The 72,089-nt window shown below is 47.2% G+C and overlaps 2 protein-coding genes across 2 annotated transcripts; both read left to right on the forward strand.

Moving 5' to 3' along the window:
• The first annotated feature begins 23,793 nt into the window (after positions 1-23,793).
• LOC134935924 (zona pellucida sperm-binding protein 3-like) lies at positions 23,794-30,826 on the forward strand. The gene is made up of 8 exons (XM_063930778.1): positions 23,794-24,463; positions 27,286-27,404; positions 28,295-28,398; positions 28,475-28,652; positions 28,730-28,850; positions 28,978-29,069; positions 30,189-30,319; positions 30,582-30,826. The coding sequence occupies exons 1-8, from the start codon at positions 23,825-23,827 to the stop codon at positions 30,803-30,805; spliced, it is 1,608 nt and encodes a 535-aa protein (XP_063786848.1). The 5' UTR covers positions 23,794-23,824; the 3' UTR covers positions 30,806-30,826.
• Positions 30,827-63,576: 32,750 nt separating this feature from the next.
• LOC134934153 (olfactory receptor 10A3-like) lies at positions 63,577-64,611 on the forward strand. Its single transcript, XM_063929651.1, has one exon. It carries the CDS (start codon positions 63,577-63,579, stop codon positions 64,609-64,611), a length of 1,035 nt encoding a protein of 344 aa, XP_063785721.1.
• Positions 64,612-72,089: the final 7,478 nt, after the last annotated feature.

Below are 72,089 nucleotides of genomic sequence, written 5' to 3' on the forward strand. Positions count from 1 at the left end.
TGTACACTACACACTGACTGACAGCCACTTAGATGGACACTACACACTGACTGCCAGCCCCTTAGATGGACACTACACACTGACTGACAGCCCCTTAGAGGGACACTACACACTGACTGACAGACCTTTAGATGTACACTACACACTGACTGACAGCCACTTAGATGGACACTACACACTGACTGACAGCCCCTTAGAGGGACACTACACACTGACTGACAGACCCTTAGATGGACACTATACACTGACTGACAGCCCCTTAGAGGTACACTACACACTGACTGACAGCCCCTTAGATGTACACTACACACTGACTGACAGACCCTTAGATGGACACTATACACTGACTGACAGCCCCTTAGAGGGACACTACACACTGACTGACAGCCACTTAGATGGACACTACATACTGACTGACAGCCCCTTAGATGTACACTACACACTGACTGACAGCCCCTTAGATGTACACTACACACTGACTGACAGCCCCTTAGATGTACACTACACACTGACTGACAGCCCCTTAGATGGACACTACACACTGACTGACAGCCCCTTAGATGGACACTACACACTGACTGGCAGTCCCTTAGATGTACACTACACACTGACTGACAGCCCCTTAGATGGACACTACACACTGACTGACAGACCCTTAGATGTACACTACACACTGACTGACAGACCCTTAGATGTACACTACACACTGACTGACAGCCACTTAGATGGACACTACACACTGACTGACAGCCCCTTAGATGGACACTACACACTGACTGACAGCCACTTAGATGGACACTACACACTGACTGACAGACCCTTAGATGTACACTACACTCTGACTGACAGCCACTTAGATGGACACTACACACTGACTGACAGACCCTTAGATGGACACTACACACTGACTGACAGACCCTTAGATGTACACTACACACTGACTGACAGCCACTTAGATGGACACTACACACTGACTGCCAGCCCCTTAGATGGACACTACACACTGACTGACAGCCCCTTAGAGGGACACTACACACTGACTGACAGACCTTTAGATGTACACTACACACTGACTGACAGCCACTTAGATGGACACTACACACTGACTGACAGCCCCTTAGAGGGACACTACACACTGACTGACAGACCCTTAGATGGACACTACACACTGACTGACAGCCCCTTAGATGTACACTACACACTGACTGACAGCCCCTTAGATGTACACTACACACTGACTGACAGACCCTTAGATGGACACTATACACTGACTGACAGCCCCTTAGAGGGACACTACACACTGACTGACAGCCACTTAGATGGACACTACATACTGACTGACAGCCCCTTAGATGTACACTACACACTGACTGACAGCCCCTTAGATGTATACTACACACTGACTGACAGCCGCTTAGATGTACACTACACACTGACTGACAGCCCCTTAGAGGGACACTACACACTGACTGACAGCCCCTTAGATGGACACTACACACTGACTGACAGCCCCTTAGATGGACACTACACACTGACTGACAGTCCCTTAGATGTACACTACACACTGACTGACAGCCCCTTAGATGGACACTACACACTGACTGACAGACCCTTAGATGTACACTACACACTGACTGACAGACCCTTAGATGTACACTACACACTGACAGACAGCCACTTAGATGGACACTACACACTGACTGACAGCCCCTTAGATGGACACTACACACTGACTGACAGACCCTTAGATGGACACTACACACTGACTGACAGACCCTTAGATGGACACTACACACTGACTGACAGACCCTTAGATGTACACTACACACTGACTGACAGCCACTTAGATGGACACTACACACTGACTGACAGCCCCTTAGATGTACACTACACACTGACTGACAGACCCTTAGATGGACACTATACACTGACTGACAGACCCTTAGATGGACACTACACACTGACTGACAGCCCCTTAGATGTACACTACACACTGACTGACAGACCCTTAGATGGACACTATACACTGACTGACAGCACCTTAGAGGGACACTACACACTGACTGACAGCCACTTAGATGGACACTACATACTGACTGACAGCCCCTTAGATGTACACTACACACTGACTGACAGCCCCTTAGATGTACACTACACACTGACTGACAGCCCCTTAGATGTACACTACACACTGACTGACAGCCCCTTAGAGGGACACTACACACTGACTGACAGCCCCTTACATGGACACTACACACTGACTGACAGCCCCTTAGATGGACACTACACACTGACTGGCAGTCCCTTAGATGTACACTACACACTGACTGACAGCCCCTTAGATGGACACTACACACTGACTGACAGACCCTTAGATGTACACTACACACTGACTGACAGACCCTTAGATGTACACTACACACTGACTGACAGCCACTTAGATGGACACTACACACTGACTGACAGCCCCTTAGATGTACACTACACACTGACAGACAGCCACTTAGATGGACACTACACACTGACTGACAGCCCCTTAGATGTACACTACACACTGACTGACAGACCCTTAGATGGACACTATACACTGACTGACAGACCCTTAGATGGACACTACACACTGACTGACAGCCCCTTAGATGTACACTACACACTGACTGACAGACCCTTAGATGGACACTATACACTGACTGACAGCCCCTTAGAGGGACACTACACACTGACTGACAGCCACTTAGATGGACACTACATACTGACTGACAGCCCCTTAGATGTACACTACACACTGACTGACAGCCCCTTAGATGTACACTACACACTGACTGACAGCCCCTTAGATGTACACTACACACTGACTGACAGCCCCTTAGAGGGACACTACACACTGACTGACAGCCCCTTAGATGGACACTACACACTGACTGACAGCCCCTTAGATGGACACTACACACTGACTGGCAGTCCCTTAGATGTACACTACACACTGACTGACAGCCCCTTAGATGGACACTACACACTGACTGACAGACCCTTAGATGTACACTACACACTGACTGACAGACCCTTAGATGTACACTACACACTGACTGACAGCCACTTAGATGGACACTACACACTGACTGACAGCCCCTTAGAAGGACACTACACACTGACTGACAGACCCTTAGATGGACACTACACACTGACTGACAGACCCTTAGATGTACACTACACACTGACTGACAGCCACTTAGATGGACACTACACACTGACTGACAGACCCTTAGATGGACACTACACACTGACTGACAGACCCTTAGATGTACACTACACACTGACTGACAGCCACTTAGATGGACACTACACACTGACTGCCAGCCCCTTAGATGGACACTACACACTGACTGACAGCCCCTTAGAGGGACTCTACACACTGACTGACAGACCTTTAGATGTACACTACACACTGACTGACAGCCACTTAGATGGACACTACACACTGACTGACAGCCCCTTAGAGGGACACTACACACTGACTGACAGACCCTTAGATGGACACTATACACTGACTGACAGCCCCTTAGATGTACACTACACACTGACTGACAGCCCCTTAGATGTACACTACACACTGACTGACAGACCCTTAGATGGACACTACACACTGACTGACAGCCCCTTAGATGGACACTACACACTGACTGACAGCCCCTTAGATGGACACTACACACTGACTGGCAGTCCCTTAGATGTACACTATACACTGACTGACAGCCCCTTATATGGACACTACACACTGACTGACAGACCCTTAGATGTACACTACACACTGACTGACAGACCCTTAGATGTACACTACACACTGACTGACAGCCACTTAGATGGACACTACACACTGACTGACAGCCCCTTAGAAGGACACTACACACTGACTGACAGACCCTTAGATGGACACTACACACTGACTGACAGACCCTTAGATGTACACTACACACTGACTGACAGCCACTTAGATGGACACTACACACTGACTGACAGACCCTTAGATGGACACTACACACTGACTGACAGACCCTTAGATGTACACTACACACTGACTGACAGCCACTTAGATGGACACTACACACTGACTGCCAGCCCCTTAGATGGACACTACACACTGACTGACAGCCCCTTAGAGGGACACTACACACTGACTGACAGACCTTTAGATGTACACTACACACTGACTGACAGCAACTTAGATGGACACTACACACTGACTGACAGCCCCTTAGAGGGACACTACACACTGACTGACAGACCCTTAGAGGGACACTACACACTGACTGACAGCCCCTTAGATGTACACTACACACTGACTGACAGCCCCTTAGATGTACACTACACACTGACTGACAGACCCTTAGATGGACACTATACACTGACTGACAGCCCCTTAGAGGGACACTACACACTGACTGACAGCCACTTAGATGGACACTACATACTGACTGACAGCCCCTTAGATGTACACTACACACTGACTGACAGCCCCTTAGATAAACACTACACACTGACTGACTGCCCCTTAGATGTACACTACACACTGACTGACAGCTCCTTAGAGGGACACTACACACTGACTGACAGCCCCTTAGATGGACACTACACACTGACTGACAGCCCCTTAGATGGACACTACACACTGACTGACAGTCCCTTAGATGTACACTACACACTGACTGACAGCCCCTTAGATGGACACTACACACTGACTGACAGACCCTTAGATGTACACTACACACTGACTGACAGACCCTTAGATGTACACTACACACTGACTGACAGCCACTTAGATGGACACTACACACTGACTGACAGCCCCTTAGATGGACACTACACACTGACTGACAGACCCTTAGATGGACACTACACACTGACTGACAGACCCTTAGATGGACACTACACACTGACTGACAGCCACTTAGATGGACACTACACACTGACTGACAGCCCCTTAGATGGACACTACACACTGACAGACAGCCCCTTAGAGGGACACTACACACTGACTGACAGCCCTGTAGAGGGACACTACACACTGACTGACAGCCCCTTAGAGGGACACTACACACTGACTAACAGCCCCTTAGATGGACACTACACACTGACTGACAGCCCATTAGAGGGACACTACACACTGACTGACAGCCCCTTAGACGTGCACTACACACTGACTGGCAGCTTCTTAGATGGACACTACACACTGACTGACAGCCCCTTAGATGTGCACTACACACTGACTGACAGCTACTTAGATGGACACTACACACTGACTGACAGCCCCTTAGATGTGCACTACACACTGACTGGCAGCTTCTTAGATGGACACTACACACTGACTGACAGCCCCTTAGATGTGCACTACACACTGACTGACAGCCCCTTAGATGGACACTATACACTGACTGACAGCCCCTTAGATGTACACTACACACTGACTGACAGACCCTTAGATGGACACTACACACTGACTGACAGCCCCTTAGAGGGACACTACACACTGACTGACAGCCCCTTAGATGGACACTACACACTGACTGACAGCCCCTTAGATGGACACTACACACTGACTGACAGCCCCTTAGATGTACACTACACACTGACTGACAGCCCCTTAGAGGGACACTACACACTGACTGACAGCCCTGTAGATGGACACTACACACTGACTGACAGCCCCTTAGATGGACACTACACACTGACTGACAGCCCCTTAGATGGACACTACACACTGACTGACAGTCCCTTAGATGGACACTACACACTGACAGCCACTTAGATGGACACTACACACTGACTGACAGACCCTTAGATGTACACTACACACTGACTGAAAGCCACTTAGATGGACACTACTGTTAGGTTCCTGGTGCTCAGAACAAGGGAGATGTTCATGAAGTGAGTCCAGAGCACCAGGACGTAACGCTGGGAAAGGGGAATGGAAAGGAAATAGCCCCTGGCGCCCTAACTCTGTTGTCTCACCCGTGCTGTCAGAAATCCCTTGCGAGACTATGGTTTCTTGAGCCCTTGGCAGCCGCGTTTGAAGGGCGGATTATGTCTGCCCAACTCCGATGCCCCCCGGTCTTAGTGAGAGACAATGGGAAATCCGAGACAGGATGATAACAAGAGGCCCTCTAACTAAGCAAACAGGCCAGGGGCTACAAGCTAACTAAAAACCTAAAGTATGTGCGGAGAAACCGCCAAAGGAAAAGAACAACAAAGGAAATGCTGATCACACGCCGACACAATACCTTTGTGTACCGGCGGTGACAGCATAAGCAGAACCCTCTGCAAAACACCAGGGACAGAAATAATAATGGAATACAGCGGCCTAGGCCAACGGACGCGGCAGAGCCGCTACTCACGGAACTGGTACGAATACTGGCAAACGGACAGGAACCCTCAATGATGCCGACACACACTCTCAGAACTGGAGGACAGGCAGAATCCCAAGCGACAGACCGGTGGACACCAGGAAACCAGTAACTTGACCAGGGATAGGCAAAGCCACTGGACCTCAGGGCAGGAACGCCTCACAGCAGGACACGGGATCAGACACAGGAATCGACACAGGGACTGACACAGGAATCAACACAGGAAGCAGCTAGTCAGACACTGCTATACAGGAGCTCAGGGACTGGCAGGAATCAGCTCAGACTTCAAGCAGACTGAAAACCAAGAAATATCACCAGCATCTGTGAATTGCAGTCAGCCAGCATATAACAGAGAGGCCTAATTAATAATCCCATGCAGCTGCCCTGTTGCATGACTCTAAACTGACAAGATGCAATTAGCAGCCAGGTGAGGCTGAACACATGGGAACAAGCTGCAATTACACAGACTCACCAGCGGCAGCAGACAAGAGTATTCTAAAACAGAGCAACGGGAAATCTTGGCATGCAAGACAACTTTATAAACATAAAATAGGAATGAACCACTACCTGTGGTTCATAACAGTATCCCCTCCTTAAGGGTGAGCTCCGAGCACCCCATGAAACCCACGGGGAACATAAACAGAAGTATAACATAAAATACAGAACAAAAATGCAAAACAGGAATGAGCCACAGCCGTGGCTCATAACAACTACACACTGACTGACAGCCCCTTAGAGGGACACTACACACTGACTGACAGACCCTTAGATGGACACTATACACTGACTGACAGCCCCTTAGATGTACACTACACACTGACTGACAGCCCCTTAGATGTACACTACACACTGACTGACAGACCCTTAGATGGACACTATACACTGACTGACAGCCCCTTAGAGGGACACTACACACTGACTGACAGCCACTTAGATGGACACTACATACTGACTGACAGCCCCTTAGATGTACACTACACACTGACTGACAGCCCCTTAGATGTACACTACACACTGACTGACAGCCCCTTAGATGTACACTACACACTGACTGACAGCCCCTTAGAGGGACACTACACACTGACTGACAGCCCCTTAGATGGACACTACACACTGACTGACAGCCCCTTAGATGGACACTACACACTGACTGACAGTCCCTTAGATGTACACTACACACTGACTGACAGCCCCTTAGATGGACACTACACACTGACTGACAGACCCTTAGATGTACACTACACACTGACTGACAGACCCTTAGATGTACACTACACACTGACAGACAGCCACTTAGATGGACACTACACACTGACTGACAGCCCCTTAGATGGACACTACACACTGACTGACAGACCCTTAGATGGACACTACACACTGACTGACAGACCCTTAGATGGACACTACACACTGACTGACAGACCCTTAGATGTACACTACACACTGACTGACAGCCACTTAGATGGACACTACACACTGACTGACAGCCCCTTAGATGTACACTACACACTGACTGACAGACCCTTAGATGGACACTATACACTGACTGACAGACCCTTAGATGGACACTACACACTGACTGACAGCCCCTTAGATGTACACTACACACTGACTGACAGACCCTTAGATGGACACTATACACTGACTGACAGCACCTTAGAGGGACACTACACACTGACTGACAGCCACTTAGATGGACACTACATACTGACTGACAGCCCCTTAGATGTACACTACACACTGACTGACAGCCCCTTAGATGTACACTACACACTGACTGACAGCCCCTTAGATGTACACTACACACTGACTGACAGCCCCTTAGAGGGACACTACACACTGACTGACAGCCCCTTAGATGGACACTACACACTGACTGACAGCCCCTTAGATGGACACTACACACTGACTGGCAGTCCCTTAGATGTACACTACACACTGACTGACAGCCCCTTAGATGGACACTACACACTGACTGACAGACCCTTAGATGTACACTACACACTGACTGACAGACCCTTAGATGTACACTACACACTGACTGACAGCCACTTAGATGGACACTACACACTGACTGACAGCCCCTTAGATGTACACTACACACTGACAGACAGCCACTTAGATGGACACTACACACTGACTGACAGCCCCTTAGATGTACACTACACACTGACTGACAGACCCTTAGATGGACACTATACACTGACTGACAGACCCTTAGATGGACACTACACACTGACTGACAGCCCCTTAGATGTACACTACACACTGACTGACAGACCCTTAGATGGACACTATACACTGACTGACAGCCCCTTAGAGGGACACTACACACTGACTGACAGCCACTTAGATGGACACTACACACTGACTGACAGCCCCTTAGATGTACACTACACACTGACTGACAGCCCCTTAGATGTACACTACACACTGACTGACAGCCCCTTAGATGTACACTACACACTGACTGACAGCCCCTTAGAGGGACACTACACACTGACTGACAGCCCCTTAGATGGACACTACACACTGACTGACAGCCCCTTAGATGGACACTACACACTGACTGGCAGTCCCTTAGATGTACACTACACACTGACTGACAGCCCCTTAGATGGACACTACACACTGACTGACAGACCCTTAGATGTACACTACACACTGACTGACAGACCCTTAGATGTACACTACACACTGACTGACAGCCACTTAGATGGACACTACACACTGACTGACAGCCCCTTAGAAGGACACTACACACTGACTGACAGACCCTTAGATGGACACTACACACTGACTGACAGACCCTTAGATGTACACTACACACTGACTGACAGCCACTTAGATGGACACTACACACTGACTGACAGACCCTTAGATGGACACTACACACTGACTGACAGACCCTTAGATGTACACTACACACTGACTGACAGCCACTTAGATGGACACTACACACTGACTGCCAGCCCCTTAGATGGACACTACACACTGACTGACAGCCCCTTAGAGGGACACTACACACTGACTGACAGACCTTTAGATGTACACTACACACTGACTGACAGCCACTTAGATGGACACTACACACTGACTGACAGCCCCTTAGAGGGACACTACACACTGACTGACAGACCCTTAGATGGAAACTATACACTGACTGACAGCCCCTTAGATGTACACTACACACTGACTGACAGCCCCTTAGATGTACACTACACACTGACTGACAGACCCTTAGATGGACACTACACACTGACTGACAGCCCCTTAGATGGACACTACACACTGACTGACAGCCCCTTAGATGGACACTACACACTGACTGGCAGTCCCTTAGATGTACACTACACACTGACTGACAGCCCCTTAGATGGACACTACACACTGACTGACAGACCCTTAGATGTACACTACACACTGACTGACAGACCCTTAGATGTACACTACACACTGACTGACAGCCACTTAGATGGACACTACACACTGACTGACAGCCCCTTAGAAGGACACTACACACTGACTGACAGACCCTTAGATGGACACTACACACTGACTGACAGACCCTTAGATGTACACTACACACTGACTGACAGCCACTTAGATGGACACTACACACTGACTGACAGACCCTTAGATGGACACTACACACTGACTGACAGACCCTTAGATGTACACTACACACTGACTGACAGCCACTTAGATGGACACTACACACTGACTGCCAGCCCCTTAGATGGACACTACACACTGACTGACAGCCCCTTAGAGGGACACTACACACTGACTGACAGACCTTTAGATGTACACTACACACTGACTGACAGCAACTTAGATGGACACTACACACTGACTGACAGCCCCTTAGAGGGACACTACACACTGACTGACAGACCCTTAGATGGACACTATACACTGACTGACAGCCCCTTAGATGTACACTACACACTGACTGACAGCCCCTTAGATGTACACTACACACTGACTGACAGACCCTTAGATGGACACTATACACTGACTGACAGCCCCTTAGAGGGACACTACACACTGACTGACAGCCACTTAGATGGACACTACATACTGACTGACAGCCCCTTAGATGTACACTACACACTGACTGACAGCCCCTTAGATGTACACTACACACTGACTGACAGCCCCTTAGATGTACACTACACACTGACTGACAGCTCCTTAGAGGGACACTACACACTGACTGACAGCCCCTTAGATGGACACTACACACTGACTGACAGCCCCTTAGATGGACACTACACACTGACTGACAGTCCCTTAGATGTACACTACACACTGACTGACAGCCCCTTAGATGGACACTACACACTGACTGACAGACCCTTAGATGTACACTACACACTGACTGACAGACCCTTAGATGTACACTACACACTGACTGACAGCCACTTAGATGGACACTACACACTGACTGACAGCCCCTTAGATGGACACTACACACTGACTGACAGACCCTTAGATGGACACTACACACTGACTGACAGACCCTTAGATGGACACTACACACTGACTGACAGACCCTTAGATGGACACTACACACTGACTGACAGCCCCTTAGATGTACACTACACACTGACTGACAGACCCTTAGATGTATACTACACACTGACTGACAGCCACTTAGATGGACACTACACACTGACTGACAGCCCCTTAGATGGACACTACACACTGACTGACAGACCCTTAGATGGACACTACACACTGACTGACAGCCCCTTAGAGGGACACTACACACTGACTGACAGCCACTTAGATGGACAATACACACTGACTGACAGCCCCTTAGATGGACACTACACACTGACAGACAGCCTCTTAGATGTACACTACACACTGACAGACAGCCCCTTAGATGGACACTACACACTGACTGACAGCCCCTTAGATGGACACTACACACTGACTGACAGCCCCTTAGATGGACACTACACACTGACTGACAGCCCCTTAGATGTACACTACACACTGACTGACAGCCCCTTAGAGGGACACTACACACTAACTGACAGCCACTTAGATGGACACTACACACTGACTGACAGCCCCTTAGATGTGCACTACACACTGACTGGCAGCTCCTTAGATGGACACTACACACTGACTGACAGCCCCTTAGATGTGCACTACACACTGACTGACAGCTACTTAGATGGACACTACACACTGACTGACAGCCCCTTAGATGGACACTATACACTGACTGACAGCCCCTTAGATGTACACTACACACTGACTGACAGCCACTTAGATGGACACTACACACTGACTGACAGCCCTTTAGATGTACACTACACACTGACTGACAGCCCCTTAGATGGACACTACACACTGACTGACAGCCCCTTAGATGTACACTACACACTGACTGACAGCCCCTTAGATGGACACTACACACTGACTGACAGACCCTTAGAGGTACACTACACACGGACTGACAGCCCCTTAGATGTACACTACACACTGACTGACAGCCCCTTAGATGTACACTACACACTGACTGACAGCCCCTTAGATGGACACTATACACTGACTGACAGCCCCTTAGATGGACACTATACACTGACTGACAGCCCCTTAGATGTACACTACACACGGACTGACAGCCCATTAGAGGGACACTACACACTGACTGACAGACCCTTAGATGGACACTACACACTGACTGACAGCCCCTTAGATGGACACTACACACTGACTGACAGCCCCTTAGAGGGACACTACACACTGACTGACAGCCCCTTAGATGTACACTACACACTGACTGACAGCCACTTAGATGGACACTACACACTAACTGACAGCCCCTTAGATGGACACTACACACTGACTGACAGCCCCTTAGATGGACACTACACACTGACTGACAGCCCCTTAGATGTACACTACACACTGACTGACAGCCACTTAGATGGACACTACACACTGACTGACAGCCACTTAGATGGATACTACACACTGACTGACAGCCCCTTAGAGGGACACTACACACTGACTGACAGACCCTTAGATGGACACTACACACTGACAGCCCCTTAGATGGACACTACACACTGACTGACAGCCCCTTAGATGAACACTACACACTGACTGGCAGCTCCTTAGATGGACACTACACACTGACTGACAGCTACTTAGACGGACACTACACACTGACTGACAGCCCCTTAGATGGACACTACACACGGACTGACAGCCCATTAGAGGGACACTACATACTGACTGACAGCCCCTTAGATGTGCACTACACACTGACTGGCAGCTCCTTAGATGGACACTACATACTGACTGACAGCCCCTTAGATGGACACTACACACTGACTGACAGCCCCTTAGATGTGCACTACACACTGACAGCCCCTTTGATGGACACTACACACTGACTGACAGCCACTTAGATGGACACTACACACTGTCTGACAGCCCCTTAGAGGGACACTACACACTGACTGACAGACCCTTAGATGGACACTACACACTGACAGCCCCTTAGATGGACACTACACACTGACAGCCCCTTAGATGGACACTACACACTGACTGACAGCCCCTTAGATGGACGCTACACACTGACTGGCAGCTCCTTAGATGGACACTACACACTGACTGACAGCCACTTAGATGGACACTACACACTGACTGACAGCCCCTTAGATGGACACTACACACTGACTGACAGCCCATTTGAGGGACACTACATACTGACTGACAGCCCCTTAGATGTGCACTACACACTGACTGGCAGCTCCTTAGATGGACACTACACACTGACTGACAGCCCCTTAGATGGACACTACACACTGACTGACAGCCCCTTAGATGTGCACTACACACTGACAGCCCCTTTGATGGACACTACACACTGACTGACAGCCCCTTAGAGGGACACTACACACTGACTGGCAGCTCCTTAGATGGACACTACACACTGACTGACAGCCCCTTAGATGTGCACTACACACTGACAGCCCCTTTGATGGACAGCCCTGGGCCCTTAGATGGACTCTCTGGCTGACAGCCCAACACCACAGAGCACAGCGCAGCACAGGAGCGTGTAGTGATATGGCGTGTGGCACCTTATATATACTCCAAGTCCCGCGAGAATCCGATGCGGGACGATGACGTTCAGCCTCGCTCTGATATTTCGAGCTTGGTGGGAAGTCCCTGAGGCTCGGAAGTGGATTGGATCACCTTCAATTCAGACCGTTCATCTCTATTTCTAAGTATTCATTGTGGTTTGACTTTGGTTTTGTCAAAACCACCCTCAACTGTTTTGGTATTGGATCTGGATTTCTTCAAAATGTAATAAAAACAGATAAAATAGTTTAATTTGGACCTATTTTTCTATGTTCCTACAGTATTAGTAAGATCAATATTATTAATTTAAAATTGAATTTGACAACCACACAGCTCTCACTATCCCTTTCACCAATATTGGCCAAAAACAGCAGCAAACTGACTGACTAAACTAAGCGACAGAGCAGCATTACAATAACGTTAGTTTAAAAGATTATAGCACATCTACAAAACATAGTGGCACAGCAGTGCCACAGACAGGATGGCAGTTTATAAAACCAAGGAATGATCTCATTAATCAGGATGGAATTAGATTAGAGGCCTGATGCCACCTATAGAATGTTTTCATTAATCAAGATATAGATCAGAGGCTGGGGCCACCTATAAAATGTTTTCTTTTACCTAACACTAGATCAGAGGCCTGAGGCCAGCACATACAATTTAAGCCATGTCCTAGTTGAAGTTAATAGCTACTAGAAGTTAATTTAATTACAAACTGATCCAAGTAGCAAATCACAGGCCACGATTTAGCAAATGACTGCACAAAATATTGTTCCCCTGTCTCATTTCATCGCATCTAAATGCATTGAGTCATCAGCCACATAATGAGATTGGGCTGCATGTACAGCAGATCTGAAGATGCAAAGGATGACCTGCAGGAGAGCACAGTAGTGCGTACACATTTGACGATTTGAACAATTTCTCTTTCTGATCCTTCGGAAATTAGGCAATGGTTTAAACAATTGTCTAATGTGTACCCAGCTTAAGTCCATCAACCACTCACTGGTCATCTCCAGATTGGACTACTATAATCCCCTCCTATCTAGTCTCCCTGACTACTGCCTCTCTCCACTCCAATCTATCCTCAATGCTGCAGCCCGGCTCATCCAAACGTGCTACGTCTGTCTCCCATCTCTTATAAGCCCTACACTGACTCCCCTTCCCATTCAGAATCCAAGAATTCAAGCTTCTCACACTTACAAGGTCCTCACCTATTCTCATCCCATTTATGTCTCTGACCTTATCTTCTTCTACACTCCTATCTCTCCTCTTCTCGTTGCTGATGCACGCCACCTCTCCTGTCTACTGATTACCTCCTTCCACCTCCAAGATTTTGCACGTGCTGCTCCCTATCTCTGGAACTCTCTACCTCTTCCTATCAGACTCTCCACCTCTACAAAACCTCAAATGGGCTGTCAAGACCCACTTCTTCATCAAAGACAGCCAACTCTCATCCTAAACCACTGTTCCATGCTCACTGTCTACCCCATCTGTGTCACCAATCTCTGTCTGTCCTTCCTCTCTAGAGTGCAAGCTCTCACAAGCAGGGCCCTCTCCCCTCATAATTTTGCTTCTCTTACTTAGACTAACTTCTAATCCATAAAACCTACGGTACAATCATGGCACCTAACCCTCGGATTCTGCACCCTCTGTTGTGACCTCTGATGCAACAATGTTCATACAGTAAATATACCCCCTTGTGTCAGAAAAGCAGAGTGCACCAGGTACGCCCCATCCCCCTAGTGTCAGAAAGACAGACTGCACCAGGCACGCCCCCTCCTCCTAGTGTCAGAAAGAAAGACTGCACGAGGCACACTTCCTCCTCCTAGTGTCAGAAAGAGGGTCGGCCATTTTCCAAGTGATTTGTGCCCGCACTGGAGGGCCGCCACAGGACTCCGGAGTGGTAAGTATAACATATAGCTGCAGTGTATGTGGTTTGGGCCCCCACTGGATCCAGGGGCCCCTGTGCACCGAACACACTGCATCCATTATAGATACTCCGATGTGTGTAATGGGGCATACACGCTGGGCGATTGTTGCCTATTTTCTAAGCGATCTGTCTAGATCGCTTAGAAATGAAGCACGGATCGCTCCGTGTGTACACCCCATAGTGATGGCGATGCACAGTCCCGCGCGTCGCCATCGCCCGCTCAGATGTTTAGCACGTGCAGGCAAGATCTAGTTAGATGGCCTAGCATGTGCATAAAGAACGGTATCCGTTCACATGGTCGACCATGTTATGGTCGACAGTCATTAGGTCGACCACTATTGGTCGACATTGACATGGTCGACATGGACACATGGTTGACACGTGAAAATGGTCGACACATGAAAGGTCGACACATGAAAAGGTCGACATGAGTTTTTTTTCTTTTTTTTTTTTCTTTTGGGGAACTTTTCCATACTTTACGATCCACATGGACTACGATTGGAACGGTAATCTGTGCCGAGCGAAGCGGCAGCGGAGCGAAGGCACCATGCCCAAAGCATGGCGAGCGAAGCGAGCCATGCGAGGGGACGCGGTGCACTAATTGGGGTTCCCAGTCACTTTACGCAAAAAACGACACCAAAAAAAGTAAAAAAACCTCATGTCGACCTTTTCATGTGTCGACCTTTCATGTGTCGACCATTTTCATCTGTCGACCATGTGTCCATGTCGACCATGTCAATGTCGACCAATAGTGGTCGACCTAATGACTGTCGACCATAACATGGTCGACCATTCATACCGGAACCAGAAAGAACACTGGTTAGCACAGATCGCTCAGCACACATTGCTTTGTGTATAGCGGTGTGTGCTGAGCGGTCTGTGCTAACCTACATCGCTGTCCCTTAATGCCCTTATTTATCAATGGGTGATAAATTTCACTGTCATTTTTCAAACACAGCCCGTGACATGGAAGTTAGGAGCTGATTGGCTGGTGCAATTTATCACTCACAGTGAAATTTATCACCCATTAATAAATAAGGGCATACGTCTGCTAATCTCTGCTTGAACTGCTCCTAACTGCACGTTAATTAATGCACTGCATTGTGCAACTGCCTGCTTGATGGCCCTCATTCCGAGTTGATCGGTCGCAAGGCGAATTTAGCAGAGTTACACACGCTAAGCCGCCGCCTACTGGGAGTGAATCTTAGCTTCTTAAAATTGCGACCGATGTATTCGCAATATTGCGATTACTAACTACTTAGCAGTTTCTGAGTAGCTCCAGACTTACTCTGCCTGTGCGATCAGTTCAGTGCTTGTCGTTCCTGGTTGACGTCACAAACACACCCAGCGTTCGCCCAGGCACTCCCACCGTTTCCCCGGCCACTCCTGCGTTTTTTCCGGAAACGGTAGCGTTTTCAGCCACACGCCCCTGAAACGCCGTGTTTCCGCCCAGTAACACCCATTTCCTGTCAATCACATTATGATCGCCGGAGCGAAGAAAAAGCCGTGAGTAAAAATACTTTCTTCATAGTAAAGTTACTTGGCGCAGTCGCAGTGCGAACTTTGCGCATGCGTACTAAGCGGATTTTCACTGCGATGCGATGAAAAAGAACGAGCGAACAACTCGGAATGAGGGCCGATATACCGTTTGACTTATCATTTCTAAAACGTACTAGCTGTCTATGGGCCTAATTCAGACCTGACCGCAACTCTGGGAATTTGCAGAGGTTTGCGTTCGGATAGTCGCCGCCCAGGCAGAGTGAAAATCCGCCCCGTACAAGTCTGCATGAAAAGCATTGCAACGCTGGCCGGCTGCAAATCCGTTCACTCACCATCGAATGATTTTTCCAGTGTGTGCAGTGTGTGCGCAGCCCAGGACTTACTCCTACAGTGTGATACACACAGGCTGATCGGGGCCGGAGCTGACGTCACACACCCGCCCCTGAAAACGCTTGGACACGCCTGCGCTTTTCCTGACACTCACAGAAAACGTCCAGTTACCACCGACAAACGTCCGCTTCCTGTCAATCAACTTGCGTTCACCTAGCGATCAAAAAAGAAGTACGATTTTATCATAGTTTGGCCTCGTGTCTGCGCATTACGATCCGTACGTATGCGCAGTCAACTGCACGCGCCCTATTCAAAGAGAATGGGAGTGTCTCTGTGCGCTCGCCGGCGTGCCTGGGCGTAGGTGCGGCCAGGCACGCCGGGAGTCCCCATCTGCAATATAGCCACGTTTGATGAGCATGGCTCCATCTGCATGTCAGTTTGTGCATCCACGGTGCCTTGAGACCTATGGCTTTAGCTGCTGTCCCTAGGTGGTAATGCACATCTCCAGCCTATAGCAACCAATCAGATTACAGGTATTAACTTCTAGAAGGTGCTAGATAAATGAGAAGCAGAATCTGATTGGTTGCTATAGGCAACATACCATCTTAAATAGAACTCCCATCTTAGTAGATTTACCCCCTGATTGCTCGCTAGCTTTTTTTTGCAGCGCTGCGATCAGATAGTCACCGCCTAAACGGGGTCATTCCGAGTTGATCGCACCAAGCAACTTTTTGCTGCTGGTGTGATTAACTAATCTCCACCTATGGGGGAGTGTATTTCAGCATAGCAGGGCTGCGCTTGCTTCTGCAGCCCTGTATGCTTAAAAAGTTTCACCCAAAACAAGACCAGCCTTGCAGCTACTTACCCAGTGCGACGGATCCAGCGATGAAGGTCCCGGCTGTTACGTCAGACATCCGCCCTCCGTTCTCCTGGACATGCCTGCGTTTCTCTTACCACTCCCCGAAAACGGCTGGAAACGGTAAGTATCCGCCCCCCCCCCCCCCCCCCCGGAATGCCTCCCACCTGTCCATCTACTTGCGATCGCAGCTGCGATCACATTTGTCGTTGACGGAGTCGTTGCCCGGCAACGGTCGTCGCCAGGCAACGAAGTGTGTGCGCAAAGCGACCGCCGCACATGCGCATTTCTGACCCGTTCACATCGCAGCGAAGAACCGCTGCGTGCGAACAGGTCGGAATGACCCCTATAGGGGAGTGTATTTTAGCTGTGCAAGTGTGCGAACGCTTGGGCAGCCGAGAAGTACAAAAACAGTTTGTGCAGTTTCTGAGTTGCTCAGGACTTACTCAGCCGCTGCGATCACTTCAGCCTGTCCAGGGACGGAATTGACGTCAGTGACCCGACCTGCAAACGCTTGGACACGCCTGCGTTTTTCCAACCACTCCCAGAAAACGGTCAGTTGCCACCCACACACGCCTTCTTCCTGTCACTCTCCTTGCGATCGGCTGTGCGAATGATCCTCTTTGTACCCGTATGTCGTGCCTTGCGGTGCATACGCATGCGTAGTTCTATCCTGATCGCAGCGCTGCAAAAAAGCTGGCGAGCGATCAAGTCTGAATTTGGCCCTTACTGTGAACTGCCGATGGGGGTACATTTTGAAATTGTACCTGCACTGTGAGGTGATAATATTATTTAATCTGTCATTTAATGTGATTGCATATGCTTTTGAATCGTTAACCTTTGTTTTATTTATAATTAACTTAAACAAGTTAAATCCACAGCGGCGACCGGCTAGTTCCAGATAAATAAATATTTTGTCACCGTACAAATGTGTGCTGTTTATTGGGGGGTTGTCTTTTGGGGGGTTCTTTGTCCCAGAGGCGCTTTTAGACCTCATAGGGGCCCTAAGCAATACACCGATTTGGGGCCCCCCTTCCTCAGACAATCCTATTTGTACCAGTGTATTTATTATTATTATTTATAACCAGAAATTTATATAGCGCACACATATTCCGCAGCGTTTTACAGAGACTATTTGGCCATTCGCATCAGTCCCTGCCCCAGTGGAGCTTACAATCTATATTCCCTACCACATGTACACATTCACGCTAGGCTCCCAACAAAATTAACCCTATTAGTATATAAACCCATGCAAGTACAGGGAGAACATACAAACTCCACACAGTTAGGGGCATGGTGGGAATGGAACCCATGACCCGTGTGCTCTGAGACAGTAATGCTAACCATTACATCATCCGTGCTGCCCTTAAAATGACGCCTGGCAGATATCTAGTCACTGACAGCCTGCCTAGCTCTTAGACAATTTTGGTGAAACTCGTGGTCCGCCAGAAATGCCATTTAGGGCGGGATGTACTAACCTCCCCCACTGTGGTATCTTGCTTTTCTCTACGCTCCCTGTGTTATCTCCGCGGTTATTGGTCTCCTCTCCGCTGCCCGTTGCTCCCCCACGCTGCCCGTTTTTTTCTCCTCTCACCGCGGCCCGCCTCGTCACTGCCACGCCCACTGAGTCCTGCATTCTCTGTAGCGCTTGGTCAGCGCTGCGCTCCCCCTGTCAGTTGCGCATGCGCCCCTGTGTCATCTGCCTGGAAGGCGGACACTGGCTTGTGTGTGTTTATGGCTTGTGGGATGCCGGATCCTGGACCCTGCCCGTGGTGATGAGGCGGACCGTGGTGAGAGGAGAAAAAAAATGGGCAGCATGGGGGAGCAACGGGTAGAGCCGGGCAGCGGAGACGAGACCAGTAACCGCGGAGATAACACAGAGAGCGCAGAGAAAAGCAAGATACTGCAGCGGGGGAGGTTAGTAGATCCCGCCCACAAACTGCCTTGTCGGCGGGCCCCCTGGGACCAGCAGGGCCCCCTGAGACCAACAGGGACCTAAGCAGCCGCTTTGGTTGCCTTGTGGTAAATCCTCCTCTGTTCCGTCCTTCTGCCTAGGTTGTACCGGTGAGGTCTAGAAGAGGCTGACATCTGTGCGCTGCCATGGAAACAGGTATGACCACCATCACCTACACCTAACATACATGCCTTGGAGTATTACATCTGTGGGGGTGGGGGGTACACGCTACTGATGCTGAGGGTCCCGGTGGTCAGCATACCGATTGGTGGTGGAATAACGACAGGAGGGGGGGGGGAATGGAAGGGCGCGCTGCAATTGCCGCAAGTTCTGTCCCCACTCTATGTGTGCCATGGACACCCACGAGTGTAGATAGTCCCTGCTAGTCGGGATTTAGAGGGGTCCGGGATGTAGCCATCGGTAATAGGCAGGCCATCAGGTCACATGACTACATCCCGTGAAGGGGGGGGGGGGGGCATCAAAATTTTGCTATGGGACCCACACAGTTCTTGTTACTCCATGCCCTTTATGGCCTATTCTATGGCTCAGTGTCCCCTCATGCCCTTACATGCCAGGCCAGAGCTCCCTCATGCCCCTTTATAGGCCTCACTGCCACCTCATGCCCATATATATGCCTCACTTCCACCTCATGCCCATATATATGCCTCACTTCCACCTCATGCTCATATATATGCCTCACTTCCACCTCATGCCCATATATATGCCTCACTTCCACCTCATGCCCATATATATGCCTCACTTCCACCTCATGCCCATATATATGCCTCACTTCCACCTCATGCTCATATATATGCCTCACTTCCACCTCATGCCCACATATATGCCTCAATGCCACCTTATGCCCACATATATGCCTCAATGCCTGGCCAAAAACCCCTACCAGCCCCCATTAATTTAGTTTCCAACTCACCGCAATTTGCGGCAGTGGATACAAAGTACTGGAGCAATTCAGCATTGGAGAGCAGCTGTCATGTGATCCCCAGCACTGCCCATTGTAAGTGCGCATGCCAGTTCATGCATAATTATTATATTTTATATAAAGGGTGCCACAAAGTGTACACAGTGCTGTACATAACAAACACACAAACATTTTATTATTATTATTTTTATTAACAGTTTCTTATATAGCGCAGCATATTCCGTTGCGCTTTACAATTAGAACAACAGTAATAGAACAAAACTGGACAAAAACAGACAGACATAGAGGTAGGAAGGCCCTGCTCACAAGCTTACAATAAACATCTCACAGTAACATGGAATTGTGCTGGGGCCTATTTATAATCACTTATGGAGCTGTTCCTGCATGTTTTTAGTAACTGAACCAGACACTATAACATTCAGCAAACTTAGCACTATGGCAGAATCTACCTCTCAATCTTATGGGTCGCTGTAATCTCGTAAAGATGGCTAGCTTCCCCAAATTGCTCTATGTCCTTCAAATGGTGCCTATCATGCTATCTAAATAATCTGACCTCTCCCTCCTTAACTCATCTATATCTAAGTTTATTTGGTCCAATAAGAGACCCAGAATTAGTTTTTTTAAAGTGTCTCAGACGGTACAGAATGGAGGGCTGAATCTGCCGGACATAGAGCAATATAATAGGGCCTGCCTCCTGCGCTTCGCCATGGACTGGCTCAATGATACTTCGATTTTCACTGACTCACTGATCGACTCCCAACTCTGCACTCCCCTCTCTCTCAGTTCTGTTCTACACACGTCCAAATCTGATTTGTCATCTCTCTCTCTGGACAATGTACTCCTTACCTCCACTGCGCTGGCATGGAGACTATCTAGGAAATCCCTGAAGTTACAGTACACCCACTCCATATTTCTTCCCCTAGTTGGGAACCCGCATTTTCAGCGGGGTCAGGCCTCCTATCCCTTTGCTGCATGGCATGCTGCAGGAATTACACGAGTCGGTGACCTTCTTAACTCTAGCAAAAAGCCACTCACTTTCGCGGAAGCACTGATTAAATATGACATAGATCTGAGCCATGGATTCTATTTTTTTCAAGCTTCTCATTATATACACTCAGTCCTTTCTCATCTCCATGTATCCGACTTTGTTAATAGCCTTGATACGCTCCTGCGCTCTGGGATATGCTCCATCTCATCTCTCTATGCCCGCATTCGCACAGAACACATTCCCGCTACGGACCCAAGTGCTGACATAGTCCTCTCAAATTCCCTCTATGTCCCCAGACACCGTGATGGACTGCTTTACAACTTCCCTTAAACTCATCCCAGCCAGCCTATATCAAGAAATGTCCTATAAGATTCTACACAGAGCCTATATCTCTCCAAAGAGGAGTCACTTGATGGGGTTATCTGACTCGGCGAAATGCTTAAAATGCTCTGCGCCAGTAGCTGACCTTATGCATTGCTTCTGGCATTGTCCCCTTCTCCAAAGGTTTTGGGCAGAGCTACAATCATATAGCACCTCCGAGTTGGGTCTGCCCTTTCAATGTACTGCCTCTTGGGCTCTCTTTGGCCACACTCGAGACCAGCCCTTCCTCCCCTCTCAAGATGCGAAATTGATAGCGATTCTTTCAGCGGTAGGCAGGAAGGCCATACTTCAACGGTGGATTTCTGACACCCCTCCTACGCTGTCACTATCTACCTCTAGATTACTCTTCCTGTTCACGATGGATTGGCTGGAAACGACCCTAAATAAGGAGACTTTGACCCCAACCTTATTTCGATGTTGGGGTCGTTTTATCGACCAACTGCCCACTCTGACGAAATTGGCTATTAAGCAGAGCTTTCAACATACCACGTGGTACGGCCGTCAACTCCTGGCTGATGACCCTCCCATCTGTCTCCCGTGACTACACGATCCTCCCCCTCTCTCTCCCTCATCTATTTCCCCTCCCTGACTGATACATCACTGGCTGCAGCTCCCCCTTCTCTCCTTCGCCTCTCCCCTTCCATATTTCCTCTTCACGTCTCTGCTGTCTACATGCCTCTTCTCGCTCTGATGATGTCTCCATGGATGGGTCGGCGATCCCTATGCCCCAGCAGGTACGATTATTTTTATGTTTTTTACACTTTTTATGTTTTTTTTGTTTAGTAGGTCTTAGTTTTTTTGTTCTCCACTGGGGAGAACGTATTAGTATGTTGTATTGTTTCTACTGTTTATATTTCAGCTTTTGCATGCGATTGACAAATCATATTTTTGTAGAATTACTTTTTCACAATCCTGGTAACTGTGTCGTCTACAGTTTTATTCTTATATACTAGAAAATGGAAAAAGTGAGGTTTAACCCTAGTCCCCGATGCCGTACACTTAGAAGATGTTTGTTGTATTGTTTATTTTTGTATTAGGCTGGATGACATGTTTACTTCTGACATTCAATGTTGTATTTTCAGAACCTCAATAAAATATATATTGCAAACAAAAACAAAAAACATTCAGCAAAGTCTGGAAACTGAGAGCAGAGCACTTACTTTACTGCAAAGCAGATATATGTCATATTTATCTCACCTGCTGGTGTGGAACTAAAAGTCCCATAATGCCCTGTAATACAAAGGTTATCTGCCTTGTGTCATATATGTATTGGTATTGTATCCTCATTAGGTGGCTGCATGTGATGAGAGGAGTGATCAGGTGAGTGTGATCATTACCTGCCCCAGGTGGGGGTATTAGCAGCTGAGGGGGAGGGGTATAAATGGCTGATCCCTGCACTCCTAGCATTGTGCTGTTTGTTCTGTAGGCAGAATGGGGATGTGTGTGAGGTGGAGTTGGCTGCTGCTGGTGGCTCTGGTTTCTGGCATAGGATTGGCCAGTGCTGGGGAGCGTGTCTTGGTTAGACGCCAATCAGGTGATTGGTGGAGGCATCACCAGCACTCTGTCAGGGGTTCTCCTAGAGTGTCTCATGTGGGGGCTGCTCAGCCGATGTCTGGCCTGGGGTCTTACAGATGGGGTGCTCAGCCAGTGTCTGGCCTGGGGTCTTCCAGATGGGGTGCTCAGCCAGTGTCTGGCCTGGGGTCTTCCAGATGGGGTGCTCAGCCAGTGTCTGGCCTGGGGTCTTCCAGATGGGTTGCTCCGCCAGTGTCTGGCCTGGGGTCTTCCAGATGGGGTGCTCAGCCTGTGTCAGGATGGGGGTCCCCTGTTAGGAATGATGGGGGAGCTGCTCGATCTAGACAGCTGGCACCAACCCAGAGCTCTCCTATCAGTGTGCAGTGTGGTGAGGACATGATGGTGGTGACTGTGATGAGAGACCTGTATGGGAATGGGAAGCTGGTGAAGGCCTCAGACCTGAGCTTGGGACCCCAGTCCTGTAGTCCTGGTCCCCAGAGCACCGATACCAGTGTGGTCTTCAAGATTGGCCTCCAGGAGTGTGGGAACGCAGTACAGGTAATGATGGACAGTGCACTATGTTGGTGTGATGTGTGTTTGCCTGGTGGCAGTCTCCTAGTGTTCCTGTCTATTACTATGAGTTAGTGGAGTAAATGAGACATGGGGTTCCTACTGATGGGTTGTGCTCTACAAAACATCTGCCTATACTGTAACTGGTGCACCCTGAGCCTAGGTCTCATGAACCTTCCCTTACACAGGGCTCTGGTAACTACTGAGGCCTATACTGTGTGCATGGAGCCTGCTGGGTGTCTAACAGGTGTTCACTGATGGACAATGTGTAGAATGGAAGTATAGTCAGATGAGGTAGTGGTGCCTCTGTGGTGGTAATTAGCAGGAGTGTTGTGTTGGCCGGGTGCTGCTCATTATCAGTGGCCAGGTCAGAAAGCTTCCCTGTAATATGTATTATAGAACAGTGCTATGTTCTGTGGGAAATGGTAACAGGCCTACTGGGAGCTGGCGGGCAGAAGTAGGAACTGGTGTTATGAGGTTTAGTGGCATCAGAGCCGGGTATGTGCACTGATATCACTTCTTCCCCATGCATTAAGGTGAGGTTGTGTCCAGGGCCAGCAACAGAGAGGAGGGGGGGTTTGAAGCGGACACCTGTCCTGGGCCCCAAAGTTAAGCCACTTAGTGCCTGGCAGGGATGTAAGCTGTCTTGTCCAAGTAAGGCTGTGGGCTTAACCTCAGTGACAGGAGGTCTCTCACAGTGACTAGGTGGCGCGAGTGTGCACCCACTCTTCTGGGCCCAGCTCTGTTGCAGGCAGTTATTGGACATGGCAGAAGCTCCACTGGGCAGAATTACCATGCCCTGTGCCGGCATCTTCTGGTGGGGTGTGAGGGTCTTTATACTGGGGAGTGCAGCGCAGATGAGTCTTTATCTGGGATAAGAGTGGATTGATGAGGGGATGTGGTGGGGGAGCTAGAAATGGAGCACTGGGGAGAGACTGTTGGGTGTGGGAAGGAGAGGGAGACGCAGACTGTGCTGCTTCTTAAAGTCCATTTGGACTAATATATAATCTGAGGGGGCCCCAAAAATCTTACTGTACCAGGCCCCAAGATTTGTTGCCAGCCCTGGTTGTGTCTAACATTATCTGTGCACCATGTGTATTCACTGCTGCTAAGCATGCGACGGTGGATCATATGGGTCTGGGGCACCTGCAATATGAGTGCCCGCCATACTGTAAGCCCAATATCTTATTCTTCATACAAAAGTGTTATCAATGTTTAGAAGCTGGGATAACTCCAGGAGCCAATGTCCACGCATGGATATGGGAGTGAGATCCACCAATACCCTCTGGCTTAGTGGGAGCCTACTGTCTCTCGGCAGTGGTATTCCCCCAGTAACTTCATGCCATCAATGCTCACTGATAATGTCACCATTGCTGCTAAACGATGGTTAACCCACAGATGCGGCGGAATGTAATGGCGTCTGAGATCGCTGGAGGTGTGGGGTGCTCGCCGATCTTGGGCTTTGGTTTAAAGGGGCAAACCCATGCCTTGTAAGTGATTTCCCCTTTAAGTCGGATCAGACTGCATCCTGATCATCTGGTGATGTCCGCCGCCATTACATCCCGTCCATGGTCGTCCTCCTTGTAGACTGCACGACATCTACTTGGCTCTATCCTCTGTAACTGGTAGTGTATCACCCACCACAGCCATGACCTACAGCTGTCGGCAATGATATGGTCCTCCCACTGACTCCTAAAACTTCTAAAGGTGTAAATATATCAAACCATATACAGGGCTGGATGTATTAACATACATCGCCGCCCATTGCAGCGATGTTGATTGCATATGTACTAACATCGCAATGCGGTGACTGAGGGCCCCCATGATACCGGTGAGGTGGTCTGCAGGGGGTCTCCAACTGCCAGGAAGCAGGCAGCAGGATGTCCCCGGCACCGCCTCCTCCCTGCAGCCGGAAGGACCTCCGGCTGTGTTGCTAGGGGGGGGGAGGAGTTTACCGTCCAGGTTTCCTGGAGGAAGTTATGCCAAAGGGGAGGGGGGGGGGGGGTCGGTGGCCAGCGATAAGAAGCCCATAGGCTTCTATAGGGTATTGCCATCTGAAGATGGCGATACCCTAATGGGCAAAAACCTGGCGTCTGAGTTAGTACATACAAAAATACAATAAAACCCCCCAAAACAGGGGTTTTATCGAATTTTCCCTTTAGTACATACCACCCACAGTGTTGGCAATAGCAATTGATGAGCTTCTACCTATCATACTAGCTGCTGTAGAAGCTGAGCAGTGATAGGCTTACCATACTGTCCTTTTAAACTGGGACACTCGTACGTCACAAAGGTTCTGTGGCTGCTGATGTTAAACATGCATGTCACCTGGTGGTCAGTAGCTGGAGATCCTATAATTCATGAGTGTTCCAGTTAAAGGGCTGGTATGGTAAGCCTAAGTAGGAAATGTATTAGGCCCTCTAGACCAGGGGTTCCCACCAATGAACCACAAGGTGCACTAACAGTTGAGGTTTTAAGGATAGCCATTAAGTAAAGGTGACTTAACAGCTGTTTTTAACAATCTGCTCAAGCATGGATATAACTAAAACCTGGACTGTTAATGTTCTTTGAGGACCAAAATACACAGGAAAAGTGGTGGTTAGCTGTTCACTATAATCAGGACCTCAAATTTCTCTACCATCACTTGCTTCTGAGCTATCTGGCTCACATGTTCTGTCTTGGTAAGTTGGTTCATGTGACTTCTAAATTATTATTATTTTTCTCCACTTTAACCAAGTGGAGAATAAGTTGGTATTACCACTGAGTCTGCAGGCTGAACTATGGAAAAATGTCTCTGCTTTGTTCTACAGATGACTGCAGACTGGCTGATCTACACCACCTCCCTGACCTACAGTCCAACATCCTCTAGTGGTGTACCCATCACCAGGACCAACTCTGCTGTGGTTCCCATCATGTGTTTCTATCCCCGGTGAGTTTACACCAGTGACTGATGGTCACATCCACTGGTTACTGTTAGGGTTCTAGAATATAAATGATTTTCTCAGGCATGGTGGCCTATATACTACAAAGGAGGGACAGCTCTTGACTAATGTCTTCAGGCATCAAGTGGGCATTAGTTGAAGGAAATCTAGGTTGTATTCTTACTAGCTTCCTCCAACACTGAAGTGTGATCTGTGGCTTCACACAAGAAAAACCATTCTCTGCTCTTCCCTTGTAGAAAAGGAGCCCTACTATAGTACATGTAATGCCTGTTACTTGCATTGTTGCTCTACTGTACCCAGTGTCAGATATGGGGGGGAATGGAGAACCCACCAGGGAATGCAGTGTTAAGGGGTATGGCCAACCACCACAGGGGCTACTTGGCCAACCATTATGGACAAGCAATGAACAGGACTCCTCTGTAAATGAGGGAACAGTGGTGTCTTAGGGGTTTGGCATGAAAGTTAATCTTGAGTGTTGGTTTGTTTCTATGGAATTACTTTAAGTTCATCCATGCATCCTGTGCCACCAAATTCACTGCACCCTAGAAGAGGGGTTAGGGTGTACCAGGGATTTCTCCTGTACACCAGGTGGCCAGTCTGACCTTATCTGTTTAACAAATCTTGTGCAGGAACCCCTGTTGCACTGGTACACCACATATTTTATGTTGGGCTAGCATCTGAATATAGACTTTTGCTCAAATGAGTTCATGCTTGATGGCACTTGCTATAACAGCCTTCAAACCAATGAATGATGCAGAGGATTAGAGAAGGAACCTATAACTATTGCTGGTTTTTAAATGTTCAATTTAGTGGTAACTTTGCTTTTATATGCTTATAACACTGGACCACTTCTGGTGGGTTTATTTGTCTTGTGCAGACATGGTAATGTGAGCAGCAATGCCATTGAGCCAACATGGGTTCCGTTCAGTACCACAGTGTCTTCAGAAGAGAGGCTGTCCTTCTCCTTGCAGTTGATGATGGGTAAGTGAGATGGAAGGGGGGGGGTACAGTATGATGGTGCTGGGTCTGGTCTCTTCTAATCCTGATTCCCATACAGATGACTGGAGTGCTCCCAGACCTTCCTCTGACTTCCAGCTGGGGGACATGCTCTACATAGAGGCCTCTGTGGACACTCAGAACCACATCCCTATGATGCTATATGTGGATAGCTGTGTGGCCACTCTGTCTCCTGATGTCCAGTCCACCCCGATTTATGCTATCATTGCCTACAATGGGTATGTTCCACAGGTTACTCTTCAGGCTGATCTGATGGTCCCTCCTCCCTTGTGGCTATAACTAATGTGTTCTATAGGTGCCTGGTGGATGGCCAGCAAGAAGATTCCTCTTCCACCTTTGTATCCCCAAGGCCTGAGCCTGACAAGCTTCAGTTCATGGTTGATGCTTTCCGGTTCACTGGGATGGATGTCTCTCTGGTGAGGATTGGGTTTTGCTACTGCTCTAGTATGGCAGATAATGCTGACAATGTACTTTGTCTATGCTAGTGGCTGTACATATCTATTCTTTCCTTTGTCCTGAGTCTTGTATAATCTCCCTTCCCAGATTTATATCACTTGTACTCTGAGAGCTGCTGCAGCCACCCAGGTTCCTGATCCAATGAACAAGGCCTGTTCCTATGTGAAGGCATCTAGTAGGTGAGAATGTTCTCCTGTATTTTTTCTAACTCCTGTAGATTAGGACCAGAAAAGTTCTTAATGTAAGGAAAGTCTGTCCTCTGACAAATACACTATTGTACAGCGACTAGGGACTCCTTAGTAATTAAAGGTTTTCCTAGTAAATGGATGTTCTAAAGCCTCCAGTCGGTGTGGAGTGAATGTGCTTTAGATCAATGGTATTTCTAGGTCCTTCTGAATTTGTGGCATGTTCCTGAACTGGCCCAGCTGACCAAATGTAGCTTCCGCACCAAAAATAAGTCGGCACCAACATATTTTTTTGATATACAAGTGCCCACGCTAAGCAATGGTGAAACTCTATTAACATGGCATATACAGGTTGAGTATCCCTTATCCAAAATGCTTGGGACCAGAGGTATTTTGGATATCTGATTTTTCCGTATTTTGGAATTGCATACCATAATGAGATCATGGTAATGGTACCTAAATCTAAGCACAGAATGCATTTATGTTACATATACACATTATACACACAGCCTGAAGGTCATTTTAGCCAATATTTTTTATAACTTTGTGCATTAAACAAAGTGTGTCTACATTCACACAATTCATTTGTTTCATATACACCTTATATACACAGTCTGAAGGTCACTTAATACAATATTTTTAATAACTGTGTGTATTAAACAAAGTTTGTGTACATTGAGCCATCAGAAAACAAAAGTTTCACTATCTCACTCTCGCTCAAAGAAGTCCGTATTTCGGAATATTCCATATTTCGGATATTTGGATATGGGATACTCAACCTGTAATTGAGGTTCTTACACATTTGGCCAAGAAAATGCATATCAAGGTGAATCCCATCAGATGGACCCGAACATCACATCAATTTATCCAGACCTTGCCATAAAACTGCCCCTTCTAATAGGTTAATGTTAGTCAAAGCAATTATGAAATCAGTATTAGTGCTTCACATGTTCACCTTTATTTTTGCTGCCTGGTAAAGTCTCGGCATGGTAGCATCTCCTATGTCTAAAAATATGGTGTGCAGTCCAAACCCCTTCAACATATCTATACAAGCTTGTTGGAACTCTTCCCATGCTAACGGCAACAGGCTCATTGCTTCTGTTATCTCCTTAGCTGGGTGGCTGTGGATGGCCTCAATACAATCTGCCAGTGCTGTAATGCTGGGACCTGTGCTGGTCAGAGCAGGAGACTGGGACCCATCCGTGGGATTCCAAGAGGAATTGGCAAAAGAGAAATTGCAGCAGGTGAGTAACGGACATTATTGATGGCAATAGCTGCCCGGCCCATTCTACATACACAAGCCGCCTGTCTAGAAAACTGGAGATGTTCTTAAACCTTGGAGAGATAAAAGGACATGTACTAAGCAGTGATAAAAGTGGAGATGTGACATTACAGGAATAATTGTAAGGCTTTACTTACTACACTACTTGACACACGTTCTCTGTAGTGCAAACCCCAAGCTAGATGTGTACAACTAAACAGGATATTTTTTCATGTTCTCTTCAGGTCCATCTACAGAAGAACATGGATCGGTGACTTTGGGTCCTCTGCTGGTGGTTGGGGCAAACCCTGTCCAGGCTCCAAGAATGACTGCAGAGTCGGGGCACTTGGAACAGTGGATGCTGGTGGCCGCTGTGTCCCTCAGTCTGGCTGTGTTACTTGGCTTTTTTGCTCTGACTGTAAAATGCATCATGAAGAGACATGCTGGTGTACAGGCTGCAGAAAAATAAAATGCTATATTGCAATCTTAATTCCTGTGTCCATGATGTCTAAAACAAGCACCAGAGGTTGTAGCTGGGGCATGGATTAAGCCATGGGGGGGGGGGGGGCATGGTAGTTAATATGGGGGGAGGAGGCCCTCCATATTCTGTGATCATCTCCCCTCCCCGCCCCCAACTTGTCGTCCTGCCCACTGCTACTAGGTAACTGCACAGTGCAAGTGCCGCAGTGTGCCCAGGGTATTAGATTGTGTATAATGTTTAAATCAATGGGGGTACTACTTACACACTGGAACAGGACTCTGGAGAACACTGCCTCTTTCTAATACCAATGCTATATAGGACCCAGCGACGTCAATCTAGCCTTCCTCCCTGATCTGCGAGTGGCTGCCTGGTTCTTCCTTCTGGCGCTGCACAAGAGGGAGAGCCGGTGATGTCTGTGTGTTCTGGCAGGTTGCACAATCTAACTCTAGTCATAGATGCACTAATGTGGGCATAAGCTCTGATCTGTTACCACAATTGCTGGGTATTGCTGCACTTAACCCAGCACAGACCTGAAACTACCACAATGGCTGGATAACTATACGTCTTGTAACTGTATATATCAGGCAACGGGTTTCTGTGCTGTAATCTCAGTACCTAACTGTATACTGTACTACTGCTGAACAGGTTGTAACTCTGCAGCCTAGATGTGGGAACAGTGATCCAGGCTCTGGTTCAAATAGATAGCTGCTACCCCTAGACCTACTGTATCCCAGCATGCAACAGTGTACGCTGCCCTTTTGAAAGGGGAGGGGGTGCACAGCCCCATGCCTTACAAAGAATTTTGGGCCCGGGCAACTTGTTGTCCCCCCCCCCCCCCCCCCCCCCCCCCCCATCCCTTGGTTTGGGGTATTATATAAAAAAAATAACCTAGTGATGCATGTGGAGGGGAGGGTCACTAAATAGTGGGGGCGCATTAACAGGGGTTGGGGCTTGCGACCCAGGGAGCTATTACTAGTTTGGTTTGATGCTAGGGATGATCTTGCCAATGGATTTTTTTTATTTTTTTGGGGGGGTGGTAGTTCAAGTTGGACAATTTTTTATTTATTTTCTGAAGGGCTATGTAACCAAGCCTACAGAGAGGGTACTTAGCCAACTGACAACTTCTACACGTGTTGTCTTCTCAACTCTGTAAAAGGTTTCATGCATTTCCCCCTTAGCTCCATGCGGTGACTCTGGGAACAATTCTGGATTACTTGCGGTGACCTCACAGCCGGCCCCCGCGCTCAGGTCGGACAATGACATTGCATTGAGCACTTTAGCCAGTTTCTTTCCATATACTGTACAATCAGACATCTCTGTATGGGAACACAATAAAGCTTTTAATTAGAATCTTAAAAACAATTATCAGTCACTAATCAGTCCACTGACGATAGCCAATTATCAGTGTCTCTGTATACATGAGTCTTATATCCCCTGGAGTGCATGGGATCGGGATATAAAGTGTCTGACGTTGCGTCTATCTGTGCTGGTCATAGAAGCAGTTACTCTGCCAGGTATGAGCGCTGTGTATGATGGTGCAGTATTTCCCTTTATTACTGTGATGTTTTGTAATTCTCATTCCATTCTCCTAAGGGGGGAATTTATTAGTAAATGGATCTGTTACTGTATTTCTCAAGAAGACTTTCATGTTCTGTAATGGATGTGTTCCTTCTGCTGGGGTCCTGACAATACAGTGAGCATCGGAGAGATGTGGACCAGAGGAGAATGAGCAGGGCCGGCTCTACCATTAGGCGGCTGCTTAGGGGCACCGGGCCTTGGAGGGCGCCACTGAATTCATCTAGCAAAAACTGAAGTATGCCTCTGTATACGGCCTCCTCCTTTTCTACTGCGCTGACGGATGCTGTGGGTTTAATCAGGTGCAGCTGCCACTATCAGGCTGTGCCACATATGTGTAACATCAAGTCATATGAAGCCAAATAGGAGGAGAATGTAACTGACACCCCCCCTCCCCCCAATGGCCGCTTCTCATAGCCCTGATGCACCACCTCTAGGCATCTGGATCTTGGCTGTCCAGCAGCAAGAAGCTCCTGTCTACAAGTCTGCACCCACAGCGTCACTGTAATGCTGCATCCCAACCCCAATTAAATATTCCCACCAGACCCTATGTACAGTGAAAGTATATTGTGAGCAAAACTTTGTTTATAAAATACATTATTTTAAAAGTTTGTGTGGGGGGGGGGGGGGGGGTGTTGCAAGTTAGGGGGAGCTAAGCTGAAACTTTGCCTAGGGTGCAGTGAGATCTTGCACCAGCCCTGAGAATGAGGGAGACAAATGTTGTAAAACCCTGCAAATTATTAATTCTAGACCAGTGATTCCCAAACTTGGTCCTCAAGACAACCCAAAGAGGTCATGGTTTCCAGGTCACCCAGCAGGAGCACAGGTGTATTCATTACTTGGACACATTGTAAAAGATCCACAGGTGGAGCTAATTATTTATCTTGTGCTTCTGTGATGAGACCTGGAAAACATGTACTGTTGGGTGATGAGTTTTGGAACCAGTGCTCTAGACCAGAGGTTCTCAAACTCGGTCCTCGGGGGCACACACAGTGCATGTTTTGCAGGTCTCCTCACAGAATCGCAAGTGAAATAATTAGCTCCACCTGTGGACCTTTTAAAATGTGTCAGTGAGTAATTAATACACCTGTGCACCTGCTGGGTTACCTGCAAAACATGCACTGTGAGTGACCCGAGGACCGAGTTTGAGAACCTCTGCTCTAGACCTACTGTGACTACTCCACAACTACGAACTACCCACCAAACTTCCTTAAGTTACATAGAATTTAACGGCAGATAAGACCCACTTGGTCCATCTAGTCTGCCCTTTTTTTTTTTTTTTTTTTTCTTTAACCATATTTTTTTTCTCAAACCTTATTTGATCCTCATTTCTTTGTAAGGATTACCTTTATGTCTATCCCCATGTGTGTTTTACTTGCTCTACTGTCATATCCTCTACCACCTCTAATGGGAGGCTATTCCACTTGTCCACATTTCCCCTGAATCCCCCCCCCACCCCCCCTTCCAGTCTCACTGCATGTCCTCGTGTCCTATTGCTTCTCTTCATTTGGAGAATGTTTCCCTCCTGAACTTTGTTAAAACCTTTGATATATTTGAAAGTTTTTATCATGTCCCCCCTTTCCCTTCTCAGCTCCATTCTATACATATTGAGATTTCTTAGTCTTTTCGGGTAAGTTATGTGATGTCTTTAATGTAGTAATATCCTTTTGAAGATATGGCCTCCAGAATTGAACAAAGTATTCTAGACGAGGCCGTACCAATGACCTATACAGTGGCATTAGTTCTGCTGCTGATTCCTCTCCCTATGCAACCTAGCATCTGACTAGCCTTTCTCATTGCTTTTACATTGCTTACCTGCCTTTAAGTCACCTGAAATAGTGACTCCTAGATCCCATTCCTCCTCAGTAGTTTCCAGTATAGTGCTATTAATACTATATTTAGCCGTTGGATTTTTGAGACCCAAGTGCACGATTTTACATTTTGTGGCATTAAACAGTAATTGCCACACTCTTGACCATTCCTCTAGTCTACCTAGATCAGAGGTTCTCAAACTCTGTCCTCGGGGGCACACACAGTGCATGTTTTGCAGGTCTCCTCACAGAATCGTAAGTGAAATAATTAGCTCCACCTGTGGACCTTTTAAAATGTGTCAGTGAGTAATTAATACACCTTTGCACCTGCTGGGTTTCCTGCAAAACATGCACTGTGTGTGCCCCCGAGGACCGAGTTTGAGAACCTCTGACCTAGATCCTCAATCATTTGTTTTACCCCATCTGGTGTGTCTACCCTGTTGCATACCTTTGTGTCATCTGCAAAAAGGCATACTTTCCCTTTAATGCCATTTGCAATGTCTCCAATAAAGATATTAAAAAGTACTGGTCCAAGTTAGAGATGAGCGGGTTCGGTTTCTCTGAAACCGAACCCGCACGAACTTCATGTTTTTTTCACGGGTCCGAGCAGACTCGGATCCTCCCGCCTTGCTCGGTTAACCCGAGCGCGCCCGAACGTCATCATGACGCTGTCGGATTCTCGCGAGACTCGGATTCTATATAAGGAGCCGCGCGTCGCCGCCATTTTCACACGTGCATTGAGATTGATAGGGAGAGGACGTGGCTGGCGTCCTCTCCATTAGAAATTAGATTAGAAGAGAGAGAGAGATTGTGCAGAGTCAGACAGAGTTTACCACAGTGACCAGTGCAGTTGTTGTTAGTTAACTTTTATTTATTTTAATATATATCCGTTCTCTGCTATATCCGTTCTCTGCCTGAAAAAAAACGATACACAGCAGCAGCCAGTCACACAGTGTGACTCAGTCTGTGTGCACTCAGCTCAGCCCAGTGTGCTGCACATCAATGTATAAAAGGCAAAGCTTATAATAATTGTGGGGGAGACTGGGGAGCACTGCAGGTTGTTATAGCAGGAGCCCCCAGGAGTACATAATATTATATTAATTTAAAATTAAACAGTGCACACTTTTGCTGCAGGAGTGCCACTGCCAGTGTGACTAGTGGTGACCAGTGCCTGACCACCAGTATAGTAGTATATTCATTGTTGTATGTATTGTATACTATCTCTTTATCAACCAGTCTATATTAGCAGCAGACACAGTACAGTGCGGTAGTTCACGGCTGTGGCTACCTCTGTGTCGGCAGTCGGAACTCGGCAGGCAGTCCGTCCATCCATAATTGTATTACAATATATACCACCTAACCGTGGTATTTTTTTTTCTTTCTTTATACCGTCATAGTGTCATACTAGTTGTTACGAGTATACTACTATCTCTTTATCAACCAGTGTACAGTGCGGTAGTTCACGGCTGTGGCTACCTCTGTGTCGGCAGTCGGCAGGCAGTCCGTCCATCCATAATTGTATTATTATTATAATATATACCACCTAACCGTGGTTTTTTTTCCATTCTTTATACCGTCGTCATAGTGTCATACTAGTTGTTACGAGTATACCACTATCTCTTTATCAACCAGTGTACAGTGCGGTAGTTCACGGCTGTGGCTACCTCTGTGTCGGCAGTCGGCAGGCAGTCCGTCCATCCATCCATAATTGTATTATTATTATAATATATACCACCTAACCGTGGTTTTTTTTCCATTCTTTATACCGTCGTCATAGTGTCATACTAGTTGTTACGAGTATACTACTATCTCTTTATCAACCAGTGTACAGTGCGGTAGTTCACGGCTGTGGCTACCTCTGTGTCGGCAGTCGGCAGGCAGTCCGTCCATCCATAATTGTATTATTATTATAATATATACCACCTAACCGTGGTTTTTTTATACCACCTAACCGTGGCAGTCCGTCCATAATTGTATACTAGTAAACTATCCAATCCATCCATCTCCATTGTTTACCTGAGGTGCCTTTTAGTTCTGCCTATAAAATATGGAGAACAAAAAAGTTGAGGTTCCAAAATTAGGGAAAGATCAAGATCCACTTCCACCTCGTGCTGAAGCTGCTGCCACTAGTCATGGCCGAGACGATGAAATGCCAGCAACGTCGTCTGCCAAGGCCGATGCCCAATGTCATAGTACAGAGCATGTCAAATCCAAAACACCAAATATCAGAAAAAAAAGGACTCCAAAACCTAAAATAAAATTGTCGGAGGAGAAGCGTAAACTTGCCAATATGCCATTTACCACACGGAGTGGCAAGGAACGGCTGAGGCCCTGGCCTATGTTCATGGCTAGTGGTTCAGCTTCACATGAGGATGGAAGCACTCAGCCTCTCGCTAGAAAACTGAAAAGACTCAAGCTGGCAAAAGCACCGCAAAGAACTGTGCGTTCTTTGAAATCCCAAATCCACAAGGAGAGTCCAATTGTGTCGTTTGCGATGCCTGACCTTCCCAACACTGGACGTGAAGAGCATGCGCCTTCCACTATTTGCATGCCCCCTGCAAGTGCTGGAAGGAGCACCCGCAGTCCAGTTCCTGATAGTCAGATTGAAGATGTCAGTGTTGAAGTACACCAGGATGAGGAGGATATGGGTGTTGCTGGCGCTGGGGAGGAAATTGACCAGGAGGATTCTGATGGTGAGGTGGTTTGTTTAAGTCAGGCACCCGGGGAGACACCTGTTGTCCGTGGGAGGAATATGGCCGTTGACATGCCAGGTGAAAATACCAAAAAAATCAGCTCTTCGGTGTGGAGGTATTTCACCAGAAATGCGGACAACAGGTGTCAAGCCGTGTGTTCCCTTTGTCAAGCTGTAATAAGTAGGGGTAAGGACGTTAACCACCTCGGAACATCCTCCCTTATACGTCACCTGCAGCGCATTCATAATAAGTCAGTGACAAGTTCAAAAACTTTGGGTGACAGCGGAAGCAGTCCACTGACCAGTAAATCCCTTCCTCTTGTAACCAAGCTCACGCAAACCACCCCACCAACTCCCTCAGTGTCAATTTCCTCCTTCCCCAGGAATGCCAATAGTCCTGCAGGCCATGTCACTGGCAAGTCTGACGAGTCCTTTCCTGCCTGGGATTCCTCCGATGCATCCTTGCGTGTAACGCCTACTGCTGCTGGCGCTGCTGTTGTTGCCGCTGGGAGTCGATGGTCATCCCAGAGGGGAAGTCGTAAGCCCACTTGTACTACTTCCAGTAAGCAATTGACTGTTCAACAGTCCTTTGCGAGGAAGATGAAATATCACAGCAGTCATCCTACTGCAAAGCGGATAACTGAGTCCTTGACAACTATGTTGGTGTTAGACGTGCGTCCGGTATCCGCCGTTAGTTCACAGGGAACTAGACAATTTATTGAGGCAGTGTGCCCCTGTTACCAAATACCATCTAGGTTCCACTTCTCTAGGCAGGCGATACCGAGAATGTACACGGACGTCAGAAAAAGACTCACCAGTGTCCTAAAAAATGCAGTTGTACCCAATGTCCACTTAACCACGGACATGTGGACAAGTGGAGCAGGGCAGGGTCAGGACTATATGACTGTGACAGCCCACTGGGTAGATGTATGGACTCCCGCCGCAAGAACAGCAGCGGCGGCACCAGTAGCAGCATCTCGCAAACGCCAACTCTTTCCTAGGCAGGCTACGCTTTGTATCACCGCTTTCCAGAATACGCACACAGCTGAAAACCTCTTACGGCAACTGAGGAAGATCATCGCGGAATGGCTTACCCCAATTGGACTCTCCTGTGGATTTGTGGCATCGGACAACGCCAGCAATATTGTGTGTGCATTAAATATGGGCAAATTCCAGCACGTCCCATGTTTTGCACATACCTTGAATTTGGTGGTGCAGAATTTTTTAAAAAACGACAGGGGCGTGCAAGAGATGCTGTCGGTGGCCAGAAAAATTGCGGGACACTTTCGGCGTACAGGCACCACGTACAGAAGACTGGAGCACCACCAAAAACTACTGAACCTGCCCTGCCATCATCTGAAGCAAGAAGTGGTAACGAGGTGGAATTCAACCCTCTATATGCTTCAGAGGTTGGAGGAGCAGCAAAAGGCCATTCAAGCCTATACAATTGAGCACGATATAGGAGATGGAATGCACCTGTCTCAAGTGCAGTGGAGAATGATTTCAACGTTGTGCAAGGTTCTGATGCCCTTTGAACTTGCCACACGTGAAGTCAGTTCAGACACTGCCAGCCTGAGTCAGGTCATTCCCCTCATCAGGCTTTTGCAGAAGAAGCTGGAGGCATTGAAGAAGGAGCTAACACGGAGCGATTCCGCTAGGCATGTGGGACTTGTGGATGCAGCCCTTAATTCGCTTAACAAGGATTCACGGGTGGTCAATCTGTTGAAATCAGAGCACTACATTTTGGCCACCGTGCTCGATCCTAGATTTAAAGCCTACCTTGGATCTCTCTTTCCGGCAGACACAGGTCTGCTGGGGTTGAAAGACCTGCTGGTGACAAAATTGTCAAGTCAAGCGGAACGCGACCTGTCAACATCTCCTCCTTCACATTCTCCCGCAACTGGGGGTGCGAGGAAAAGGCTCAGAATTCCGAGCCCACCCGCTGGCGGTGATGCAGGGCAGTCTGGAGCGACTGCTGATGCTGACATCTGGTCCGGACTGAAGGACCTGACAACGATTACGGACATGTCGTCTACTGTCACTGCATATGATTCTCTCAACATTGATAGAATGGTGGAGGATTATATGAGTGACCGCATCCAAGTAGGCACGTCACACAGTCCGTACTTATACTGGCAGGAAAAAGAGGCAATTTGGAGGCCCTTGCACAAACTGGCTTTATTCTACCTAAGTTGCCCTCCCACAAGTGTGTACTCCGAAAGAGTGTTTAGTGCCGCCGCTCACCTTGTCAGCAATCGGCGTACGAGGTTACATCCAGAAAATGTGGAGAAGATGATGTTCATTAAAATGAATTATAATCAATTCCTCCGCGGAGACATTGACCAGCAGCAATTGCCTCCACAAAGTACACAGGGAGCTGAGATGGTGGATTCCAGTGGGGACGAATTGATAATCTGTGAGGAGGGGGATGTACACGGTGATATATCGGAGGGTGAAGATGAGGTGGACATCTTGCCTCTGTAGAGCCAGTTTGTGCAAGGAGAGATTAATTGCTTCTTTTTTGGGGGGGGTCCAAACCAACCCGTCATATCAGTCACAGTCGTGTGGCAGACCCTGTCACTGAAATGATGGGTTGGTTAAAGTGTGCATGTCCTGTTTTGTTTATACAACATAAGGGTGGGTGGGAGGGCCCAAGGATAATTCCATCTTGCACCTCTTTTTTCTTTTCTTTTTCTTTGCATCATGTGCTGATTGGGGAGGGTTTTTTGGAAGGGACATCCTGCGTGACACTGCAGTGCCACTCCTAGATGGGCCCGGTGTTTGTGTCGGCCACTAGGGTCGCTAATCTTACTCACACAGCTACCTCATTGCGCCTCTTTTTTTCTTTGCGTCATGTGCTGTTTGGGGAGGGTTTTTTGGAAGGGACATCCTGCGTGACACTGCAGTGCCACTCCTAGATGTGCCCGGTGTTTGTGTCGGCCACTAGGGTCGCTAATCTTACTCACACAGTCAGCTACCTCATTGCGCCTCTTTTTTTCTTTGCGTCATGTGCTGTTTGGGGAGGGTTTTTTGGAAGGGCCATCCTGCGTGACACTGCAGTGCCACTCCTAGATGGGCCCGGTGTTTGTGTCGGCCACTAGGGTCGCTAATCTTACTCACACAGCTACCTCATTGCGCCTCTTTTTTTCTTTGCGTCATGTGCTGTTTGGGGAGGGTTTTTTGGAAGGGCCATCCTGCGTGACACTGCAGTGCCACTCCTAGATGGGCCCAGTGTTTGTGTCGGCCACTAGGGTCGCTAATCTTACTCACACAGCTACCTCATTGCGCCTCTTTTTTTCTTTGCGTCATGTGCTGTTTGGGGAGGGTTTTTTGGAAGGGACATCCTGCGTGACACTGCAGTGCCACTCCTAGATGGGCCCGGTGTTTGTGTCGGCCACTAGGGTCGCTTATCTTACTCACACAGCGACCTCGGTGCAAATTTTAGGACTAAAAATAATATTGTGAGGTGTGATGTGTTCAGAATAGGCTGAAAATGAGTGTAAATTATGTTTTTTGAGGTTAATAATACTTTGGGATCAAAATTACCCCCAAATTCTATGATTTAAGCTGTTTTTTAGGGTTTTTTGAAAAAAACACCCGAATCCAAAACACACCCGAATCCGACAAAAATAATTCGGTGAGGTTTTGCCAAAACGCGTTCGAACCCAAAACACGGCCGCGGAACCGAACCCAAAACCAAAACACAAAACCCGAAAAATTTCAGGCGCTCATCTCTAGACTCGTCATAGTGTCATACTAGTTGTTACGAGTATACTACTATCTCTTTATCAACCAGTGTACAGTGCGGTAGTTCACGGCTGTGGCTACCTCTGTGTCGGCAGTCGGCAGGCAGTCCGTCCATCCATAATTGTATTATTATTATAATATATACCACCTAACCGTGGTTTTTTTATACCACCTAACCGTGGCAGTCCGTCCATAATTGTATACTAGTAAACTATCCAATCCATCCATCTCCATTGTTTACCTGAGGTGCCTTTTAGTTCTGCCTATAAAATATGGAGAACAAAAAAGTTGAGGTTCCAAAATTAGGGAAAGATCAAGATCCACTTCCACCTCGTGCTGAAGCTGCTGCCACTAGTCATGGCCGAGACGATGAAATGCCAGCAACGTCGTCTGCCAAGGCCGATGCCCAATGTCATAGTACAGAGCATGTCAAATCCAAAACACCAAATATCAGAAAAAAAAGGACTCCAAAACCTAAAATAAAATTGTCGGAGGAGAAGCGTAAACTTGCCAATATGCCATTTACCACACGGAGTGGCAAGGAACGGCTGAGGCCCTGGCCTATGTTCATGGCTAGTGGTTCAGCTTCACATGAGGATGGAAGCACTCAGCCTCTCGCTAGAAAACTGAAAAGACTCAAGCTGGCAAAAGCACCGCAAAGAACTGTGCGTTCTTTGAAATCCCAAATCCACAAGGAGAGTCCAATTGTGTCGTTTGCGATGCCTGACCTTCCCAACACTGGACGTGAAGAGCATGCGCCTTCCACTATTTGCATGCCCCCTGCAAGTGCTGGAAGGAGCACCCGCAGTCCAGTTCCTGATAGTCAGATTGAAGATGTCAGTGTTGAAGTACACCAGGATGAGGAGGATATGGGTGTTGCTGGCGCTGGGGAGGAAATTGACCAGGAGGATTCTGATGGTGAGGTGGTTTGTTTAAGTCAGGCACCCGGGGAGACACCTGTTGTCCGTGGGAGGAATATGGCCGTTGACATGCCAGGTGAAAATACCAAAAAAATCAGCTCTTCGGTGTGGAGGTATTTCACCAGAAATGCGGACAACAGGTGTCAAGCCGTGTGTTCCCTTTGTCAAGCTGTAATAAGTAGGGGTAAGGACGTTAACCACCTCGGAACATCCTCCCTTATACGTCACCTGCAGCGCATTCATAATAAGTCAGTGACAAGTTCAAAAACTTTGGGTGACAGCGGAAGCAGTCCACTGACCAGTAAATCCCTTCCTCTTGTAACCAAGCTCACGCAAACCACCCCACCAACTCCCTCAGTGTCAATTTCCTCCTTCCCCAGGAATGCCAATAGTCCTGCAGGCCATGTCACTGGCAAGTCTGACGAGTCCTTTCCTGCCTGGGATTCCTCCGATGCATCCTTGCGTGTAACGCCTACTGCTGCTGGCGCTGCTGTTGTTGCCGCTGGGAGTCGATGGTCATCCCAGAGGGGAAGTCGTAAGCCCACTTGTACTACTTCCAGTAAGCAATTGACTGTTCAACAGTCCTTTGCGAGGAAGATGAAATATCACAGCAGTCATCCTACTGCAAAGCGGATAACTGAGTCCTTGACAACTATGTTGGTGTTAGACGTGCGTCCGGTATCCGCCGTTAGTTCACAGGGAACTAGACAATTTATTGAGGCAGTGTGCCCCCGTTACCAAATACCATCTAGGTTCCACTTCTCTAGGCAGGCGATACCGAGAATGTACACGGACGTCAGAAAAAGACTCACCAGTGTCCTAAAAAATGCAGTTGTACCCAATGTCCACTTAACCACGGACATGTGGACAAGTGGAGCAGGGCAGGGTCAGGACTATATGACTGTGACAGCCCACTGGGTAGATGTATGGACTCCCGCCGCAAGAACAGCAGCGGCGGCACCAGTAGCAGCATCTCGCAAACGCCAACTCTTTCCTAGGCAGGCTACGCTTTGTATCACCGCTTTCCAGAATACGCACACAGCTGAAAACCTCTTACGGCAACTGAGGAAGATCATCGCGGAATGGCTTACCCCAATTGGACTCTCCTGTGGATTTGTGGCATCGGACAACGCCAGCAATATTGTGTGTGCATTAAATATGGGCAAATTCCAGCACGTCCCATGTTTTGCACATACCTTGAATTTGGTGGTGCAGAATTTTTTAAAAAACGACAGGGGCGTGCAAGAGATGCTGTCGGTGGCCAGAAAAATTGCGGGACACTTTCGGCGTACAGGCACCACGTACAGAAGACTGGAGCACCACCAAAAACTACTGAACCTGCCCTGCCATCATCTGAAGCAAGAAGTGGTAACGAGGTGGAATTCAACCCTCTATATGCTTCAGAGGTTGGAGGAGCAGCAAAAGGCCATTCAAGCCTATACAATTGAGCACGATATAGGAGATGGAATGCACCTGTCTCAAGTGCAGTGGAGAATGATTTCAACGTTGTGCAAGGTTCTGATGCCCTTTGAACTTGCCACACGTGAAGTCAGTTCAGACACTGCCAGCCTGAGTCAGGTCATTCCCCTCATCAGGCTTTTGCAGAAGAAGCTGGAGGCATTGAAGAAGGAGCTAACACGGAGCGATTCCGCTAGGCATGTGGGACTTGTGGATGCAGCCCTTAATTCGCTTAACAAGGATTCACGGGTGGTCAATCTGTTGAAATCAGAGCACTACATTTTGGCCACCGTGCTCGATCCTAGATTTAAAGCCTACCTTGGATCTCTCTTTCCGGCAGACACAGGTCTGCTGGGGTTGAAAGACCTGCTGGTGACAAAATTGTCAAGTCAAGCGGAACGCGACCTGTCAACATCTCCTCCTTCACATTCTCCCGCAACTGGGGGTGCGAGGAAAAGGCTCAGAATTCCGAGCCCACCCGCTGGCGGTGATGCAGGGCAGTCTGGAGCGACTGCTGATGCTGACATCTGGTCCGGACTGAAGGACCTGACAACGATTACGGACATGTCGTCTACTGTCACTGCATATGATTCTCTCAACATTGATAGAATGGTGGAGGATTATATGAGTGACCGCATCCAAGTAGGCACGTCACACAGTCCGTACTTATACTGGCAGGAAAAAGAGGCAATTTGGAGGCCCTTGCACAAACTGGCTTTATTCTACCTAAGTTGCCCTCCCACAAGTGTGTACTCCGAAAGAGTGTTTAGTGCCGCCGCTCACCTTGTCAGCAATCGGCGTACGAGGTTACATCCAGAAAATGTGGAGAAGATGATGTTCATTAAAATGAATTATAATCAATTCCTCCGCGGAGACATTGACCAGCAGCAATTGCCTCCACAAAGTACACAGGGAGCTGAGATGGTGGATTCCAGTGGGGACGAATTGATAATCTGTGAGGAGGGGGATGTACACGGTGATATATCGGAGGGTGAAGATGAGGTGGACATCTTGCCTCTGTAGAGCCAGTTTGTGCAAGGAGAGATTAATTGCTTCTTTTTTGGGGGGGGTCCAAACCAACCCGTCATATCAGTCACAGTCGTGTGGCAGACCCTGTCACTGAAATGATGGGTTGGTTAAAGTGTGCATGTCCTGTTTTGTTTATACAACATAAGGGTGGGTGGGAGGGCCCAAGGATAATTCCATCTTGCACCTCTTTTTTCTTTTCTTTTTCTTTGCATCATGTGCTGATTGGGGAGGGTTTTTTGGAAGGGACATCCTGCGTGACACTGCAGTGCCACTCCTAGATGGGCCCGGTGTTTGTGTCGGCCACTAGGGTCGCTAATCTTACTCACACAGCTACCTCATTGCGCCTCTTTTTTTCTTTGCGTCATGTGCTGTTTGGGGAGGGTTTTTTGGAAGGGACATCCTGCGTGACACTGCAGTGCCACTCCTAGATGTGCCCGGTGTTTGTGTCGGCCACTAGGGTCGCTAATCTTACTCACACAGTCAGCTACCTCATTGCGCCTCTTTTTTTCTTTGCGTCATGTGCTGTTTGGGGAGGGTTTTTTGGAAGGGCCATCCTGCGTGACACTGCAGTGCCACTCCTAGATGGGCCCGGTGTTTGTGTCGGCCACTAGGGTCGCTAATCTTACTCGCACAGCTACCTCATTGCGCCTCTTTTTTTCTTTGCGTCATGTGCTGTTTGGGGAGGGTTTTTTGGAAGGGCCATCCTGCGTGACACTGCAGTGCCACTCCTAGATGGGCCCGGTGTTTGTGTCGGCCACTAGGGTCGCTAATCTTACTCACACAGCTACCTCATTGCGCCTCTTTTTTTCTTTGCGTCATGTGCTGTTTGGGGAGGGTTTTTTGGAAGGGACATCCTGCGTGACACTGCAGTGCCACTCCTAGATGGGCCCGGTGTTTGTGTCGGCCACTAGGGTCGCTTATCTTACTCACACAGCGACCTCGGTGCAAATTTTAGGACTAAAAATAATATTGTGAGGTGTGATGTGTTCAGAATAGGCTGAAAATGAGTGTAAATTATGTTTTTTGAGGTTAATAATACTTTGGGATCAAAATTACCCCCAAATTCTATGATTTAAGCTGTTTTTTAGGGTTTTTTGAAAAAAACACCCGAATCCAAAACACACCCGAATCCGACAAAAATAATTCGGTGAGGTTTTGCCAAAACGCGTTCGAACCCAAAACACGGCCGCGGAACCGAACCCAAAACCAAAACACAAAACCCGAAAAATTTCAGGCGCTCATCTCTAGTCCAAGTATAGATCCCTGGGGTACTCCACTGGTAACAGTTCCCTACTGTGAATGCACTCCATTTACTACAACTCTGTTTTCTATTCTGCAACCAAGATCTTATCCATTCAATAATCCTAGTATTCAATCCCAAGCTTCCAAGTTTATTTAGCAGTCTGCGATGTGGAACAGTGTCAAAAGCCTTACTAAAGTCTAGATAAGCTATATCCACGGCTCCACCTTTATCCATCACTTTAATCACACAGTCAAAAAGTCAATAAGATTTGTTTGACATGATCTCCCCCCAGTGAATCCATGCTGTTTGGGATCCTGTAAATTGCTTGATTTGAGATAATCTACAACTCTTTCTTTTAAGAATATTTCCATCAATTTCCCTACTACTGATGTAAGACTCACTGGTCTGTAGTTGTTTGCCTCTTCCTTGCTTCCACTTTTGTGTAGTGGGACTACGTTCGCTCTTTTCCATTACTCTGAAATGACTCCTGTAGCTAATGACTGGTTGAATAATTCTGTCAATTGTGCTACCAGCACTTCTTTAAGTTATTTTATTATCCTTGGATGTATCCCATCTGGCCCCATAGATTTGTCCACTTTCAGCTTTGAGAGTTCTGTTAGGACCTTCTCCTCTGTAAATGTACTTGTGTCATTTTCCTGAATATCCCTGCAACCTATCTGTGGCCCCTTCCCCTATCTTTCAGTAGTAAATACTGAGCAAAAATAATTATTAAGATGATCTGCTATTACATTGTCTCCCTCAACAAGACTGTGAGTCTCTGTCTTTAGTTTTATTATTCCGCATTTTGTTGTTCTCCTTTTGCTTATATACCTAAAAAAAAGTTTTGCCTCCTTTACCCACTGACTGGCCATTTTCTCCTCAGCTTGTGCCTTTGCACATCTGATTACCTTCTTAGTCTCCTTCTGTCTAATAAGATATATCTCTCTGTCTTCATTATTTTGTGTCTGCTTATATTTCCTAAAAGCCATCTTTTTTGCTTTAACAATGCTTGCTACTTCTTTTGTAAACACACTGGCTTCCTTTTCCTTGTGTTTTTCTTAACACTTTTGATACAAAGGTCTGTTGCCTTTAATATTGCCCTTTTTAAGGTTTCCCACCTCTCCGGCACTGCTTCCAAGTTCTTCCATTCTACCAAAGAATTGCTCAGTAGCGGATCTTGCCACGGGCAAGCAGGACTTTTGCCCGGGGCGCCGCCTTCCGGAGGGCGCAGGGCGCCGCACCAGGGCGAGATCCGCTGCTGCTGTGTGCCCCCCGCTGCCGTTGTGAAGGGAAACTAGACGCGTACACGTCTAGTTTCCCTTCGTGGAGAGGTCCTTTACTGTGCGGTATGACGTCATCGCGCACAGCAAAGGTCCTCTCCACGAAGGGAACTAGATGCTACGCGTCTAGTTTCCCTTCGTGGAGAGGACCTTTGCTGTGCGGTGCGCGATGACGTCATCGCGCACTGCACATCATTTCAGTCTGTACAGGGGGCGTAAATGACCACACCCCCTGTACGAAGCCACGCCCCCTATTGCCGCCCGGGGCTCACAGAGCGCCAGAACTGGCCCTGGAATTGCTTACACATTTTTCCATCCCTACAAGTTATTCTTCCCAACTAACACAGGGGCTGGTTCAGATATGTAGCCAGGGGCCTTTGCCATCATGTGCAAAGTTATCATGCTCAATAAACATTGGGACAGATGTAGTAAGCCTGGAGAAGAGATGAAGTGGAAGGTGATGACGCACCAGCCAGGCAGCGCCAAACTGTCATTTCTCTGACGTCCTAAGTGGATGCTGGGACTCCATAAGGACCATGGGGAATAGCGGCTCTGCAGGAGACTGGGCACAACTAAAGAAAGCTTTAGGACTACCTGGTGTGCACTGGCTCCTCCCACTATGACCCTCCTCCAGACTTCAGTTAGAATCTTGTGCCCGGCTGAGCTGGATGCACACTAGGGGCTCTCCTGAGCTCCTAGAAAAGAAAGTATATTTTAGGTTTTTTATTTTCAGTGAGACCTGCTGGCAACAGACTCACTGCTACGAGGGACTAAGGGGAGAAGAAGAGAACCTACCTGCTTGCAGCTAGCTTGGCTTCTAAGGCTACTGGATACCATTAGCTCCAGAGGGATCGAACACAGGACCCGACCTCGATCGTCTGGTCCCGGAGCCGCGCCGCCGTCCCCCTTACAGAGCCAGAAGCAAGAAGATGGTCCTGAAAATCGGTGGCAGAAGACTTCGGTCTTCAACAAGGTAGCGCACAGCACTGCAGCTGTGCGCCATTGCTTCTCATGCACACCTCACACTCCGGTCACTGATGGGTGCAGGGCGCTGGGGGGGGGGTGCCATGAGCAGCAATATTAACACCTTGGCAGGCAAAAAAATCACAATATATAGTCCTAGAGGCTATATATGTGAAAAATACCGCTGCCAGAGATCTATAAAAAAGCGGGAGAAAGTCAGCCGAAAAAGGGGCGGGGCTATCTCCCTCAGCACACTGGCGCCATTTTCTCTTCACAGTGCAGCTGGAAGACCGCTCCCCAGGCTCTCCCCTGTAGTTTTCAGGCTCAAAGGGTTAAAAAGAGAGGGGGGGCACTAAATTTAGGCGCAAAATTGTGTATTATAGCAGCTATAAGGGAAAAATCACTGTGGGTAGTGTGAATCCCTGTATTATATAGCGCTTTGGTGTGTGCTGGCATACTCTCTCTCTGTCTCCCCAAAGGACTTTGTGGGGTCCTGTCCTCAGTCAGAGCATTCCCTGTGTGTGTGCGGTGTGTCGGTACGGCTGTGTCGACATGTTTGATGAGGAAGGTTACGTGGAAGGCGGAGCAGATGCCGATAAATGTGATGTCGCCCCCTGTGGGGCCGACACCAGAGTGGATGGATAGGTGGAAGGTATTAACCGACAGTGTCAACTCCTTATATAAAAGGCTGGATGACGTAACAGCTGTGGGACAGCCGGCTTCTCAGCCCGCGCCTGCCCAGGCGTCTCAAAGGCCATCAGGGGCTCAAAAAAACGCCCGCTACCTCAGATGGCAGACACAGATGTCCACACGGAGTGTGACTCCAGTGTCGACGAGGTTGAGACATATACACAATCCACTAGGAACATCCGTTGCATGATCTCGGCACTGAAAAATGTGTTACACATTTCTGACATTAACCCAAGTACCACAAAAAAGGGGTTTTATGTTTGGGGAGAAAAAGCAGCCAGTGTTTTGTTCCCCCATCAGATGAGTGAATGAAGTGTGTGAAGAAGCGTGGGTTCCCCCGATAAGAAACTGGTAATTTCTAAAAAGTTACTGATGGCGTACCCTTTCCCGCCAGAGGATAGGTCACGTTGGGAGATATCCCTGATATGGTCATGTAAAATAATTGAAGAACAATAAAGTCTCTTTGGTAGATTTATTGCATTGTGAAGTTCACAGGGCTCACGATAAAAGAATATCATGAACTGCACATTGACACGTTGATTTCATCTTATATACTTTCATCATAGCATTACATGATCTACTCAAATTAACAAGCCAATCATATACATAGACCAATTACATTTCAAATATCAGAATATATTATAATTTATAAACTCCCCTTATGGGGGATTTCCAATTAATTAGCTCAGCATCTTGTGATTATGACTGTTACATTAAAAATATACTTTTACCTTCAACATACTTTAGACTTCCCTTTTCTATAGGATACTAGCTAACCACAGTCTATGAAATACTGTAAAGCTAGACTAACTTCCTTAATTGCTACTAAAATCAAAGTTTCTGCAAACATATAAGAATCTCATTTAAAGCAACAGTTTCTTTTAAGCAATAGACAAACTGACATCCAGCTTCCATTTTGTGTATTCACTTATCTATATCATTCCTCTCTCTGCCAATATACTTGGCACTCTAATACACAAATCAGAAGGTTCAATTTCACAATTTTTAATGAGGGTTAGGTAGACGCACAACATAGGAAAAAGGTAGGTTCACGGGGATGGGCCTGGCGCCAATGCTCACCGCACTGGACGGGAATCCCTGTTCTTTTTATAGGAACCTTCTGGTGTTGGCTAAGAGGGTGTTGACACAGTTAGGTGAAACTCGCTTGTATTTCATGTCTAACATACTCATCCTGATTCATTTCTACCCTGTTATCCAGTCCATAAGTAAAATTAACAAGCTGTGTACTTTCCCTACCTGCCTGATCCTCCTCTAAACCCTGGTATATGGGCTCAGCTTCCTGGAGTTGTAAACTTTCATAAGATTTGCTCATGTCAGCATATACCACCTGTCTTTCCTGCTGCCCCTGACTTGTTCCCTGAGTCACCTGTTCTAGTGGAACCTCATCATCTACCACCACAATGGTCATTTCATGGTGCACTTTCAACCTTTTAAATCCTTTACCACATTGTACACAGACTACTGGTCCACACTTGATGGTAAGATATATGATTCCTACAATCAGTGCAGCAAACACAATGTACTGCAATACTCCAGAAAAAAGCTTTGCAATATTTCCTCCTAGCCATCCAAGTGGATCCCAACCTTCACTAGCACCTAACCTTATCATTTCCTGCTGCAACTCTCCCACCTTGCTCAGATGAGCACTTATTTCAGCTCTGTGATCTTCAATATAAGTACAACATTCTTGTCCTACCACTGCACACGTGCCCCCTTCTGCTGCCAACAGCTGATCCAGTGCCATCCTATTTTGTAAAGCCACTTTTCTTACTTGAGCCAGCTCTTCCACTGTCTGATTGATTGAAACTACCAATTCCCCTACCATCTGATCTAGTACCGTTAAGGTTTGGGACACAACTTTTTCCACCAAATAGATAGTGGACAGAGGAAACAAAGTTCCAGCCGTACGTTCAGCATCAGAAAATCTGAAAGATACATATCCTTTTTTTACTTCTCTTTTACTGAGATGTCTTAAATATGTCAGGTCACTTGGCACCAAGTCATGCTCTATAGGAATACTGAGGAGAGTACACATTGTCCTTTAGCACCTAAGGGAATCCATGAGTATGCCCATTTTCCACAAACCCAATACATACCCTTAGGCAGAGGCATTCCAAGTACTTTAGTGTAAATGAGTCCTATATATATCATAAAGTACCCTGTGTTATTACCATTGGCATCTCCACATGTGCTGTTATCAAGTGTACACCTTTTTCTGTAGTTGGTATAAAGTATCGTTAGGTGTTAATGCCCCATTTGCATCTATGGAATGCCAACAGGTTTTGAGGGTTTTTAGTGTACACTTTTTTGAACTTTGAACTACAAATGTGGCTCCAGTATAGTTAGTGTACCCTAGGTTTGGGCTTTTTACCTGTAATATTTTTTCCTTGTACACATATGGGTGGGACTTTTCATTAACACTTAAGCAGAATTCAGGTTTCCCTTTGGCTGCAGATACCTGCAGAGCGGGCGCATACAGCAAGCCTGCGTCTAAGACATCCAAATATGGGAAGTCTACTATATTCTGTACTTTAGGTGTCTTATTGGCACAACTTCGACTACCATTCTTTCGCTTATGGCAGGACCAATCTCTGTCTATCATGTCAGCTGTGCTTATGTAATGAGCCAGGAGGGGTATACCTGCATCTACACTGATGGGTAGGTGGGTACAAATCCAACATTTGCTTGTGTTGAGAGCCTTTGCAATTTTACTGTGCATTGCTATCATGGAATTACCTGTAAATTCTCCTCCATAATTATTCTTTTGTAAGGCCCTACACACACGTGTCTTGAATAACGCTTCATTGTAAGATGTTACATTACCTGTTTGACTGGTCACATTGTTAACAGACCCTGGAATGTATATACAACACTCAAGCACAATGAGTATGATTGTAATCAGACATGCCCATGAGAGAATGCACCCCCATAGTCCACGGTCTGGCCTTTGGCCTATCAGCATCATCCTGTTTAGCATTGTCTTTGTTGTCCTTTGATCTTCACAGTACTCTTCTAGGAGTTATGTACCCTCCACAGAGATACTGCGTTGGCAAGTGGCTCAAGGGATTATTATGCCCGAACCACTCACTTGCTGGTTTTACTGGTGAAGTGCAGAGGAGTCTTGGAGAATATTTTCCACATGTGCTGTCTCAGGAGGCGTGACTTTTCTGCAGTGGGTGGAGTGGATCCACGAAGTCTTCTCCTTTATCTTAACAGCAGTTGGGGTTGTCAACAAGACTTGATAAGGTCCTTCCCACCGGTCTGTCAGCGAGCCCGATCTCAGGAAATTTCTGACCATCACCTCATCACCAGGATGTAGATTATGACAAGCACCTTCCACAGGGATTGGTTGTGTGCTGGTCACAGTAGCTTGGATCTTCTTTAGCTGGTTGCTTAATGAAATAAGATAGTTCACAGTTAAATCATTTGTTTTACTGAGTTCATATGCGGGTGCAATAGCAACATTGGGCAATTTTCCAAACAGTATTTCATACGGAGAAATGTTCAACTCCCCCCTTGGTGTTGTTCTGATCGAGTGCAACACTAATGGCAAAGTTTCTGGCCACTGCAAGCTGGTTTCTTTACATATTTTGGCCAGCTTATTTTTAATAGTCCCGTTGCAATGTTCAATTTTGCTGCTGGTTGGCACATCTTTTTAAACACTAGTCCCATAAAATGTATGCCTTGGTTAGATTATATCACATATGCTATACCATATCACATATGGTATACCTATAAATTCCTGTACCAATTTCTGTGCTGGACTTGATGCTCTACCTAGCCACTGAACCTGTCTACACAAACCAATATATGCTAAAACATCCTAACCTTTGGAAGCTGAATGACATCAATTTGTATAACTTGGAAAGGACCAGTTGTCTGGGGAAGATGTGAAGGTATAGTCTTAACTGTTCTTCCAGCATTCCTCTGCAAGATGATGCAAGAAGCACAGTATTTGGTTGCAACTGATGCAAAACAAGGTGCATCCCAGTAAGTCTGAATCAGACTAATTATGGCCATCTTACCTGCATGGGTCAGTCCATGGGACATCTGTGCCAATGCTGGCAAGAGTGATTTTGGGGCAACAGTTTTACCTTCAGAGCTGTGCCACAAGCCTTCATTGCATTTTCCCTCTTTAGTCCTTTCCTGTAAATAACAAGCTTTTTGCATTTTGATTAATGTTTGTTCATTTAGTATACATATATCTTTAGTAAACATGTAAACATTTTTATTACAATTTATTTTCGTGCTGCTACCTTGGCAGTTATTATCAGCTTAGTCAGGGTATGTTAAGCAAGCACGAGGGGTTACACTTTCCTCCCTCCATTCCTCTCTCTGAAACCCATCAGTTTCATTAACCATTTGTAAAGTAGCAGACTTCAAAATATTACATTTGACCAGGGTAATGGTGGTAGAAATAATGAGTACCAGTTCCCATTCTGGTAGGCGTGCCACAGTGTCATGCCGAGTTTTCTGACAAGTTAGTAGAGCTGCTATTATTATTATTTTGCTTTGCAGGGATTTCTGTTAGCATGGTTTGCTATACAATATGAGGTGAAATTACATTATATGCCTTAATTAAAAACTAATATATTTTATTCTTCTCTGGAACTGTCCTGCCCAGCACGGTCTGCAGGTCAAATTAACAACGTATTATCTGCAGTTGGTTTCTACAGAATTAACAAACAATTTCAGCTCGACAGCGCAAGTATCCAGTTGATCAGACTGGACACCTGCCTGTTTCACGCTGAAACGGTCTATGTCTAGGGGTGGTACCTTTCTGTTGCCCACCCAGCCATATTACCAGTGACTTCAGCAACTTTAACTTGTTTCTAACTTTATTGAACACCAAGTTATCTTCATGGTGTACTGCTAAGGTTGTCAAATCCTCTGGGACTTGTGTGCGCCACAGTAGATCATTAATGGTCAACCAATTTTTGATATGCAATCTAAGACCCTCAACAAAAGCAATGGTCAACATTGTAAAAGGTTTCTTGTGATCAAATATCTCTTTTATTTGTCCATAATTTTGTACTTCTGGTTTGAACCTTACCCAATAATCTCTGGTATGTTTTCTCTGTAGGTCTCTGAGAAACATCTTTTCTTACTCTATTTGTATCCTGTGTGTTTGAAATGGATGTTTTCTCACCCTTCTTCTTTAGTGAGTGCCTTTTATTCTTCAGTTGTTAATAAACCAGTAAACAATTGTACCATATTACTATGTGTAAATGAATGTGTCTTATACAGCCGTACTAGCTTGATTAACTTACTTTGGCTTTCTCCTATAATGGTTAAATTTTTCTAGGGTCCAGGGCACATGGATTGACCATAACTTTCCCTCATCAGTAGTTACTACTCTTAGTGGAGCACGTAAAAGTGTTTGTTGCTGTGCTACCTTACTTCATGTAATTCCAGTTGCAGTCATGTTATCTGGGTGTATGTTGGCATAATTTGCACCCTTTTTTTTTTTTCCTTTCCCTTTTTAAGTGGAACACATTCATTGTCTTCATTTCTCTCTAAACAATGATATCTGTGCTAAATAGGCAGAAGGGGGAATATAACGAGATGTTTCTAGCCATAATGTATATACCTTCCATTCTTCAGCCTTTTTCCCTTAATTTACTTAATTCTATCCACTTGTCTATGCTAAAGGTTCCTATGAATGATCTATCAAGGTATTTTGCATGCCATCTCCTGAGAAATTTCACAGCCACACTCCCATGTCTCTGATACATCACACTCGCTGGACTGCCGTGCGGGATCTCTAACATAGAAGAGCCCTTCGGTGTGGACATCTCTTGACCCATTGTAATGGCTAATCTTTATTTTACAGTCCAGCCTCAATGTCCAATACAATGGTAAACAGGGACGCTCCCCTTGTTTAGAGAGATATTACTCCACTTAGGAAACCTCACCACCTCGTCAGGTGCCACGGCTCTGAACAGGCACACGTGTTCCACACTCTGCTAAGCTTGGCCTTATAGTGTACAAGGTGCTTTTCACAGTGGGTGAGTATCCCTGATACTATCCAGCATAGGAGAGTTTAACCGGAGCCTCTCTCCTACCTGGGCCCTGTCCAGAATCTGCCGGCGTAAAGCCTCGGCCAATCACACTCATAATCACTCACAGACTTCACGCTTAATTTAGCAAGATATGGCAGGCAAAAGATCCCATAAAATCATTAAATATGATAATGACAGAAATTACAATCTTAACACTCTATACTAATCACTGCATCTGGTAATAAAATGCAGTTAAAATCATTTTGGTTCCATACTCACAATCTCCAAAAAGACTTCAAGGAGTTACAAGCCAACAATAACACACAAAGTCAGCAGACCGAGGCAGGGACACATGGAGCAGAAGTAAGATAACAGCTCTTACCTGTGGCCACTGTTGATTCAGGTGTCCCGGCTCCAGCCCACCTTCCTTCTTCGTGTGTCAATGTTGGGTTGATCTCGGTGGCACAGACCTCCAAAATGATATGGTCATGTAAAATAATTGAAGAACAATAAAGTCTCTTTGGTAGATTTATTGCATTGTGAAGTTCACAGGGCTCACGATAAAAGAATATCATGAACTGCACATTGACACGTTGATTTCATCTTATATACTTTCATCATAGCATTACATGATCTACTCAAATTAACAAGCCAATCATATACATAGACCAATTACATTTCAAATATCAGAATATATTATAATTTATAAACTCCCCTTATGGGGGATTTCCAATTAATTAGCTCAGCATCTTGTGATTATGACTGTTACATTAAAAATATACTTTTACCTTCAACATACTTTAGACTTCCCTTTTCTATAGGATACTAGCTAACCACAGTCTATGAAATACTGTAAAGCTAGACTAACTTCCTTAATTGCTACTAAAATCAAAGTTTCTGCAAACATATAAGAATCTCATTTAAAGCAACAGTTTCTTTTAAGCAATAGACAAACTGACATCCAGCTTCCATTTTGTGTATTCACTTATCTATATCAGGGTGGATAAGGCACTCACACGTTTGTCAAAAAAGGTGGCACTGCCGTCTTAGGATACGGCCACTTTGAAGGAGCCTGCTGATAAAAAGCAGGAGGCTATCCTGAAGTCTGTATATACACACTCAGGTACTATACTGAGACCTGCAATTGCCTCAGCATGGATAGTGCTGCTGCAGCGTGGTCTGTTACCCTGTCAGGACAGGGATACTATTTTGCTAACCATAGAGCATATTAAAGACGTAGTCTTATATATGAGGGATGCACAGAGGGATATTTGCCGGCTGGCATCCAGAATTAATCAGGGACGTGGAGGCAGGGGAGGCAGTGCCTCCCCTGTCATAACGATTAAAATACTATAAAGAAGATGCTTATGACACATATTCTGTCTCATAAGTATCTGCATTACACTTTATATTATTTTAATCATCTCTACACGGTATAAAAACTGTTTTAAAAGCATTTCGGAGGCACCGCTCTGGGGTGCCTCCCGCTGTCTGTGTGAAAGGGCCGGAAGAGGGGGGCGGGGCCAAATGTCGGGCAGGAAAAAGCCATTGAAAAAGTCCCCATAAGCGGCACTGTTAGAAGTGCCTCTTTGGCAGGGGCGTGCTTTCAGCCCATATGAAAGCACGCCCCTGTCTCTGTGATTGTGCAGTAGCTGTTCGGTGTGGGGAGAGGAAGGGGTAAGCGGCCACCAAGGGTGTAAAACCCTATCTGTTATCTAGGATATTTTTTTATTAGAAATATTTAAATGTATTTACAGGGTCCCTGCCCGCCCGCCCGTCCTCTAGCCCATCTAGCAGCCCGCAACCCCCCCCCCCCCCCTCCTTTGTACCAGGTTGAAGTGGGAGCCGCTGGTCAGGAGAGTCTGCAGGACTTGGGGGTTACCGCTGCCTGGGAGACCTGTCGCCGCAGCCTCCGCCGTGTCTCCCCCGGGCCTGGCCGGTGACAGCAGCGAATCAGCGCCAGCTGCCCGGGCTTCGTGTGCAGCAATCAGTGAAGGAAGAGCCGGAGCCGGATGCGAGGTGAGCAGCAGCTGGCTCAGGGCTGTGGGTGAGGACTGCTCCCGGGCCATCAGTAGCGCACGCAGGGGTGGGGGGTTCGGGCCCTGATGGACCAAATTCTATTTTTTAATGATGGAGACAGACGGGTGTCCGTCTTAAACATAGCCGCGTTCGCATCTCCCGCTGCACAGAGCTCTTGCGGTCAAAGCTCTGTGCTGGCCTAAATAGTGTCCGGCTCCTGGAAATGTCTTCTCTGCAGCTCAGGTGCAGTGTGTATATATGTATATATATATATATATCTATCTATCAATATATATCTATATATATATATCTATCTATGTGGTTATGTATGTGTGTATAGTCTGTGTCTGTATTCTTTTATACACACACACAGACACAATATATATATTTTATTTTTATTATCTGTTACAAATACTGCTCCAGTGCAAAAATCAGTGTTTAAACAATGTTTGCAGTGTATCCTGATGACGGGGAGACAGTACCTGAAACATTGATAATTAAACACTGATTTTTTTACAGTGCCGCCTAACATTTTATATATATATAAATATGCAGCTGCTCCGGCACTCCAAAGAAGAGCCCCTATGTAAATTTGCAGCAATGAGAGGCGGCCGTCGAAGACTTAGAAAATCAATAAACGTGTATTAAAGTGCTACACTTTAATACACGCTTGTTGATTTCCGAAGTCTCCGAGTGCCGCCTCTCATTCCTGCAGTCTGTGCAGAGGAGCCGCGCTGCAGTTCTAGGACCAAGACCTGGTAAATAAAAAGCAATATCATTGTCATTCACTGTCTGTTCCCATCACCCTTTCCTTCTCTCTGTCACACTCTCACCAACTGCTACTGCTGTCACCCTATCCCTGGCGTCACGGTCTTCCTGTCACCCTCAACCTTGTGTCACCCTCTCCCTGTCACCCTCTCTCTGGCGTCACTCTCTCCCTGGCATCACCCTCTTCCTGTCACCCTCTCCCTGACATCAGGTTCTTCCTGTCACCCTCTTCCTTGTGTCACCCTCTCTCTGGCGTCACATTCTTCCTGTCACCCTCTCCCTTGTATCACCCTCTTCCTGTCACCAGCTCCCTGACATCACGCTCTTCCTGTCACCCTCTTCCTTGTGTCACCCTCTTCCTGGCGTCACATTCTTCCTGTCACCCTCTCCCTTGTATCACCCTCTTCCTGTCACCAGCTCCCTGGCATCACACTCTTCCTGCCACCCTCTGTTGGCTATTTTGTTGTCCAGGACTTTCATTAACTTAATATTTCATTAATATTTATTTTTTATTTGATAAAAATTGACAATGTATTAGTCGTCAGCTCATCACAAGTTTAATGAGCAGGAAGGCTGCGTGTATTGGCAGTATTGGACTGAGATGCAAATTAGTGGTGGGGGTCGGGGTAGTTGATGGCGATTTTGTAAGCCATTGGTGGATGCAGTGAACTTTAGTGGCAGGAGCAGCGGGCATAAGGGGCGGCGGTAGCTGGCATTGGCTCAGGTGCAGTAGTGGACGGTGGTAGGGGTCATCGACGGAACTCAGTGTACATTATGGCTGCAGTGCCTCACCAGCCACTGAGCTCACCGCACGCCACTGGAATTAATGCAATGTTCATTCTGCCAGGAGGGTATTAGGGACCCGGCAGTGGACAGGTGATGCTGACTTTAAAAGGCACGTCTGCCTTATAAGGGTGAGGAATTGTTGGGGATGGTCTCTGGGACCTCGTATCCACAGAGACAGCTGGGAAGAAAAAAATTTACCTCAGGTTTCCTCACAGCCTAAGAAAGCACTGTATTATCAGGTACAGTCCTTTCGGATTCAGAAAAGCAAGCGGGTCAAAGGCGCTTCCTTTCTGCACAGAGACAAGGGAAGAGGGAAAAAGCTGCACCAGACAGCCAGTTCCCAGGATCAAAAATCTTCCCCCGCTTCCTCTGAGTCCACCGCATGACGCTGGGGCTCCACAGGTGGAGCCAGGTGCGGTGGGGGCGCGTCTCGGGAACTTCAGCGATTAGTGGCCTCGCTCACAGGTGGATCCCTGGGTTCTGCAAGTAGTATCACAGGGATACAAGCTGGAGTTCGAGGCGACTCCCCCTCGCCGTTACCTCAAATCAGCCTTGCCTGCTGCCCTCGGAGAAAGGGGAGGTAGTACTGGCGGCAATTCACAAGCTGTACTTCCAGCAGGTGATAATCAAGGTACCCCTCCTTCAACAAGGCCGGGGTTACTATTCCACAATGTTTGTGGTACCGAAACCAGACGGTTCGGTGAGACCCATTCTAAAATTGAAATCCTTGAACACTTATATACGAAGGTTCAAGTTCAAAATGGAATCGCTCAGGGCGGTTATTACAAGCCTGGACGAAGGGGATTACATGGTATCACTAGACATCAGGGATGCTTACCTGCATGTCCCCATTTACCCTCCTCACCAGGAGTACCTCAAAATTGTGGTACAGAACTGTCATTACCAATTCCAGACGTTGCCGTTGGTCTGTCCCCGGCACCGAGGGTATTTACCAAGGTAATGGCCGAAATGATGATACTCCTTCAAAAAAAAAAAAAAGGGAGTTATAATTATCCCTACTTGGACGATCTCCTTATAAAGGCGAGGTCCAGGGAGCAGTTGTTGGTCGGAGTAGCACTATCTCGGGAAGTGCTACAACAGCACAGCTGGATTCTGAATATTCCAAAGTCGCAGCTGGTTCCTACGACGCGTCTACTGTTCCTGGGTATGGTTCTGGACACAGAAGAGGAAAAAGTGTTTCTCCCGGAGGAGAAGCCCAAGGAGTTGTCATCTATAGTCAGAGACCTCCTAAAATAAATACAGGTGTCGGTGCATCAGTGCACGCGAGTCCTGGGACAGATGGTAGCTTCTTACGAAGAAATTCCATTCGGCAGGTTCCATGCAAGGATCTTCCAGTGGGATCTGTTGGACAAGTGGTCCGGGTCGCATCTTCAGTTGCATCGGCTGATAACCCTGTCTCCAAGGGCCAGGGTGTCGCTGTTGTGGTGGCTGCAGAGTGCTCATCTTCTAGAGGGCCGCAGATTCAGCATACAGGACTGGGTCCTGGTGACCACGGATGCCAGCCTTCGAGGCTGGGGTGCAGTCACACAGGGAAGAAACTTCCAAGGACTATGGTCGAGTCAGGAGACTTCCCTACACATAAAAATTCTGGACCTAAGGGCCATTTACAATGCCCTAAGTTAGGCTAGACCCCTGCTTCAACACCAGCCGGTGCTGATCCAGTCAGACAACATCACGGCGGTCGCCCATGTATACCAACAGGGCGGCACAAGGAGCAGGATGGCGATGGCAGAAGCCAAAAGAATTTTCCGATGGGCGGAAAATCATGTGTTAGCACTGTCAGCAGTGTTCATTTCCGGAGTGGACAACTGGGAAGCAGACTTTCTCAGCTGGCACGACGTCCACCCGAGAGAGTGGGGATTTCATCCAGAAGTCTTCCAAATGATTGTACACCATTGGGAAAGGCCACAGGTGGACATGATGGCGTCTCGCCTCAACAAAAAGCTAAAAAGATATTGCGCCAGGTCAAGGGACCCTCAGGCGATAGCTGTGGACGCTCTGGTGACACCGTGGGTGTACCAGTCGGTTTATGTGTTCCCTCCTCTTCCTCTCATACCCAAGGTACTGAGGATAATAAGAAAAAGAGGAGTAAGAACTATACTCATTGTTCCGGATTGGCCAAGAAGAGCTTGGTACCCGGAACTTCAAGAAATGATCTCAGAGGACCCATGGCCTCTGCCGCTCAGACAGGACCTGCTGCAGCAGGGGCCCTGTCTGTTCCAAGACTTACCGCGGCTGCGTTGACGGCATGGCGGTTGGACACCGGATCCTGAAGGAAAAGGGCATTCCGGAGGAAGTCATTCCTACGCTGATTAAAGCTAGGAAAGAAGTGACCGCAAACCATTATCACCGCATTTGGCGAAAATATGTTGCGTGGTTTGAGGCCAGGAAGGCCCCAACAGAGGAATTTCAGCTGGGCCGTTTTCTGCACTTCCTACAGTCAGGGGTGACTATGGGCCTAAAATTGGGTTGCATTAAGGTCCAGATTTCGGCTCTATCGATTTTCTTCCAGAGAGAACTGGCTTCACTACCTGAAGTTCAGACTTTTGTTAAGGGAGTGCTGCATATTCAGCCCCCCTTTTGTGCCTCCAGTGGCACCTTGGGATCTCAACGTGGTGTTGGATTTCCTAAAGTCACATTGGTTTGAGCCACTTAAAACCGTGGAATTAAAATATCTCACGTGGAAAGTGGTCATGCTGTTGGCCTTGGCTTCGGCCAGGCGCGTGTCAGAATTGGCGGCTTTGTCATGTAAAAGCCCTTATCTGATTTTCCATATGGATAGGGCAGGATTGAGGACTCGTCCCCAGTTTCTCCCTAAGGTGGTATCAGCTTTTCATTTGAACCAACCTATCGTGGTGCCTGCGGCTACTAAAGACTTGGAGGCTTCCAAGTTGTTGGACGTAGTCAGGGCCCTGAGAATTTATGTTTCCAGGACAGCTAGTGTCAGGAAAACTGACTCGTTGTTTATCCTGTATGCACCCAACAAGCTGGGTGCTCCTGCTTCAAAGCAGACTATTGCTCACTGGATCTGTAGTACGTTTCAGCTTGCATATTCTGCGGCTGGACTGTCGCATCCTAAATTAGTGAAAGCCCATTCCACGAGGAAGGTGGGCTCTTCTTGGGCGGCTGCCCGAGGGGTCTCGGCTCTACAACTTTGCCGAGCAGCTACTTGGTCGGGGTCAAACACAATTGCTAAATTCTACAAGTTTGACACCCTGGCTGAGTAGGACCTAGAGTTTGCCCATTCGGTGCTGCAGAGTCATCCGCACTCTCCCGCCCGTTTGGGAGCTTTGGTATAATCCCCATGGTCCTTACGGAGTATCAGCATCCACTTAGGACGTTAGAGAAAATAAGATTTTACTCACCGGTAAATCTATTTCTCGTAGTCCGTAGTGGATGCTGGGCGCCCATCCCAAGTGCGGATTGTCTGCAATACTTGTATATAGTTATTGTTTAACTAAAGGGTTATTGTTGAGCCATCTGTTGAGAGGCTCAGTTATATTTCATACTGTTAACTGGGTATAGTATGACGAGTTATACGGTGTGATTGGTGTGGCTGGTATGAGTCTTACCCGGGATTCAAAATCCTTCCTTATTGTGTCAGCTCTTCCGGGCACAGTATCCTAACTGAGGTCTGGAGGAGGGTCATAGAGGGAGGAGCCAGTGCACACCAGGTAGTCCTAAAGCTTTCTTTAGTTGTGCCCAGTCTCCTGCGTATTCCCCATGGTCCTTACGGAGTCCCAGCATCCACTACGGACTACGAGAAATAGATTTACCGGTGAGTAAAATCTTATTTTTTCAAAGCCAGCCTGTAACATGACAATTAGAAGCTGATTGGCTGGTGCGTTATCACCTTCTACTTTGTCACTTCTCCAGGCTTAATACATCTGCCCCACGTTTACTGCATCGGACATTGATGAGTGGAGTTCCATCGGGGAATTGGGGAAATACAACTTGTTAAAAATCCCTGACTTGCCAATTCTGATTTTTTGGTTGGATCGGCGAATCTGCGGTTACCAACATGTATTGGATTTTGTCAAACCCCCAACCCAGGCATTGGGAGATGGACAAATTGCCATAATCCATCGCAGAAGTATCGGCCCCATTATTGTACTAATTGCCATTCCTAATTGGTTACAAATTATTAAAAGTCTAAAGACAAATTAGAAGTATTTACAGATTGAGTATCCCATATCCAAATATTCCGAAATACGGAATTTTTTTAATTGAGACTGAGATAGTGAAATCTTTGTTTTCTGATGGCTCAATGTACACAATACACAAAGTTATTAAAAATATTGGCTAAAATGTCCTTCATGCTGTGTGTATAAGGTGTATATGAAACATAAATGCATTCTGTGCTTAGACTTAGGTCCCATCACCATGATATCTCATTATGGTATGCAATTATTCCAAAATACGGAATAATCCGATATCCAAAATACTTCTGGTCCCAAGCATTTTGGATAAGGGATACTCCACCTGTACCTGCAAAACCAAACTAAAAGGAACCCGTATCTATGTAGCTATGTCAGTTCCACCTAGCGAGCATCCGTTATCCCTATCCGTGGCGTTTACACATATCCAGAGCTAGGTGCAGGGAACACGACTTAACCTTGCGCAAGCTGTGCATACGCACGGCTTAGAATATGTAATAACTCCGGCTACACGCCAATGACAGGTCCACAAAGCGTATGAATGAATAACTGTTGTCCAGTTGCCACCCGGTGCAACCCATTCTGCAGAACAAAGACTGATTGAGTACAACTCAGAATTGCTCATAAGTAAAAAAAAAAAAAAAAATACATTTATAGCCCCTCAACAAATGTGGAATCAGGTGCTATATTCAGATATGAGCTCATCAAAATCTATTGAAATATTAAAAGGGATATGCATATGAGATATGGCATCAAATTAGCAAATTGCTAATTATCTTGTTTTAAGTTGCACTGTATGGAAATATTTTTTAGGTATTTTTTAATCATTCTTGAGTAAAGATGTTATTCTTGCTTTCCAGGATCCAGCATTGGTTTGGGATAAGCCAGAATCAAAGAGGTCCCTGGGGGAGTGGGGAACTGTGCCAATCTGCTGGGGGCCCTAGTATTATCTTTCTATGCAATTACCACGTTACAATCATCGTTAGACCGTTAGAGTCATCCTATATTCTGAGAGATACGTATATTGGCCCTCATTCCGAGTTGATCGCTCGCAAGGCGATTTTAGCAGAGTTACACACGCTAAGCCGCCGCCTACTGGGAGTGAATCTTAGCTTCTTAAAATTGCGACCGATGTATTCGCAATATTGCGATTACTAACTACTTAGCAGTTTCAGAGTAGCTTCAGACTTACTCTGCCTGTGCGATCAGTTCAGTGCTTGTCGTTCCTGTTTTGACGTCACAAACACACCCAGCGTTCGCCCAGACACTCCCCCGTTTCCCCGGCCACTCCTGCGTTTTTTCCGGAAACGGTAGCGTTTTTTCCCGCACGCCCATAAAACGGCCTGTTTCCGCCCAGTAACACCCATTTCCTGTCAATCACATTACGATCGCCGGAGCGATGAAAAAGCCGTGAGTAAAAATACTATCTCCATTGTAAAATTACTTGGCGCAGTTGCAGTGCGAATATTGCGCATGCGTACTAAGCGGAATTTCACTGCGATGCGATGAAAAATACCGAGCGATCAACTCGGAATGAGGGCCATTGTTTCAGGCTACAAGGAACTGCCCATGCTGGTATGACTCTTCTGACAACACAGAGTCATGTAGAAGTGTCTTCAGATAATCTATCTTCTGGTCTTCAGGAAATGAATGGCACAGTGGTGACAGAATTTTTCCTCTTGGGATTCGGAAACCTCCATAACCTCAAGATTTTACTTTTCAATCTCTTTCTGGTCATTCATGTCATGGCTTTATCAGCAAATGTATTTGTCATTGTCATAGTTGTCCTCAACCCGAGCCTCCACTACCCCATGTACTTCTTTCTTAGCCAGTTGTCCCTGACGGAAATCCTCTTCACCAGTAACATTGTGCCCACCATGCTGTGGCTGATACTGGCTGGGGGCGGGAAGGTATCAGTTGCCCGATGTATACTTCAGTTGTATTTATTGAGTGTGCCAACCATGTCCCAGTGTTTATTGCTGGCCGCCATGTCCTTTGATCGCTATGTGGCCATCTGTAGACCACTACACTATGCCATCATTATGACCTTCACAAGACAACTTCAGATAGTCACCTTCTGCTGGCTGGTGAGCTTCACACTGTCATGTGTTGTGTACATTTTCTTACGCAAATTACAATTTTGTGGCCTCAATGTAATTAATCATTTCTACTGTGATATCACTCCAGTGTTAGAACTTTCATGCTCGGATACATCATCTGTGAAACTGGTCACTTATATAGAGTCTGTTCCTGTTGTGCTTACTCCATTTATGTTCATAATTGCCTCCTACATCTCCATCCTTCACACCATCCTGAGGATCCCCTCCACCACTGGTAGACAGAAAGCCTTCTCCACCTGCAGCTCCCACCTAACCTTTGTGTGTATGTACTATGGAGTCTTGACATCTATTTATATATTTCCGCCAAGCAACAATTCCGTTAATGCAAACAAAGGTCTGTCTTTACTGTACACCCTGGTGACCCCATTATTTAATCCCCTCATCTACACCTTGAGGAACCGCGATATCAGAGCAGCCATGACTAAATATCTCCACATTTTGGGCCACTTTAAAGCACCTACGAGGGAGCTAAAGAAATTAAAAACGTTCTAACATTATTGATCATTAAAACCATTCTCTGGGCTGTTTATGTATAACATTCTTTGGATAACATTTTTAGTGTGCTGAAATGAGCCTACTGAGTCCTATCCATAGTGAGACTGCAGTTGATGTACACTTGGGCTGGTTTGTTCTTAATATAGCAACAAATCACCATACTTTATTTCTATTTGATGCTCATCTTTATATTAAATTGAACAGTTGTGAGTGGACCCCTGTGTTCTGCTTTTGGTTCTAAGTATTCAACGAACATCAAATGTTTTGGTATTAGATCTGTATTTCTTTAAAATGCTAAAATTAGGTTATTTGGACCAATTTTCCTATGTTCCCACAGTATTAGTAAAATCAATACAGGTATCACTAATTTCCAGTCAAACAAACACACAGCTCACAAAATTGCTTTCACCAATATTGGCCAAAAGTAGCAGCAAACTGACTGAGTAAATTTAAGGGGGGTACTCACGGAGCGAACCCATCTTAAAATCTAAGCAATCTGACTAGATTGCTTAGATTTTAAGCATGATCTCTCCGAGTGCACCAGGGACGTGCAGTCAGGGGAGGCAGGGCCTCCCCTGTCATTAATGATTAAAATAATAAAAAGAAGATACTTATGACACATATTTTGTGTCAGAAATATCTTCTTTATATTATTCTTATCATTTTAATACATTTGATTAGTTTGGGAGGCACTGATAACAGTGCCTCCCGCTGACAACGGGAACGGGGACAAAGCTGGAGGCGGGGGCTAAGCACTGGGCTGTAAAAGCCCATTGAAAAAAGTGGAGGAAGCGGCACCTATACAAGTGCCTCGGTGACAGGGGCGTGCTTTCAGCTCACATGAAAGCACGCCCCTGTCAGTGATACATATGTGATTGGACCAGCGGATCCAGTGCTGGATCCGCTGATCCAATCACCCATACGCGGTGCCATCAGTAATTACTTCACTCTCCTCGGCTCTTTCCCACTGATTGAATCCTCGCTGCTGGTGGTGGGAGCCTGACCCCAGCAGTAGCCGTGCGGTGATCTCCAAAGTTATTCTTCCCTAGTGCAGTTCAAATGCATGGTGGATCTCCGCTACCCCGCCGGGGGCAGAGCCAAGTGCGGCAGCCGGTACACTCTCCCCTTCTCCCCTGCCCTCTCCCAGGCAGCACTCTCAGCAGCGGCATCTGTGATTCTGCAAAGGTCACATGCACCCAGGTGAGAGGGGGAACCAAGTGCATCCTGCGGCGGCCGGCACACTCTCCCCTAGTCCCCTGCCCTCAGCCGGCGCCGATTCGGAAAATGCTGAGCACCCATATGCTTCCCCCCGGCCTCCCGTCACACACGCTACGCCTGCTGCGGCCACTAGCCCAGTTTACCCCTCTTATCACAGGATAGTAGTGCTGGTGGGTGGGTGGCCGGCAGGGATGTGCTGCAGCTGCTGAACCCGACCCGGTTGTGAGGGGCAAGGCCAGTCACATCTACTCGGCAACAGGGGAGGACGCTTGGCCTGCAGCAAGGAGGCGGGTGCAGAGAGCTGAACGCGGACAGCCTGCTGGAGGGTGAGTGACCTGGGGCCGGCAGGGGAGCGGACGGAGTGTCATTGGTGCATGTGTGTCAGAAAATGGTGTGGATGTTCCACTTTCAGCTCATGTTCTCATACAAGGGAAAGGGAACCAGGCTACCGGGGGATGAGTCAGTGTGGCTGTCTACCACCAACGTCTCCTCCCATCTTTATATACTGGCCAAAACTATATACCCTTCCCCCTGCATCTATATCTCTTCTATCACAGTATACCCTTCCCCCTGTACCTCTATACCTCCTATTACTATATACCATTCCCCCTGCATCTATATCCCTCCTATCACAGTATACCCTTCCCCCTGTACCTCTATACCTCCTATTACTATATACCCTTCCCCCTGCATCTATATCCCTCCTATCACAGTATACCCTTCCCCCTGTACCTCTATACCTCCTATTACTATATACCCTTCCCCCTGCATCTATATCCCTCCTATCACAGTATACCCTTCCCCCTGTACCTCTATACCTCCTATTACTATATACCCTTCCCCCTGCATCTATATCCCTCCTATCACAGTATACCCTTCCCCCTGTACCTCTATACCTCCTATTACTATATACCCTTCCCCCTGCATCTATATCCCTCCTATCACTGTATACTCTTCCCCCTGCATCTATATCCCTCCTATCACTATATACTCTTCCCCCTGCATCTATATCCCTCCTATCACTGTATACTCCTCCCCCTGCATCTATATCCCTCCTATCACTGTATACTCTTCCCCCTGCATCTATATCCCTCCTATCACTGTATACTCTTCCCCCTGCATCTATATCCCTCCTATCACAGTATACCCTTCCCCCTGTACCTCCTATTACTATATACCCTTCCCCCTGCATCTATATCCCTCCTATCACAGTATACCCTTCCTCCTGTACCTCTATACCTCCTATTACTTTATACCCTTCCCCCTGCATCTATATACCTCCTATCACAGTATACTCTTCCCCCTGTATCTATGTCCCTCCTATCACTGTATACTCTTCCCCCTAAACCTCCTATTACTATATACCCTTCCCCCTGCATCTATATCCCTGCTATCACAGTATACCCTTCCCCCTGTACCTCTATACCTCCTATTACTTTATACCCTTCCCCCTGCATCTATATACCTCCTATCACAGTATACTCTTCCCCCTGTATCTATATCCCTCCTATCACTGTATACTCTTCCCCCTAAACCTCCTATTACTATATACCCTTCCCCCTGCATCTATATCCCTCCTATCACAGTATACCCTTCCCTCTGTACCTCTATACCTACTATACTATATATCCTTCCCCCTGCATCTATATCCCTCTATACCTCCTATTACAATAACAGCTGAAATAGCAGCATCGCAGCATATTACATTATGCAATGCTGCCGGAAACTGTCCAGATCAGGGCAATATTTTCTGCAGTGCGGGGGACTCCAATGTGTGAGGGCACCTGGTAGCCCACTTCATCCACCCCCCTCCCGTCCTATAATCTGGCCCTGAGGACGGGGCTTCACTTGGTGCCTCCCCAGCCATTGACCTCACCGCACGTCTCTGGAGTGCACACCCCACAGCGATAGCGATGCGCGTTCCCGCGAGGCGATATCGGTGGTGCAAGATTGGCCTCAGTCTAACAGGTCGCTCATTTCACCCGCTGGGTGAAATGAGCTGTTCCCCCCCCCCCCCCCACACACACACGCTCAGCACTCATCTCTTCCCAAATCTGCCCATGAATACAGGCATTAACCGACAGAGCAGCATTATAATAGATTATAGCACATTTAGGAAACATAATGACACAGACAGGATGGCAGTTTATAAAACCTTATGATACCATGGAATAATCTTGTTAATCAGGAATTAGATTAGAGGCCCGATGCCTATAAAATGTTTTCTTTTAACTAACACTAGATCAAAAGCCCGAGGCCAGCACATACAATTTAAGCCATACCCTAGCTGAAGTTGTTAGCTAATAGAAGTTCATTTAATTACAAAGTGTTCCAAGCAGCAAATCACAGACCACGATCTAGTAAATTACTGCACAATATATTGTTCCCCTGCCACATTTCATCGCATCTGAGTTTGGGCTGCATGTACAGCAGATATAAAGATGCGAAGGACGACCTGCAGGAGAGCACAGTAGTGCGTACACATTTGACGATTTGAATGATTTCTCTTTCTGATCCATCGAAAATTAGGCAATGGTTCAAACAATTGTCTAATGTGTACCCAGCTTAAGTCCATCAACCACTCACTGGTCATCTCCAGATTGGAATACTTTAATCCCCTCCTATCTGGTCTCCCTGGCTACTGCCTCTCTCTACTCCAATCTATCCTCAATGCTGCAGCCTGGCTCATCCAAACGTGCTACGTCTGTCTCCCATCTCTTATAAGCCCTACACTGGCTCCCCTTCCCATTCAGATTCCAAGAATTCAAGCTTCTCACACTTACAACGTCCTCATCTATTCTTATCCCATTTATGTCTCTGACCTTATCTTCCTCTACACTCCTATCTGTCCTCTTCTCGCTGCTGATGCACGCCACCTCTCCTGCCTACTGATTACCTCCTCCCACCTCCAAGATATTGCATGTGCTGCTCCCTATCTCTGGAATTCTCTACCTCTTCCTATCAGACTCTCCACCTCTACAAAACCTCAAATGGGCTATCAAGACCCACTTCATCAAACCCAGCCAACTCTCATCCTAAACCACTGTTCCATGCTCACTGTCTACCCCATCTGTGTCACCCCTCTCTGTCTATCCTTCCTCTCTAGAGTGTAAGCTCTCACAAGCAGGGCCCTCACCCCTCATGATTTTGCTTCTCTTACTTAGACTAATTTCTACTCCATAAAATCTACGGTACAATCATGGCACCTAACCTTTGGATTCTACACCCTGACGATTATTTCAGTGTTGTGACCTCTGAAGCAAAATTTTTTATACATACCCCCTTGGACGAGAAAGGCAAAGTGCACCAGGTACGCCCCTCCCCCTAGTGTCAGAAAGACAGACTGTGAAAGGCACAGCCCCTCCTATTAGTGTGAGAAAGACAGACTGTGCTAGGCACGCTTCCTCCTCCTAGTGTCAGAAAGAGACTGCACCAGGCACGCTTCCTCCTCCTAGTGCCAGAAAGAAAGACTGCACCAGGCACGCTTCCTCCTCCTAGTGTCAGAAAGAGACTGCGCAAGGCGCGTCCCCTCTACCCAGCCTCAGAGACACAGACCATGCAGAGACGAGAGGAGCCTGCTCTTCCCTGACCGCAGAAGCTGCTGCAGCCAAATACTTTTGAGAAGCTGACACCCACCCGAGGGAGAGATGAGCCCTCAGCGCCCACATTGAGCTGTGCATTCTGCAGCTGTACAGACCGTACAAAAGTTCACATTAGGATGTGTGCCCACACCCCAGGGGAGGGCTGTGGAGAGAGGCATCTGTGTGGTACTCCAATAGAGTCCCTTGCAGTTTACCGCTTTAGGGCCCCTAATCCCTTGGATTACAATGCTGCACCACAACTGTAACTTGGCACTGGCAGTGCCGGGGTTAACAGAGCCCCTTGCCCAGTGACGTCAGCGGAGCAAGCAGACAGGCACTAGGATAAGGGAGTGGATGACCGCCAGGCAGAGTGCAAAGCCTGGGTCACTGGGGATTGGCTAGTGCTGGGCAGGTTTAGCTGAGGGGGCGGAGCTTGCACCGTGAGTTCCCTGAGGTAATCTGAGGAGACGGCAGGGAGACGTTTTCTAGTCAGTAACAGCGAGAGACTCATTGGCCCCTTTATCAGTAAATTTACCTCAGGGAGCCTTGCATCACTTTTGAACTGAATCGCCTCCTGACTGGTGCTCTTATCAGACTGCCTCCCTCCTGCTCGCATACTTCTTCCAATAGTGGAACTGCCTTGTGAGGAACTGCTTTAGTGCTACCAAATTAACGGTGTAAGCCGGGGGCATTTTAAGAGAGTAGGGGGTCCGTGTGCAGCCTAAGTCACAGGCCCCCTCGTCTCCGGCAGCAGGAAGACTCTGGCATAATGCACAGAAACAATAGAGAGCATGGCTGCTTTATTTTTACACTGCAATTTAGATTTCAGTTTGAACACACTACAAACAAATCTAACGTTACATCTGCCCCCCCCCCCCCCCCCCCCTGCAGTGCACATGGTTTTGCCCATTAGCTAACTAATTTGCTGCTGCGATCAGATCTGAATTAGGCCCCTAGTTCACCGTGAACTGCAGATGGGTACATTTTGAAATTGTACCTGAATTGTACATAAAATGCTCACGTGCTGCTGAGTGACACTGGAGGAAATCACGCTCTAAGACAGACTTCCTCCAGTTCAAATTTATTTTCTCATCCTTTCCCTTGCTAAACAGTCATACTTGAAGAACCTCATCTCCTCCCTGTCTTCCAACTCCCGGCTCCTCTTTGCCAATCTCAACTCACTCCTTTGCCCACCTCCACCTCGTCTTCCCTCCTCACTCTCTGCTCTTGACTTTGCAACTTACTTCACATCCAAAATTGACTCAGTACGTGAGGACATCACACCAGACCATCAGCAACCAGCCTCCTCCCATACATTACCACTTCTCCCCATCCCGCTCACCAACTCTGACAAGTTTCTCCCATGTATCTGGTGAGGAAATCATGGCCCTCATCCTTTCTTCCCCCCTCACCACCTCCCCACTTGACCCTATCCCCTTCCGCCCTCTCCACTACCTCTCTCATTCTGCCTGTTCCCACCTTGCCCACCTCCTCAATCTCTGCCTCTCATCAGGCACTATCCCCTCTGCCTTCAAGCATGCACTCATCTCTCCTATTCTTAAAAAACCTACCCTTGATCCAAACACTCTCCCCAACTACCGACCCATCTCTCTCCCCCTTTTGCCTCCAAAATTTCTTGAGCGTTTTGACTACAACCGCTTTACTTCCTTTCGTTCCTCAAACTCACTGCTTGACCCATTCCAGTCTGGCTTCCGTCCTCTCCACTCCACTGTAACTGCCCTAACAAAAGTCTGCAATGACCTCCATGATGCCAAATCTTAGGGCCACTACTCTCTGCTTATTCTTCTTGACCTCTCTGCTGCTTTTGACACTGTGGACCACCCTCTCCTTCTGCAAATCCTTCACTCCATTGGTCTGCGTGATACTGCCCTCTCTTGGCTGTCTTCCTACCTCTCTGACCGTTCCTTCTCTGTCTCCTCTCATGACTCCACTTCCACCTCACTTTCACTAACTGTAGGTGTCCCCCAAGGTTCTGTCCTTGGTCCTCTCCTTTTCTCTCTCTATACGTCCTCATTAGGTGAGCTCTTAGTTGTTTTGACTTCCAATATAATCTCTATGCTGATGACACTCAAATCTATCTTTCCTCCCCTGACCTCTCCCCGGCTCTCCTCACTCGTATCTCCAACTGTCTCTCTGCTATCTCTTCTTGGATGTTCCAGCGCTTTCTTAAACTAAACATGTCTAAGACTGAGCTGATCATCTTCCCTCCCTCCTGCATAACCTCACCTCCCACAATTTCATTATCTATTGATGGCACTACTATCTCCTCTAGCCCCCAAGTGTGCTGTCTTGGAGTAATACTTGACTCCTCCCTCTCCTTCAAACCACACATCCAGCCCCTCTCATTCACCTGCCATTTCCATTTAACAAAAATTTCCAAGATCAGACCCTTTCTGACCCAGGATGCTACTAAGACCCTTATCCACTCGCTGGTCATCTCCAGACTGGACTACTCTAATCTCTTCCTGACTGGTATCCCTGACAAATACCTCTCTCCACTCCAATCTATCCTCAATGCTGCTGCCCGGCTCATCTTCCTCACCAAACGTATTATGTCCACCTCCCCTCTCCTAAAAGCTCTTCACTGGATTCCCTTCCCTTTCAGAATCCATTACAAGCTTCTCACACTCAATTACAAAGCCCTCACCCATTCCT

The sequence above is a fragment of the Pseudophryne corroboree genome, chromosome 6 (genome assembly GCF_028390025.1).
Source record: "Pseudophryne corroboree isolate aPseCor3 chromosome 6, aPseCor3.hap2, whole genome shotgun sequence".
Lineage (NCBI taxonomy): Eukaryota > Metazoa > Chordata > Amphibia > Anura > Myobatrachidae > Pseudophryne > Pseudophryne corroboree.

Bases quoted from the DNA above. Each gene is read 5' to 3' on its own strand.
- LOC134934153 (XM_063929651.1), top strand. From the start codon at position 63,577: ATGACTCTTCTGACAACACAGAGTCATGTAGAAGTGTCTTCAGATAAT.
- LOC134935924 (XM_063930778.1), top strand. From the start codon at position 23,825: ATGGGGATGTGTGTGAGGTGGAGTTGGCTGCTGCTGGTGGCTCTGGTT. The intron at 27,405-28,294 runs GTGAGTTTACAC...TGTCTTGTGCAG, and splicing joins ATCATGTGTTTCTATCCCCG to ACATGGTAATGTGAGCAGCA. The intron at 29,070-30,188 runs GTGAGAATGTTC...TTATCTCCTTAG, and splicing joins TATGTGAAGGCATCTAGTAG to CTGGGTGGCTGTGGATGGCC.